General features: G+C 40.9%; 1 protein-coding gene and 3 long non-coding RNA genes across 5 annotated transcripts in view; 3 read left to right on the forward strand and 1 right to left on the reverse strand.

The window, feature by feature from the left end:
- Positions 1 to 2531, forward strand: part of LOC138949899 (dopamine receptor 1-like) — a 2692-nt gene extending 161 nt beyond the window's left edge. Inside the window, exons 1-2 of the mRNA XM_070321684.1 lie at positions 1 to 410; positions 2521 to 2531. The exon at positions 1 to 410 is cut by the window's left edge and continues 161 nt beyond it. Of these exons, the coding sequence (XP_070177785.1) occupies positions 1 to 410; positions 2521 to 2531 (421 nt within the window). The remainder of the gene's footprint in view (positions 411 to 2520) is intronic.
- An 8996-nt stretch (positions 2532 to 11527) lies between these two features.
- Positions 11528 to 24402, forward strand: LOC138950547 (uncharacterized). The gene is made up of 3 exons (XR_011450716.1): positions 11528 to 12241; positions 12948 to 13031; positions 24347 to 24402. It is a non-coding gene; the product is annotated as an uncharacterized lncRNA (long non-coding RNA).
- Positions 24403 to 39889: 15487 nt separating this feature from the next.
- On the reverse strand, positions 39890 to 43868 carry LOC138950548 (uncharacterized). The gene is made up of 4 exons (XR_011450717.1): positions 43738 to 43868; positions 43244 to 43381; positions 42412 to 42570; positions 39890 to 41068 (listed from the first exon to the last, which is right to left on the reverse strand). It is a non-coding gene; the product is annotated as an uncharacterized lncRNA (long non-coding RNA).
- Positions 43869 to 52520: 8652 nt separating this feature from the next.
- LOC138950559 (uncharacterized) lies at positions 52521 to 56656 on the forward strand. 2 transcript variants are annotated; one of them, XR_011450721.1, is made up of 4 exons: positions 52521 to 52896; positions 53357 to 53456; positions 54269 to 54406; positions 55169 to 56656. It is a non-coding gene; the product is annotated as an uncharacterized lncRNA (long non-coding RNA). The 2 variants fall into 2 exon arrangements; XR_011450720.1 differs by having other exon boundaries at positions 52521 to 53456.
- The last annotated feature ends 14915 nt before the right edge of the window (positions 56657 to 71571 follow it).

Here is a 71571-nt window from a genome sequence, read left to right on the forward strand (position 1 = left end):
CGAACGGTCTCTGCAGAGGGGCACGTACTTCCTCATCGCGTCGCTGGCGGTCGCTGACCTGCTGTGTGCGGCGCTGAGCATGCCTTTCGCTGTCCACATCGCTTTGTATGGACAGTGGGTGTTCGGCGCTGTCTACTGTCGAATCTGGATCGCCTGTGACGTCGTGTTATGTTTTGCGTCAATCTTGCACCTGTGCCCTATCGCGCTGGACCGATACTTGTGTATCCGCTATTCAACGCTTTACGCCAGGACGGTGACCACTCCAAGAACGGTCGCCCTCATCGCAGGAATCTGGGCCTGGTCTGTCCTCGATGCTTTCGTCCTGGTCTATCTTGGATGGCAAATGCCGGACAACGAGGGGTCGGGCTCTCAGCGGTGTGACGCCATCTTCAAATCTGGTTACATCATTGGTATCACAATCATCTCCTTCTTCGTCCCCTGTATTGCCTTGCTCGTCATTTACACAAAGCTGTTCGTCTACGTGTTCTTGCACCAAAGGAAGATGCGCCAAAACGGAACCACGACCATTACGCGTTACAAACAGACCGATCTTAAAATTGCAATAAGTCTCACGATCATAACAGGGTCCTTCGTGGTCTGCTGGGTACCCTTTTTCAGCGCTAATTTTGCCGAAGCTGTGAACGAGACTGATATATCGTCACTGACTTTCGTGGTCCTTACCTGGCTGGGATATGCCAACAGCTGCATCAACCCTGTTGTCTATGGGTTTTACACAAAGCCATTTCGTCGCGCCTTTCGCCGGATGTTTGGCCTAAGACGATTCTATGATGAGAGCGGACATAGCCGCGGCAGTCGCTTCACTATGGACAGGAGAGTTTCAACTGCCACTCTAAATAGATTAAACGTAGTACCAGAGACTCGGAGTTACGTAGTATCCCTTGCAACAGACAGTAGGAAAGGCACGTTACCCTTAGCAACAGACAGTGGGAGTGGTCCGTTACCCTTAGCGACAGACAGTGGTAGAGGCACGTTACCCTTAGCAACAGACAGCGGGAATGTCACGTTACCATTAGAAACAGACAGTGCACGAGTGACGCGTGCGTTACCCTTAGCAACAGACAGTGAGCGTGACGCGGTACCCTTAGCAACAGACAGTGCGGTTGACGCGTTACCCTTAGCAACAGACAGTAGAAGAGGCACGTTACCCTTAGCAACAGACAGTTGGAGTGACGCGTTACCCTTAGCAACAGACAGTGAGCGTGATGCGGTACCCTTAGCAACAGACAGTGCGGTTGACGCGTTACCCTTAGCAACAGACAGTAGAAGAGACACGTTACCCTTAGCAACAGACAGTTGGAGTGGCACGTTAACCTGAGCAACCTGCAATAGGAGTGGCTCGTTACCCTAAACGCTGGTCTTAATTAAGCGAACCTTTGATCCATGGAAGTAAAAGTTCGAACTAACCTGCGATCTAGGGTTCGTGTCTTAACTAAGCTGGATATTGACAAACTAGTTAAACGAACTCAAGAAAGTTTTTTTTAACTTAAAAAAAAAATTGTTTACATGCAGGCTGCTTTAACCCATACTTTTTTGCTGCGATTTTTTTCTTCTTTTCTTTTGGCATCCTTCTTCATTGATCTTTTTTTCACTTTTGTTTTTTAACCAAAATTATATATTAATGTTTCTTCTTTAAATATACCTATATAATATATAATTAAAAATTCCATTTTCTGAAATGTCTTTTAAACAACTTTTCTATATACACTGAGCACAAAAAGTTAAGGATATTTTTTCAGTGGTATACCCCAGATGTTAAACAGCAGTTTTTTGGTCAGAAATATACGTGTATTTGAAAATCAGTCTTTCTTCAGCTCAAAAATGTGTTTCTGGAATCTGAGCAATATTTGGGTATGAAGTCACAGGTCCTTGACCACGCCTACCCTCAAAAATGGCGTTTTTTGACGGCATGATTTACTTTCAACCGTCGAAACGGAGACTTAAACTGAATGATATTTTGCATTTGTTACACCAAAAAGTTTATTTGGTGTCTTACCTAACAAGTCATACACATTTCGTTCAAATCCGCCGCGCAGTCATACTCATCCAGCGTGTAAAGGAGAGCGACCACAATCCTGAAAAACGGCAAAAAATCCATGGTTTTGTATGGTGTTTTTGCTGGGTAGCCGCAGTTGATATGCAATAAATCTAAAACTACAAATAGCAGCCTCTCCACATTTCACAGAACGAGGAAACAGACCCTCATCTGTATATGTTCCAGTACTTAGAGCAAACAGAACCCGAGAATGGACGTTGTAACGGTTTTCCGTTAAAAAATTGTAAACGTTTGTAACGTCTAAGAAACAAATGTGACATGCACTCAACTTTGCATACTTTGCAAAAGATGGTGCCATTACATGCGTGCCAAGTTTCAGAAACATTCTTTCACGGGCTCAAATGTTATGATCGTTTGAAAAGAAGGGAAAAATACTGTCTCTGGTGTCTTTCGCGCAACTTTTTTTAAGGACTTTTTGTATGATTGTGTTTCTCGTTCTCCGATAGGATGCGTATAGCCTTCACGGATGATGCGAACAACTTGCTCAGTAGCAGTAGCAGAAAAGAACTGTTCACGTGTTTTGAACACAGCTGTGCTGTATAAGAAAGAAGTAAAGAAGACAAAGAATCAAAAAGACCGAAGAATGCAGACATTCCAAAAATATGACGTCAGATGGAGGCAACACTGGGTTTTTCTCATCGTCGTCTTGATAGCGGCGAGACACAATCTGGCATTTGTTGTGACGAATCAGACAGTTGGAATGCTACGAAATAGAGCTGTGGAGATGGACATCGCCAGGTTTGTTAGAGTCTGTAAGATCGAGCATTGTCTCGAGGTCATAACGGCCTACTATACAAAGAACCGTTATCTGTCCGTTATGACACAGAGAGAATGCCTTTTTGGTTGTCCCTTAATTCGTAAATCGTGAACATCAAGCTACGGGAACAGTCACACAAACTCAAAAAGTATAATTATTTGGAGCTCTTCGGATTATTTTTTTTATCATGCACACATACAAACACACACGTAGTCACAGACAGACAGATGCATAAACTCACGCGCTTGCACACCAGAACACCGTGCCAAAGACAAATTTCAAAAACAACACACCTAACAGCAGATCTTATACAAAGGCAAAAGGTTTCAATCGCTGAGCTTTGTGCAATTAACCTTGATAGTGGAAAGTGTGTATCCTGATCACTCAGCCACCTTGATATGAGTTTTGCAGACGTCATCGTCTAAAAATAGAACAGTCCAGTGGAGTGAGGTTTTACTTTTTATTTCTTCAAAGTCATGAGGCTATTTCTTTTGAGCCCATGAAAGAATGTTTCTGAAACTTGGAACACATGGAATGACACCATTTTTTGCAAAGTATACAAAGTTGCGTGCATGTCACATTTGTTTCTAGCTAAGGACGTTACGAACATTTGCAAATTTTTAACGAAAAACCGTTACAACGTCAATTCTTGGGTGCTGTTTGCTCCAAGTACTAGCGCGAATCCAGATGAGGGTCTTTATCATCGTTCTGTGAAATATGGAGAGGCTGCTATTTGTAGTTTTAGATTTATTGCATATCAACTGCGGCTACCCAGCAAAAACACCACAAAGACCATGGATTTGTTGCTGTTTTTACATTTAGTCAAGTTTTGACTAAATGTTTTAACATAGAGGGGGGAATCGAGACGAGGGTCGTGGTGTATGTGCGTGCGTGTGTGTGTGTGTGTGTGTGTGCGTGTGTGTGTGTGTCTGTGTGTGTGTGTGTAGAGCGATTCAGACTAAACTACCAGACCGATCCTAATGAAATTTGACATGAGAGTTCCTGGGTATGATATCCCCATACGTTTTTTTCATTTTTTTGATAAATGTCTTTGATGACGTCATATCCGGCTTTTCGTGAAAGTTGAGGCGGCACTGTCACGCCCTCATTTTTCAACCAAATTGGTTGAAATTTTTGTCAAGTAATGTTCGACAAAGCCCGGACTTCGGTATTGCATTTCAGCTTGGTGGCTTAAAAATTACTTAATGACTTTGGTCATTAAAAAACTAAAAATTGTAACAAAAATATTTTTTTATAAAACGATCCAAATTTACATTCATCTTATTTTCCATTATTTGCTGATTCCAAAAACATATAAATATGTTATATTTGGATTAAAAACAAGCTCTGAAAATTAAATATATAAAAATTAATATGAAAATTAAATGTTCGAAATCAATTTAAAAACACTTTCATCTTATTCCTTGTCGGTTCCTGATTCCAAAAACATATAGATATGATATGTTTGGATTAAAAACACGCTCAGAAAGTTAAAACGAAGAGAGGTACAGAAAAGCGTGCTATCCTTCTCAGCGCAGGTACTACCCCGCTCTCCTTGTCAATTTCACTGCCTTTGCCGTGAGCGGTGGACTGACGATGCTACGAGTATACGGTCTTTCTGCGTTGCATTGCGTTCAGTTTCATTCTGTGAGTTCGACAGCTACTTGACTAAATGTTGTATTTTCGCCTTACGCGACTTGTGGTCGCTCTCCTTTCCACACTAGATCAGCTTGACTGAGCGACGGATTTGAACGAAATGTGTATGAACTGTTAGGTAAGACACCAAATAAACTTTTGGATGTACAAAATGTAAATTAGCATTCAGTTTAAGTCGCCGTTTCGACGGTTGAAAGTGAATCATGCCGTCAAAAAACGCCCTTTTTGAGGGTAGGTGTGGTCAAGGACCTGTGACGTCATACCCAAATATTGCTCAGATTCCAGAAACACATTTTTGAGCAGAAGAAAGACTGATTTTCAAATACACGTATATTTCTGACCAAAAACCTGCTGTTTAACATCTGGGGTATACCACTGAAAAAATATCCTTAACTTTTTGTGCTCAGTGTATAACAATTCCCTCTCAAAAATGCATACAATTTCCAGAGGGGAACCATATCTATAAATACTAACACACATTTTGGCTATCATAATCAAATACAGACCTGGGAACCCCTGTTTTGTTTTTAGAGTATTCTCAAACAAACTTGGCATATTTTCAGAAGCATGAGTGTACTCCATACAACATTAATTTGAACATCGATGATTCAAACATGCTTCGCACGGGTCCGTTGCACCGTTAATTAATTGTACCAATACATTTAAAACAAATGATTCTCAGTTTCAATGTTTATTTACAAAAGCTGTAATCATTGATCAAATGCCAAGTTATGAAGTTATTTGTAATCATTAAAATACACAGTGCCCCAGTAAATAGACAGGAATGACACGGATGCGCTCGTGAAGAAAAGTAGTCTAGGAACTTTTCTCGTCGTATTTTTGTTCAACCGACCGTACTGATCGTATTTTAGACAAAAAGGCGTAGAAAATACGGCGAAATGGTATGGGTTCTCAGGTCTGCAAATAATTTACATAACTTATTATTACCTTGGAAGTTTTCAAACACGCCCAAAACGAACTCAACATCGGTTCTAATCTTAATTGAGTGTTGCGCGAATGCAGACGAACGAGGGGAGCTCACTCAGATTCGACAGTAAAATCAAGTAAGTTATTCCCCTTTAAAAATGGCTGCCTTTGGGGGCGGGGTACACGACGAAACCACCATTGGGTGGTGACTTTATTTGTGTCTCCGGTCTCTCCTTCCCACTTGGTCGCGGTGCACGAAGCCTTCTCGGTCATTTATCCAACTAGTTTTGAGGTTATAAATAGATTACTTGATAGGCGTTGACTCTGAGAACGTTTGTCAACACAGCAACATTTAAAATAGGAGGACGTTATAAAACGTTAGATAGAAGGATCTGTGCTTCAGCTTTCTGTCCCATAATCATTTTTGAATGTTGCCCTTCAGGCACACGCACACACATACTCACACAAACACACACACACACACACACACACACACACACACACACACACACACACACACACACACACACACACACACACACACACACACACACACATACACACACACTTTTTATCCATTTCCAATCATGTACTTCGTAAGGCTTTATTCTCTTGTTCTTAAACATCCGATTTCAAAGCACTCGTCTGTGCTGAGAACATATGGGCAACTCCCAAAAGCTGCCCAAGAGGACACTGAATTTTCATTTTGGGTTTCTCAATATGTCTTTTGTATTTTTGTTATGTTAAATGATTGAACTGTTAAAATTTTTCATTTAAAAGACTGCAGGTTGTCGACATAATGAGAAATTAGTGTTTGATGTGTTGCTTGTAAAACTGTTTCTCGTGACGCACAACATTTTCAGTGCTAGAATTTCGTTCATTTAAAATTAATTAAAAACCAAGATTAAAAAACACTTTTATGTAAGCATTAGATGGACTCTTTTCATTCATTGCCAAATAAAGTGCTCACAGATCATGTTCCTTGAAAATTGTCATCATGTATGTGTTACGTCACTAGAAACGGTTATTCACTTATTGATGGCCGCAGGAGCGGCTATCTATTGGAATGCGTTCGGAGAGGTGACATGGCTCGTTTGTTACTGTTTTCACGAGATCAGTTACTTTTTGATGGCCGCTGCCATAGCTCTTTCTCACTAGCGAGGCCGGAGGTGTGCACGAGTTTCGTCCCTTTGGTTCGGTAAGTTCCGGTTAAGATAGAGGAGGCAGTCGAGCGCATGAACGTGAAAGAATTGAAAGATTTTCTTCGGAAACATGGCCAACTTGTCAGTGGAAAAAAAGAAGAATTAGTGCGCAGAGCAAGAGGCACGTTTCAGCTGCGAAAAGATGGCAAGGATGCTATCGATAATGCTGTGGAAACAAATGATTCAAGTTAGCGGCATTTGACAGACCACTTCGACTGTCAGTGTCACGAACTTGTAGCCTATGTGTTAAATGTTATCAATAATTATTGAGCACACGCGGAATTTGTGCGTGAATCAGTGAGTCCTTTTGATGCTTGGTAGTCATGCATTTATTGTTGTTAACTGGATGTGCGTGTTGTCTAAGGCTAATGTCAGACGGAGCTCGCAAAACACGAAACATAAGCCGAACAAAAGCAAAACAACACACAAAAGCACCATGTTTTGCTTTTGTTCGGCTTTTGTTTCGTGTTTTGCGAGCTCCATCTGACATTAGCCAAAGAGCAGTTTCACATTACCAGTTCATGGCTCTTTAATGTTACTTCAGTTTTACTTTACATTGTTTACCAACCTTGTTAAACTGCTATTGTTTGTATATGTTTTAGATAAATAAAACCCAAACTGTATCAACTGCGTCTGTTGAAGTGTGTGTGTGATTATCTGTAAAACAAGTCATTCATCAAGCTTCAGATTCATCATGTCTTTATTCTTTGAATACATATATAATTATATAATACACTGCATTGTCGTTCCTCGGCAAATATTTCAGCCAACTGTGAATAAAAAACAAAATGTAATCACACACAGGTAATAAATATTTTTCCCTTAAAAACATAAAAAGCATAGATACACACCACACAAACCCTATTTATAATTTCATGTACATAATCCCACGTTACAAAATAGTGCACTCCTTACAACACACGCTCACACCTGGTTGGTTTGCGTTCAACTTCTCAGACATATTCAGGCATGAAAATTCTCCGTATTTTCCGTATTTTGCGTATTTTTGAAAAAAATAAACCGTATTGTTTTTATTTTCCGTATTTTTCCTTTTTTTTTGAAATTTATTTTTATTTTTTTAAAAAAAAATTTTATTATTTTTTTTTTTCCTAGTCATAGTTATAGTAAAATAGTTTTTGGGCCATGTTTGAATCCAATTTTAAGGCTCAGATAGCCCCAGATTGCACCAAATTGCACCCTTGAAAAAAAATTTCCGGGGGGGCATGCCCCCGGACCTCCTTAGAAGTCTTGGCGCTTTGCGCCTGCGAAACTTGGCGCTTCGTGCCTGCGAAACTTGGCGCTACGCGCCTTCGAATTTTGTTTTCAGTATTGTTTTTTTTCAGTTTTCATGCCTGATATTTTAACTGGATACAAAAATTTGGAGTACAAACCAGCATCAGTTTTCATGCATACTAGTTTTATAATTTCTGTCTTCCATGCATTGGGAATGTAAGCATCAATGAGTGACATACACAGAGTCAATGACTGAGATTTATAGTGACACTAGAGACTACAGTCATACTGAGACACGGCAGTCCTTCTTACAGCTCATGTGCCAGTTACTGTTTCACACAGACAAGAGCAAAATGCACTAATGATTGAAGGAAGTATGTTGTACAACAACATTCTTTTACACTTTTATGTACATGAACAAATAATATCCATCTGATTAACTAGACGAGAAAGTCACTCTGTCAAGTTGCACAAAATCTTGTCATTTTCTAAAAGAAAGAGTAACACGTAGGCGCTGCTCCCAAGCTCTTTTCAGTTGCTTGTTTGTTGGAAGTTTATGTAGCCTGACAACTCTCCCTTCAATAATTTTTCCACGATAGTTATGGCAAATGACACAGTACTGCTTTCTTTCAGTGCAGACGCCATGATGTAGAAGATACCGGAACTAACCCAGCGTTTCTCCTTCGTTGAAGAGCATGGAAAGATAACTCGTACTTGACTAGAAGTGAGAAAGAGCTATAGGAAGGTGACATTGAGGAGCACGTGACCTATCGCCACTGTCGGCTTCCATTTTGTTGAAACCAACTGGCGGCTTCCATTTTGTTGAAACCAACTTTGTCATCTGTGCTGTTCCGGAAATGAGCTGCGCTTTTTTGGAATTCAAACAGTATCATGTCACTGTTGTCCCATTTGCGCTGTTTCGGATTTGATGTTGCTTTTTACATTTAGTCAAGTTTTGACTAAATGTTTTAACGTAGAGGGGGGAATCGAGACGAGGGACGTGGTGTATGTGCGTGCGTGTGTGTGTGTGTGTGTGTGTGTGTGTGTGTGTGTGTGTGTGTGTGTGTGTGTGTGTGTGTGTGTGTGTGTGTGTGTGTGTGTGTGTAGAGCGATTCAGACTAAACTACTGGACCGATCTTTATGAAATTTGACATGAGAGTTCCTGGGTATGAAATCCCCGAACGTTTTTTTCATTTTTTTGATAAATGTCTTTGATGACGTCATATCCGGCTTTTCGTGAAAGTTGAGGCGGCACTGTCACGCCCTCATTTTTCCACCAAATTGGTTGCAATTTTGGTCAAGTAATCTTCGACGAAGCCCGGACTGCGGTATTGCATTTCAGCTTGGTGGCTTAAAAATTAATTAATGACTTTGGTCATTAAAAATCTGAAAATTGTAAAAAAAAATAAAAATTTATAAAACGATCCAAATTTACGTTCATCTTATTCTCCATCATTTGCTGATTCCAAAAACATATAAATATGTTATATTTGGATTAAAAACAAGCTCTGAAAATTAAATATATAAAAATTATTATCAAAATTAAATTGTCGAAATCAATTTAAAAACACTTTCATCTTATTCCTTGTCGGTTCCTGATTCCAAAAACATATAGATATGATATGTTTGGATTAAAAACACGCTCAGAAAGTTAAAACAAAGAGAGGTACAGAAAAGCGTGCTATCCTTCTTAGCGCAACTACTACCCCGCTCTTCTTGTCAATTTCACTGCCTTTGCCATGAGCGGTGGACTGACGATGCTACGAGTATATGGTCTTGCTGAAAAATGGCATTGCGTTCAGTTTCATTCTGTCAGTTCGACAGGTACTTGACTAAATGTTGTATTTTCGCCTTACGCGACTTGTTATTACATTTAGTCAAGTTATGACTAAATGTTTTAATATCGAGGGGGGAATCGAGACGATCGAGGGTCGTGGTGTATGTGTGTGTGTGTGTGTATGTGTGTGTATGTGTGTGTGTGTGTGTGTGTGTGTGTGTGTGTGTGTGCGTGCGTGTAGAGCGATTCAGACCAAACTACTGGACCGATCTTTATGAAATTTGACATGAAAGTTCCTGGGTATGATATCCCCATACTTTTTTTTTCATTTTTGTGATAAATGTCTTTGATGACGTCATATCCGGCTTTTCGTGAAAGTTGAGGCGGCACTGTCACGCCCTCATTTTTCAACCAAATTGGTTGAAATTTTGGTCAAGTATTGTTCGACGAAGCCCGGACTTCGGTATTGCATTTCAGCGTGGTGGCTTAAAAATTAATTAATGACTTTGGTCATTAAAAATCTGAAAATTGTAAAAAAATATTTCTTTTATAAAACGATCCAAATTTACGTTCATCTTATTCTCCATCATTTGCCGATTCCAAAAACATATAAATATGTTATATTTGGATTAAAAACAAGCTCTGAAAATTAAATATATACAAATTATTATCAAAATTAAATTGTCGAAATCAATTTAAAAACACTTTCATCTTATTCCTTGTCGGTTCCTGATTCCAAAAACATATAGATATGATATGTTTGGATTAAAAACACGCTCAGAAAGTTAAAACGAAGAGAGGTACAGAAAAGCGTGCTATCGTTCTCAGCGCAACTACTACCCCGCTCTTCTTGTCAATTTCACTGCCTTTGCCGTGAGCGGTGGACTGACGATGTTACGAGTATACGGTCTTGCTGCGTTGCATTGCGTTTAGTTTCATTCTGTGAGTTCGACAGCTACTTGACTAAATGTTGTATTTTCGCCTTACGCGACTTGTTCTGGTTGATGTGCTTGGTTTTTATATTTAGTCAAGTTTTGACTAAATATTTTAACATCGAGGGGGAATCGAAACGAGGGTCGTGGTGTATGTGCGTGTGTCTGTGTGTCTGTGTGTCTGTGTGTCTGTGTGTGTGTGTAGAGCGATTCAGACTAAACTACTGGACCGATCTTTATGAAATTTGACATGAGAGTTTCTGGGTATGAAATCCCCGAACGTTTTTTTCATTTTTTTGATAAATGTCTTTCATGACGTCATATCCGGCTTTTCGTGAAAGTTGAGGCGGCACTGTCACGCCCTCATTTTTCAACCAAATTGGTTCAAATTTTGGTCAAGTAATCTTCGACGAAGCCCGGGGTTCGGTATTGCATTTCAGCTTGGTGGCTTAAAAATTAATTAATGACTTTGGTCATTAAAAATCTGAAAATTGTAAAAAAAAATAAAAATTTATAAAACGATCCAAATTTACGTTGATCTTATTCTCCATCATTTGCTGATTCCAAAAACATATAAATATGTTATATTCGGATTAAAAACAAGCTCTGAAAATTAAATATATAAAAATTATTATCAAAATTAATTTGTCGAAATCAATTTAAAAACACTTTCATCTTATTCCTTGTCGGTTCCTGATTCCAAAAACATATAGATATGATATGTTTGGATTAAAAACACGCTCAGAAAGTTAAAACAAAGAGAGGTACAGAAAAGCGTGCTATCCTTCTTAGCGCAACTACTACCCCGCTCTTCTTGTCAATTTCACTGCCTTTGCCATGAGCGGTGGACTGACGATGCTACGAGTATACGGTCTTGCTGAAAAATGGCAGCTACTTGACTAAATATTGTATTTTCGCCTTACGCGACTTGTTTGTTATTGTTATACGTGTATGTCCAGGGGTACCGGCACGGTTGGCCTAGTGGTAAGGCGTCCGCCCCGTGATCGGGAGGTCGTGGGTTCGAACCCCGGCCGGGTCATACCTAAGACTTTAAAATTGGCAATCTAGTGGCTGCTCCGCCTGGCCTCTGGCATTATGGGGTTAGTGCTAGGACTGGTTGGTCCGGTGTCAGAATAATGTGACTGGGTGAGACATGAAGCCTGTGCTGCGACTTCTGTCTTGTGTGTGGCGCACGTTATATGTCAAAGCAGCACCGCCCTGATATGGCCCTTCGTGGTCGGCTGGGCGTTAAGCAAACAAACAAACAAAAACTGTCCAGGGGTTCCTTATAATTATAATGGTGGTCCAGTGAACGATACCTTCCGCCTGTGGTCAGAGCAATACATTGGCAGATTTTCGGATTCTTCTTCTTCCTTTGGTTAGATCATAGATGTACGATCTGCACGCTAGATAAAGTGAAGCAGTAGGCTAAAAACAGCATACATTAATGAAAAACACTCATCATAATAGTGGCCAGGTTGCTTGTGTGCGCAATTCAGAATAATTCTATGCATGATTGGTTGTATTTGATTTCACAGATCTATCACACTTTCAGGGAACTGGGAAGCCGTTTGAGCTGATGCGGCAAATCGATGTGGGCGTAACCTGCGCACATTTCTTCTGAATTGCCCTTAGGATGAACATGAGGCACGGAAGGAGATCAACCCAGACGTGTTTGCCAAGGTACGCATGTCCTGCATTTGCATATAGTGTGTAGTTTTGCAGAGAAATATTGACTTTCAAATTGATCTGATGTTTTGTTTGTTTGTTTGTTTGCTTAACGCCCAGCCGACCACGAAGGGCCACATCAGGGCGGTGCTGCTTTGACATTTAATGTGCGCCACACACAAGACAGAAGTCGCAGCACAGGCTTCATGTCTCACCTAGTCACATTATTCTGACACCAGACCAAGCAGTCACACTAACCCCATAATGCCAGACGCCAGGCGGAGCAGCCACTAGATTGCCAATTTTAAAGTTTTAGGTACGACCCGGCCGGGGTTCGAACCCACGACCTCCCGATCACCGGGCGGACGCCTTACCACTAGGCCAATTGTGCCGGCGGTTGCAGAATCATTGATTATACTATATGCTGAAATACTCTGTTTCAAAATTAATATCTCCGTGCAAAACACACCAGACAGTCGCCAAACTCATATGTGGACACACACACACACACACATGCACACACACACACACACACACAGACACGCACACACACACACACAGCCAGCCCCCTCTCCTTCCACATTTGACAGAAATCTAAATGTTGATACACAGTTTCACATAAAACAAAAGTATGAGAATGAGAACACTTGTCAGTGTTGCTACGATGTGGAACTTCAGTAAAATAGTGTTTGATTTCTTAACATGCATCTTGTGTGTGCAGGAACCATACTGCTTGGCTGAGGCAGTTCACTTTCTGGAGATGGAGCTAACAGTAATGCGACGAAACATTGTGGATGCACTTCATGTAAGTTTAAGCTTTCTGTGGGATACGTAGAGGTTACATGCCGAGTCTCAGTGATTATCAAAAATAATGGTCGAAGTTAGCGGATCATGAAAAATGCGAGCTTCAGCGAGCTTTTTCATGACCGCGAACTGAGACCATTATTTTTGATAATCACTGAGACGAGGTATGTAACCTCTTTATCCCTCCTTTCTTCAGTTATTCAAAGAAAAGAGGAGTTTTTGTGCGAAAGTTTGATCAAATCATATTCACCTGCAACCAGTCTACCTGCGCAGGCGATCGATTAATGCGCGGTTGTATAGTTCCGTGCAAATCATTCAAATTTGTTCACACTTCTTGTCAGTTTCCATGTTTTGAACTAAAATCAAGTACACAGTTATGTTGTCATTCTGCGGTGGCGGTAAAGGCAGATAGTGTGTGTTCTGTACATGTTTTGGTATCGCTCAGGAAATGTTCTTTCCTCGAATGTGACTAGCAGACGAAGTTTTACACCCGTGTTCCAACGCTAAAAACTGTATGAAGTTTAGTTTTCTGGGGCAAAATAGTGTATGAAACCGCTGCATGTTCTTCAAGTTGATTAAATGTTTGCAACTGATTGCGTGTGATCTGTTTATAAAATGAAATATTGTTGAAAACTGACCGTCGGATTGCAGTCTTGTCACGATGCAGCCGAAATCTGGAAGGGGAACTACTCGTGTCGCTAGACAAAGTATGAGAGTTACTTTTCCTTGGAATCTTGCTAGCGATAAACGATTGTGCACGGCAGATCTGAATTCAGAAAACAACCAAACTCATGGATTTTATATTGAGATTCATGTGTTCAAGCCTGTAGTTGCTGGTTTAAATGCGGTATGGTTGTATTGTTTGCTCCAGAAATGTATATTTTGTACGTTAGAGTGTTCTGAACTTTTGAGTCGCAAAAAGTAGATCCACAATGTGTACAGTCTCTACCCATGAGCTATCGAGGATTCAGGCCCGTTGTTGGGTAAGTGATTTTGGTTGTTGGGTAAGTTACCGAAAAATAACTAGCCCTACAAGTTTACAGAGAGAAAGAAGCAGAGTGGGGGATAAAGCGCAGTTACATTTTCAGAATGCTGCCTTATTTTGCAGTCTTCTCCTTAAAAGGTGGAAACAATATACATATTTTTAAGTTCAGTGAGTGCTGAGGCCTGCAATGATAAAATAGATGTTTTCCTGAACGAAGTCTACTCAGAATTTTCATTCGTTATGGTAGACTAGTGCCGTAAACACTTTAGTCAAAGCATGGCCAACAGACAACACGCTGCTGATCCGCTTGGATCTGCCATTGCCGCTAACAGTGTATGCAGGGTGCATTCAATATGACACCCTTTTCTTTTGAACATATTCTCATCGGAGTTTATGATTGGTTTTGACAGTGATCGCTGGCCTCCAATGGTCGCTGACAAGGTGTTTTCCTTCGGTTCACGTAGGTTTAGATCACGTGAGTTAAAAGCGATCCGTTTGTAAAGAAATTCAGTTTTTGTTAGTTTGATCTGAATAATGAAATGTTTTAGAAAGTTACGATAGAAATTAGAATGCATTTTTTATTAAAGAATGCATTCCATATCATAGAACACATTCTATATTTATAGAATGCATTCTATAAAATAGAAGACATTGTATAATATAGAATGCATTCAATCATACTTGTCATTTGCCCAGAAATGTATTCTATAATATGCATTCTATAACGTCCAACAATGCATTCTTATGATAGAATGCATTCCATAAAGCGCCCCAAAACTTCTACAGGCCAGCTCAGTATGGTCCCTGCTTCGAAAGCAGATCTACAAACACTCTCACACACAGCTCTCTCTCTCTGTCTCTCTGTGCGTGTGTGTGGCTGTGTGTGTGTGTGTGTGTGTGTGTGTGTGTGTGTGTGTGTGTGTGTGTGTAGTTCTGCTTTCCTTTGCGGGGCTGGCCTGTTGTAGTTTCGGGACATTATGCATATAAATTATAATGCATTTCAGGACGTTAAAGAACGCATTCTATCATAAAAAGCATTTTGGTATTTTGTGTTATAGAATGCATTTTATCATATAAGGCAGTTCGGGACGTTATAGAATGCATTCTATAATATAGAATACATTACATAATAAATGATTTCCTTATAACTCATTATTTATACTGTTCAAAAAAAGAAACGCATAGTTGCTACTTGCCAAATTTGTTTTATTTTTCGAAAAAATTAACAGAAAATCCAATATTTAGATTATTTGTTTGAAATTTGGTATGGACACAGTTGAATGCACACACAGTTCATTTGCATCTTCAAATCAATCAGTCAATCAATACGATTGGGTGCCGAGGCTGTCAAGTCAGTAGGGGGTGTGACTGCCTTGAGCAGCAACAACTGCCCGGCACCTTCTGGGCATGGACTGGATCAGATGCCGGATATCTTGCTGTGGGATGGTGTCCCACTCCTCCTGAAGTGCCTGCAATAGATCGCGGTGATTTGCCGGCGCTTCTTCTCGCCTGCGCACACGTCTGTCCAATTCATCCCAGAGGTGTTCTATCGGGTTCATGTCTGGCGACATGGATGGCCAGGGAAGCACCTGGACATGGTGGTCGGTGAGGAACTGGGTGGTGAGTCGTGCTGTGTGCGGGCGAGCGTTGTCCTGCTGAAATATGGCATCCTGGTCAGCCAGAAGAGGAAGGGCGTGTGGGCGCAGAATTTCCTCCACGTATCGCTGGGCGGTTATGCGCCCTTGGACGTGCACCAGGGTGCTCCTTCCAGCGGTATTGATCGCCCTCCACACCATGACGCCTCCACCACCATGAACGGGTGCCTCATCCACACAGTTGGGCGCGTAACGTTCGTTTACTCTCCGGTAGACCCTCCTCCGACCATCATGTCGCTGGAGCAGGAAGTAGGACTCGTCGCTGAACCACACGTGTCTCCAGTGATTCCGGACGGTCCAGCGAAGGTGCTGGTTGCCCCACTGCACTCGGTTCTGGCGATGGCGGCGGGTGAGGACAGCTCCTCTGTGAGGTCTGCGAGCTCTCAAACCAGCTTCATGCAGGCGGTTCCGCACGGTCTGGTCCGATAATCGGTGTGGCCCGGGGAGAGCCTGGACAGAAGATGAGGCCGACAGGAAACGATTCCGGAGGTGGCGGAGCCGTATGAAGCGGTCGTGAGCAGCAGTTGTCGCCCTTGGTCTTCCCGCTCGTGGCAAGTCAGCAACGGAGCCAGTGGCTTGAAACCTGACCCACAGTCTACTGATGGTGCTCTGGGACACGTGGAAGTGCCTGGCGATTGCACTTTGACTTTGGCCTGCTTGTAAACGACCCAATGCAATTTGGCGGTCTTCTCTGCTCAATCGGGCCATCTTTCGTCGCTGAATTGTCGTCTGATTTCTTTGTGGCGAACAATCCGCTTTTATGGGTTTTGGAAGACATGGTGAGAGCTCTAGACAGGTTTCACAGTCTTCAGAGTCGGGTATGTCCCTGACTTTGATATTAAATAAAATGTTTCGTTTTGTTTAGTCGTGAATTTTCACTGGTCTGTGTCGAATGTCTTCGGAATTTACATATGAAAAATAAACTTTGATCGAATTTAAGTCAAGTTTGTATTCCCCACCAGCGAAAAAGGTAGGTCGGTCGTGAGAAATGAGACAGACACGATTTCCCTTTTTAGCCACATTGCAATAGACAAAGGCACCAGTACAAAAACACACAAAGAAATCCAGTGAAAAGTACATTAGAAACCAAAGAACAGAGATAGATGAACACACTTAGTTAAAAAAAACAATGAATGTGTTTATGTTTAGTCGATACAATCGCATGTGAAGTAAACGGTCTTTTTTCTAAATGTGTCTGTCTCAAAAACGTTAATTACAAATCTGTTCAGTTGGAATGGCTGTTAAAAGGTTTGGACGTAACATGCTTTTAATAAGTAGCAATTTGCATCAAATCACGACATGAAAGGGTTTTGAAAGGCTAACTACGGCTTATTCTACTTGCGCTTGGTCATTTTGTCACTCGGGCAAGGTGTCTGTCTCATTTTTTCTCACGACCGCCCTGCAGACAAATCGTCTGCTATAACCGCCATACACAGCAAATTGTCATGATGCAACCAATTTTACACTTCCTATCCGTTGTCAGGCAGATGATCAACTGGCTGACTAAAGAATTTTTCGGCATGTGTTTATTTCAGAGCACGTTATTTACTGTCTAGTCACTCGGGCAAGGTGTCTGTCTCATTTTTTCTCACGACCGTCCTGAAGACAAATCGTCTGCTATGACCGCCATACACAGCAAATTGCCATGATGCGACCAATTTTATACTTCCTATCCGTTGTCAGGCAGATGATCAACTGGCTGACTAAAGAATTTTTCGGCATGTATTTATTTCAGAGCACGTTATTTACTGTCTGTCTCTGAAAACCTTGAATTCTCACGACCGCCCGGCACTATTGACGGTCATTTCTTACCAAATGTTAAGCAGATTCATTTGTAAAATAACAACATTCAGTGACTGTGTCTGATCAACGCCAGTGTTTTTTTCAATCCTTGAATGCACTGCATTGTGAATGTTGTGGTCAAGTGAGAGTTTTATAGACATCGCCGTACGTTTTTCAACACTTTGATGACGTCAGACAGCAGATTGAAAACGTTCCAACTTGGAAAGAGAGCCAGTCACGATCATATAATCGTAGGGAATCAATAGTTGCTTTGTTTATTAACTTTCAAGTGCTTTTAAAAGTTTGATTTTTGTCATTGTTATTGTTGCATATGTGCGTGCGTACGTGCGCGCGCGCCTGTCAGTGTGGAAGAGTGTAGGGTAAGTGTATCCAATTCCGACCGACTTCGGGGATACCTAAATCCGACCGATTTTCCAAGTCACTAATGATGAGGTTCACACGTCATCCCAACAGAAAGAATGCCATTCATACAAGGGCCATTCATGAACGGTTGATGACGCGACGTCACGAACCAATCGTTTCGTCACGAGAGTTAATTGCGTCATCTGCACCGCGGCGCGAAATGTGCCTTCGCCATACGTTTCTTGCAAAGGGTGAGATAATTTGATGAACAGAGTTGTGTTTCTTTTACATGGATGTTAATAAGTGTTTTTGGAAGAATAATGTTATGGTTCTGACTAAATCTCATTGTACTTTTTAATCGAAAAGGGGAAAATCTTATCGGTCGTGATTAGATACCCAGTTTTTGAGAGAGTATTTAAATCCGACAACAACGCAGATAATACAAAACGCTGCACAAAATCCCAGTAAAACCATTCATTGTTTACGTTTATGACTTGAAAAAAGCATATGAACAAGGAAACATATCAGATGATGTATTATCTAGCTGTGTGTGTGTGTGTGTGTGTGTGTGTGTGTGTGTGTGTGTGTGTGTGTGTGCGTGCGGCCGAGCGTTGCGCGCACGTGTTCGTTTGTGTGTGTGTGTCAGTGTGTGTGTGTGTGTGTGCGTGCGTGCGTGCGTGCGTGCGTGCGAGTGTGTGTGTGTGTGTGTGTAAGCGTGTGCGCGAGCGTTGTGCGCACGTGTTCGTTTGTGTTAGCTTATGTGTGTGTGTGTGTGTGTGTGTGTGTGTGTGTGTGTGTGTGTGTGTGAGTGTTGATGCGTGAGTGTTGATGCGTGCGTACTTGCATGTGTGCGTGCGAGAGGGGTTGGGTTAATTTTCTTATGTGTGCAGAGTAGTTGTTGTAGAAAATGCAAGACATTAAGGTTCAGTCTGTAGTGGATATACTGGGACAGCGTCCATGTACTATTAGTCCACAAGCCAAGTATACCTACCGTGCACCCCCCCCAGGGGTTGGCAAGACTGGTCTAGAAATGATCCCTAGAGTATCCTGAACACGAAACAAAAACTTTAACAGCAAAAAGTTGGGATGCTTAGGAGTTACAGCCCTTGACGTAAGGGTACCCTCTTGTGCGCTTACTGCGGCCGTTCGAAGTTTACTGTGAATCAACTGCTGTAAATGAACAAGAAATCTACCATGCACCCCTCCAGGGGTTGACGGGACTTGCCTAAATATGTTCCTTAGAGTGTTCTGAACACGAAACAAAAACGTAAACAGCAAAAGGTTGGGATGCATAGGAGTTACAGCCCTTGATGTAAGGGTGCCCCCTCGTGCACTTACTGCGGCCGTTCAAATTTTACTGTGAAACAGCTGCTGTAAATGAACAAGCAATCACACGAAGTATTGTTCAGTGTTTCTAATTTTAATCAGAGTCTTCTGAGCTGGAGTCATCCAGGCCATTCTGCAAGAAGCACTCTGTGTCGTCTTCCTCTTCTTCCGCATCTGAGTCAGGGACATCATTGAGGAGATCGTCAATGACAGTCTGGGGTAAGGTCAGCTCTTCTTCCTCTTCTGTCCAGAGTGGCTCTAAAATGCCATTGTTCATCACCCAGCCATGACCTTCTGTGGGGTTAGGAATGTCTGGCACAGGCTGGTCACCTCGCTTCCAGATGGCCACTTGATAGTTGCAGCGGCGAATATGTTGCTTCAGACTGCGTCGAGAAGGTGGCAAAGTAGCCAAGTCGACATTCTGACTGGCATTTACCACCTCTTCGCCACACTTCTCTTTCAGCAAGTGATGCCTCAGCTCATTAACCTTGCTGAATCGTGACCTGCCATAGATACAGCATGTGAAGGACTCCAAGTCATCAATTATTTCATCCTGCATGTCCCACGTGTTGCCAAGCTGAGCGAGCGTCTTCACAAATGCTGGCTTCTGCTGCAGAACCTTCACAGCCTTCACTTTGCCTTTGCCCTTGAAGGCGCTGGTTGAATCACAGCCTGTGAAAGCATGGAGAGACAACAGTGCAGTGCAGAAAGGCTGTGTAAGTCCTCTGGCTAGGTCACTGATGTCAATCAGTCGCTTCTTGTTGCCTTTGCCCGTGTCAAACAGGATTGTAACACCGTCTAGCTGAGGGGCAAAGTTCAGGAGGATGAAACATACATCTGTGTCAGGACTCTTGACACGAATGTACTTGTACCCTTGATCTTGTCCATACTTGGAGTAGAGGATGACACGCGAGTCTGTTTCTTCTTGGGTAGACGACAAGGAATGAAGTTCTTGTTTTTCAGTCTTTCTACCATCAGCTGATGAGAGCTTGAATGCTTGCCCTTCACAGACGAGAACGACGTTTCTCTCCTTGTGCTTTTCAGCAAAGGAATCCTTGCTCCAGACATCCAGTAGCAGTTTAATGAACTGCACTTTGTTATCTTCATTAGCCAGAAATGCCTTCCAGTCTGCTGGTCGCTTTGTGCTATCCCCTTTCAGGATGATCTTGTCACCAGACCCTCTTCTCTTTCGCTCCATGGATTTCACAGAACAGTCTTGGTACATATCGGTGCTGAATACAAAGTCAGTTTCTGGTGGTACCATGTCGTAGAGCTTCTGGCAGATCTGGCGAAAGTTGGGAGGAACTTGTTGCATTGCGTGAAATGTTGCATTGCCATCGATGATCATTAGAGTCTCATCAACAGGGGGGGGGGGCAGCGTCTTCCACAGTCTTCGTCAGATAGTGAAAAGCAGCGCTCTTGTCAGTCTTAGCCAAATAACTGTCTGCTGTCCCAAGGCTGTAAGGGACTGGAGTCAGCTGATAGGTCATGAGCTCTTTCAGATCCATGTTCAGATCGCCTTCCTGAGACTTCACGAGAAGTTGGAAGGCCACATTTCCTTGGTGCTTATATTCAGTCAATTTGTTTTGAGTTGACTTGAGTGTGACTCTTTTTGACGTGTCTGCCATGACTTTCAGCTTGAGACGTTTCACTGGCTCGAAGAAATGTTCTCCGGTTTCTAGTCTCTCAGTGATGAACTTCTCCTTCTCGCTTCTGCCTGCTGCTTCTGCACGTAGGACATCCTTCTCGATTTCAGCAGGTACTGTGGCACCTGATGACAGCATGATCAGTTTCTCTTTGTCATGAACCTCAAACGGGTTGGTGAAGCTTTCTACTGCAGCAAGTGTTCGTGCCACACTCTTTTCACTCCTGGTGACTTCTGTTGGACGAAGGTCACGGTGTTGAGTGTCCAGTTCACTATCCTTTGTCATTCCAGCCATGTCCATAGTCACTTGCATGTACTTTGTTCTTTGGTGGGTTGTCCTCACCCACTTTTGGTAGGCTGGATAGTTTGAAGCAATTCCAGTGAGACCTGCACCAGCTGCGGCTGCTCCTCCTCAGAATGCATAAGGCAGGTGTCACGAGACACCCCCGTAACTAGTTTGCCCTCAGAAGTTCCACTTTGTACAAAAGTAGCAGATATTCTGAATAATTTCGACTGTTATACGGTATAAATTGTCTATGAACGACATTGTCGTACCTGTGGATACAACACAGGTTACAATAGTCCACAAAGCCCTTGAAATTGGAATTTTAGCGAAGACGAGCAATGGCGGCACATGTTGCAAGCAATGGCCGACCTGGGCAGTAATATTTTGTTAATTTTTAATCAATGGAGACGCACTATTGTACTGCGATGTCTTTACAGCTACCACAATGTCGTTTAGAGCCGATTTATACTGTTTAACAGTCGAAATTATACAGAATATCTGCTACTTTTGTACAAAGTGGAACTTCGGAGGGTAAACTCATTTCGGGGGTAATCTCGTATCGTGACACAGGCACTACTGATGCCAAACTGTTGACCAATAACAGAGATTACTCAAGGTTCTACCAGGTTCACTGACAACTAAATTAAAAAAATTGGGATCAAAAGAACATGATTTCTTGTTCATTTACAGCAGCTGATTCACAGTAAACTTCGAACGGCCGCAGTAAGCGCACAAGAGGGTACCCTTACGTCAAGGGCTGTAACTCCTAAGCATCCCAACTTTTTGCTGTTAAAGTTTTTGTTTCGTGTTCAGGATACTCTAGGGATCATTTCTAGACCAGTCTTGCCAACCCCTGGGGGGGATGCACGGTAGGCCTATCTGGCTTGCATACTATATGCCACAGTTCAATCTGTAGTGGATATACTGGGACTGCGTCCAGGTACTATGCCACAGTTCAGTCAGTAGTGGATATACTTGGACTGCGTTAAGGTACTCTGCCACAGTCTTTGATGACGTCATTTCCGTTTTTGTGATAGTTGAGGCGGACTTGTTAAGTAATCTTTGATTAAGTCGGGACTTTGATATTGCATTTGAGCCAGGTAGCTTGAAAATAAGTGAATTAGTTCGCTCATTAAAATTGTCATCAAAAACGAATATTTCATTACAGATTCAAACACTACTGCATTGTACTTCTTATCTTCTCCTGATTTAAAATATATATATACATATGTTATGTTTACTTTAAAAACGCGTTCAGAATGAAAGAAAACAGGTTGAGTATGCTTCGCGGAGATGAGTGTGACCCGTGACGGTTTTCGGGTATGGTTAGCCGAGACTATCTGAATTTAGTCTCGCCGATCGGACTGGTTTTTTTTGGAGTTTATCCTTCAATTTGATGCCTATAGATTGACTACATGTTTTTATATCGCTTTACGCGACTTGTTTTACATTTCGTCAAGTTTTGAAATGTATTATAAAATTTGGTACATAACATTCTAAAAATTGCAAATAACAATAACACTTTTGATTACAGATTCAAAAGTTATTGCATTGTATCCTTTGGATTTCCTGGATCCCAATGTATAAACAGATATGTCATGCTTAGTGTGAAAATCTGCTCAAATGAGAAAAATCGCCCGTTTTGTTCATATGCTTCGCGGAGGCAACCCGTCTCGGTCTTCTGGTTTCGGCTAGCCAAATCTCACTAGCATTGTTAATGACTCGTCCCTGATTCCAATGTTGATCTTTTAGTTTCAAACCAACTTAATGTTTTATTATCGCTTCACATGACTTGTTCTGTATATTTTTTTTCGCTGTCATTATGTCACCATTTAGAGGGTAGGGTTACATTTTCAGGTATTTATTCCCCAAGAATATGCAAAAAAAATTCCAAACTCGTTTTTTTCTATTGGTCAATGATTCTACTTTTTTTTAAAGTGAGAAATGGAGTGCAATTAACATTGTTACTGTTGAAGGTATGCTCATGACGTGCATCACAGCGAAATAGCAGTTCAGAAGAACGGAATTCCCATAATTAGTCCTTATTTGCTGTTTTTTTCACTGAGCTCGGAAAAGATATTTTGCTTGCATTGTTATTGCTTAATTTATTAAAGCCTCTGGACAATATTCTTTGAATAAATCGTTACCCAATTCTGTTTACGTCTATCCCTTTGTTTGATAGAGTACTGTAACAAGCTATCACATTATGTCGACAAGAATGCGTCTCCATACAAGTTTTTGTCTTGATTCCATCCAGGAAGATGTAAGGCTTTAATAAAAACACTATTTCAAAGATCTCTGTCAAGATTGATTTTGTTGAAAAAAAAGAAAGTCTGTGATTGAAGATTGTGAAACCTGCCTCAATATTCCCCGAGTTTCACGAGATTACACTGAAGCATGACGAGTGGTCATGCCAAATGAGCAATTTTGACATTGTAGCCACTGATAACGCATGCGTCACGTGCAGAGCTCACTTGTGGCAATGGACGAAAGGTCGACGACCAGATAAACATTTTCTGCAGTTTGGTGGATATCCTTGTAGCCATATAACTAAATTAACCAAATATTACAAGCTATGCGTTTCTTTTTTTGAACAGTATAGATCAAACCAACAAAACTTAGTTTCTTTACAAACGGATTACTAGAGGGTGCATTCAATATGACACCCTTTTCTTTGAACTTATACTCATCGGAGTTCACGATTAATTGCGACAGTGATCTTTGGCTTCCAGTGATTGTTGACAAGGTGTTTTCCCTGGGTTCACATAGGTTAAGAACGAGTTAAGGAAAACAGGCGTGCTCAAGGCCTCGCCACATTAGTAGTACGGTTTACTGCTTACCTTATATAAACAATTTGTAGAGTGCCATTTTCCAGAGTGGCCACGCGCTAATGAAATCCTTGCGAAAGACCTATTTTAATTCTACTTTTTGTTCTTAGGGGCAGATTCCTGCTTCAAGAGGGATTACTTTTTACATTCAGTCGTCACGTGTGTGCATGTGCGTGCATGCGAGTGTCATTGTGTGTTGGGAAGGTGAGAGCGAATTGGACGTGACGTATTTGTTCTGTTATGTGACCTATGCCCGTTCTGGAATCAAAAATGTACAATAGTTTACCTGTAACTGCGATTGTTGGAGATCTGCTGACAGCAAGAAGAAGTCCACTATTAGTTAAAATTTACACTTCAGTGTTATCAATTAAGTACAAACGTTTAACACAAACGTGTTAAGAGTTGGAAATGCATCATGTACTAAAACTGACTTGTATTTCGAACAGGATGTTCCGGACAGCGAGTTGAAAACTAAACCAAAGACCAAGGGCCTGGAATCCTCTGAAGGGTGTTTTTGTTATCGGACTTTCGTGTGTGAACTTTCAAGATGGGGTTTACCACAGCTCCGTTCATATTAATAGCAACATATACCGAGCAACAAAAGAAACGCGAAACAATTCTGCAATGTTTGATTGACAAAATCTCGAACAATTATAGAGTTAGAATTATCAAACCACAACATTTTGACGAAGGCATGTTTGACACAGGTGTTGCGTGAGTATTTTGATGCTGCGACTGTTTCAACACACGGGACAAGCAGGTTTAACGTTAACGAAGTTTTGGAGGTCTCGCTCAGTCAGCCTTCATCGCGTTCTCTGGCCACTGATCGGACACTGGTTGCTTCCAGTGATGTTCCTGGTAGTGTCAGCGGCTGAATTGAATCGATGTCGAAGACGTTGTGGAAGGAAATTGCGATCTTGTCTTATTGGGGTAATGCGAAAAAATCTACCGCGTTGCATAACTGCAGTGCTTCCAATGTCACCAGAACATTGCAGAAGGTGATAAACTGTTGACACATGCACGTTTAAAGCACATGCTAGCGCTTCTGGATCACCCCCAGCTTTAAATCGACCTGGCATTTTGGTGGTGTCAATCTTGGCATCCTGGCTGTTTCAAAAGTGAGACTGACAGCAAGCGTGCCATGGTCTCTTTTGGTTGCTAATGCATTAGTGAACACATCTCACACATCAGATTTCTCCTGCTCTACTTGCACGTGCTGCGAGCGCGAATTATATGTTTAACGATAAACCTGCTTGTCCCGTGTGTTAAAACAGTCACAGCATCAAAATAATCACACAAAAGCAAGGTCAAACATGCCTTCATTAAACTTTTGTGGTTTAATAATTCTAACTCTATAATTGATGAAGATTTTGTCAATCAAACAATGACGAATTTTTTCGCGTTTCTTTTGTTGCTCGGTATATTATGTGTTCAACAGTTCCTACCCCAGACCCTTTTTTTCTGCGGCTGCTGCAGACATTTCTTTTTGTCAAATAAAAATACTTCTTTGCTCACAAAATTTGATTTTAAGGTCTTTCTGAATTGAATGACAGTGCAGGATGAAAGTGTTCCAAAAGTGTTCTAAAAGTGTTCAAAAAGTGTTCCAAAAGTGTTCTAAAAGTGTTCTAAAAGTGTTGACCTGAACACTCTTATGTGTTCAGAAGTGGTTACAGCAGGGTGAACACTTAAAAGTGTTCAGATGTGAACACTTTTGGAACACTTTTTTGTGTACAGAACACTTTTTGTGTTCCAAAAGTGTTCTACTAAAATGGTGTTCAGAAGTGGTTACACAAAGGGTGTTCAGGAGTGAAACACTTTTGTTTAGAGTGTATGGTCAGACGCTGCTGAAAGATGCCAAAAACGCCGTTTGCGCAGCGTTCCATTGTTGTGGCAGCTGTCCTTGGTTGGTACGGGAACGGGACCTAGAACGGTTGTGTGGAATGGGGGTATAACTTTTGACACCGACAAACTGAAGAATGAAAAGATCTATGAGGTAACCGTCTCAATGGTCCAGGCTCAGGAAACAAAGAGTATCTATGGCCTGGGGCGATTGTAGTTTCCCTTCTTCGTGTCTGATAGACAAGGACAATAAATAGTAGAGCATAGTGCAATTTCATGTTGGCATTTTCTCCACTGAACGCAAGAACCCAAAGACTGAAGACCAAAGACAACAAAACTTGACTAAATGTAATGAGGGTGTGACAGTGCCGCATCAACTTTTACAAAATGCCGGATATGACGTCATCAAAGACATTTATCGAAAAAATGAAAAAAAAATCTGGGGATATCATACCCAGGAACTCTCATGAAAAGTTTCATAAAGATCGGTCCACTAGTTCACTCTGAATCGCTCTACACACACACACACACGCACACACACACACACACACACACACACCACGACCCTCGTCTCGATTCCCCCCTCTATGTTAAAACATTTAGTCAAAACTTGACTAAATGTAAAAAGTGGTTGTCAGGAATGAATTATCTAAAATACCGACTGTCAGTCAGAAGGCTACTATTTCATTTATACTCATTCGTTATTCTCCTCCGATTCATTCCAACAATAAAAGAAAATACGTGGAGCTCAATATGTTTATATAGCTCACTGGTAAAGCATGTACATATATCAACGTTCAGGATTCACACACATATACACAATACGCCCAGGGTTCTAGATGAGTAAATTAATGTGTTACCCCATCACCAGAACAGCGTAGTGTACGTAGTTCATCTGTTTCTCCATCACCCAGCCGGCGCGGCGACTCCTGGCGTGGTCCGTAAAGTCCGGTTAGTAGATCACGTCGCTCTGCTTCGTGCATCTTCATCTCTTCATGCGTCTGCTTGAATGTTCAGACAAGCTCTCGCGAATTCCATCTTCTGTCTCTGGGAAGACTCCTGTGAAAGTATTTCTTGAGTCAGTATTTCCACAGGCATAACACACACAGCAATTCACTCATCATTCACCCTGGGCTGTAATTACACTCTACATTCAACCACACACACACGAATTCTTAAATAACTACTGTCAATACTAATATCAATTCCCATCCATGTCCGAGTTATTTATCCACACATTAAACAACTATTCAGAATATCCAGATTAAGAACTAGTACAATGAACACTTAAGTTAACATAACAGCGAATATTAAGAATGCCTATTCATAAACATACTAGTGTTTCTTAGCGAAAACATATCATGAAAAATAGTTTACCTGAGCACGCGAGCAAAGAATTTTCCCCGACTTGCCGCTTACATGTTCAATGGGCAAGTGAAGCTAACAGCTTAGGTGACTGGCGACACAAGTCTAACAGCTCACCTTACAAAAAAATGGACATTCAGGTTTTTCACCTGTTGCACGTGAGTGCGTGGAGACTCGGCTCTACAGGTAACAGTACAGGCCCCATAATCATGGTCCAACAGGCATGCGAATCAATAATGTTTTTCGCGATACGAGTCAATTAATGCATACTAATAACAGCATCATTTCATCATTAATTAAGTACTCATTACATTCATGTTCATACATAAAACCCATAAATGTCATGTCTGACAATGCCCCCCACTTCAAGTAGAAAGCTGCATAAAGATTTCTCATTTCTTACTCAATAACACCATACAAATGTTATCATCCATGATAATACATTGCATTTAACACAATAAGTCCCACTCAAAGTGTCAGTACTTGTTTATACAGTTCCTTTACAAAACAGATCTGACTTCCAGGGCCATTTTTCTTCTTGTTCAAAGAGTTTGATCACAGACTGATCGAGACAACAAATCCGCAAACTGATTGCACTGGCCTGCAATCGGCTGAACAACGAACTTGAACTCCTGAAGAGACAACACCCAACGCATCACACGACTGTTCTTGAGCCTACATGACGCCATGTATGTGAGTGGCCTGTGATCCGTCTGTATGACAAATTCCCGGCAAAGCAGGTAGCGCGAGAACTTTGTGAGTCCCCAAACAATGGCAAGACATTCACGTTCAATGGTGGAGTACCTGGACTCTCGATCAAGCAGTTTTCGACTGGCATAAGCAACAGGATGTAGAAGACCCTCCTTTTCCTGCAGAAGAACTGCACCCAAACCTGTCGAACTTGCATCAGTTCTCACAACGAAATCTTGACTCAGGTCAGGCAAGAGAAGAACAGGGAAGGTAGACAGCACCTCCTGAACAGCTTCCAGCGCAGAATCACATTCTGCCGTCCATGTGATAGTTTTGCCGTGATCGTCTCGGGTTAGATCCGTCAAAGGAGCTGTCAAAGTTGCAAAGTTAGGGACGTATCGCCTGTAGTAACTTAACAACCCCATCAGGGAACGGACCTGTTTCTTTGTCGGTCGATACACAGACAAAATCTTCTTGACCTTCCCGTCCTCTGGTTTGAGATATCCTCGACCGACAACATGTCCGAGAAACTCCAACTCAGAAAACCCAGCAAACAGTTTGGATGGTCGAGCCGTGAGACGAAATCTCTGCATCTTGCTCAGAACAGCCCGAACCTGCTTCACGTGGTCTGACCATGTTTGCGTAGCAATGAGAATGTCATCGTAAAAGTTGACTGCTGAGTTCTCTGCTAGATTTAGCTTACGCATCATCCGAGCAAAAGTTGCTGGAGCTGAGACCAGTCCAAATGGCATTTTAACCCATTGGAACAACCCAAGAGGAGTTTGGAAAGCTGTTTTATGTCTATCTTCCGGCTTGATCGGAATCTGCCAGTAGCCTTTTGCAAGGTCAATCTTCGTGTAGAAGTTTGCTCCAGCAAGACTACAAAACAACTCATCTGGGTCAGGGATCGGCTCGGCATCAAAATGCGTGATCTTATTCAAGGCGCGGAAATCAATGCAAAAACGAACTGATCCGTCTCTTTTCGCCACCAAGACAATAGGCGAAGAGTACGCAGATTTCGAAGGTTCTATGACGCCTAAATCCAGCATGGATTTTATCTCCTTCTCCACTGTCTGTCTAGACGCAAACGGCAACGGGTATGGTTTCCTATATACAGGACACTCGCTTGTCAAAGGAATGACGTGGTCATCGACATCTTTTGTAACTCCCGGCTTGTCTGTAAGAAGTTCAGAAAATTCCTGAAAAACGGTTTCCAGTTCAGAACGTCCTGAATGAGAAAGATCATCAGAGTAGTGAATATCTATGATAGATTCATCCGTAACTGCAGGAATTGTCGGTAAGACAACCTCATCCTCGATTTCAGTAGACAACACAGCGACAGCACAAACAGGATCCAAGACGTGATCCGAACACGCATCTGCCTTCTGATCCGAGTCAGACATCAACGTTGAGAATTCCTGGTCATCAGGAACTGGACCAGTACTTAACTCTCCTTCCACAGCAACAGCTGCTGTCAAAACTCGTCTCTCATACTTCTTCAGCATGTTGACGTGAAACACCTTGTGTTTGCCGTTGAGGTCAATGCAGTAGTCAACAGGGCTAACCACCTCCATCACTTGGAATGGACCTTTCCAGCACATGAGAAGCTTGTTGCTGTCAGCAGTTAAGAGTACAAGAACTTCATCCCCAGGTACAAAAGTACGAAGTTTGGCCTTCCTGTCATGGTAATGTTTGTGAATACGAGCAGCATCACGAACATTCGATTGTGCTAGAGCACACGTATCAGCGATTCTGTTCTTCAAATCGAAGACATACTGATATAGAGGTTTGTCTTCATCTCCATCAGTCCTCCCTGTCCATGAGTCCGCTAAGATAGACATTGGGCCTCTTGGAGCGCGCCCGAAGAGAAGCTCATAGGAAGAAAACCCTGTACTGACATTTGGAAGTTCACGAGACGCAAACAGGAGTGCAGGAACGTATCTGTCCCTGTCAGTTGGGCGCTCCTGGACAACCTTCTGCAACATGCTCTTCAGAGTTCCGTTGAATCGTTCGACTAACCCATTTGCTTGAGCATGGTAAGGAGAAGTGTGGATCGACTTGATTGCCAAAAGTCTGTATATCTCCATCATGAGATCAGAAACAAACTGCGTTCCACAGTCAGAGACAATGACCTGAGGACAGCCCATCCTCGAGAAAACTGAAAACAGTGCTTCAGCAACAGAAACAGTATCGATCTGCTTCAATGGAATTGCTTCGGGGAAACGAGTCGCTGTATCCACTATCGTCAGAATGTACCGGAATCCAGTCGAAGATACAGGCTTAAAAGGACCGACCAAATCAATACAGATCTTCTTGAAAGGAACATCGATAAGCGGCATCTTCTGAAGAGGGGCAGCGGGAACGCGACCCTTTGAAGACGTTTTTTGACACACATCGCACGTTATACAATACTTGCCTACGTCACGCCTGACGCCTGGCCAAAAGAATTGGGTCAAGATCCTCTTTAACGTTCTTCTGGTACCGAAGTGACCCGACATGAGAGCGTCATGGGCGGTATGGAGAACTTGTTCTCTCAAAGAAGTAGGGACAACAACTTGAAAGACGACCTCAGTCTTGTCACAAAATGCTCTGTGAAGTAACCCATCTTTCATGATGAAGTAAGGTTTGCTCTGATCTGTGACCTGCGATTCCTCCTGAACTTGCTCGAAGCACTTCTTTAGTGATCATCTTTGGTTTGCATATCAGCTAACTTCTCAAGAGTTACATCAGTAAAAACACAAGGTACCGATTTTAACGGTCTCACTGAACCTTTGGCTTTCTCCGTTTGTAGCCTGGTAGTCACTAGTCCGACAGCGTCTGGAACAATAGAGCCCACACATCCCCCAGATACTGAAACAACACCTGGTAGGTTCCCAAGAATAAGATCTGCCACAGGATCGTCAATGACACAACACGTCAGAACACCTGCAAAATAAGGCGAATCCACCACCACTTCAGCCAATGGAAATGTCTCAATGTGTCCCCCAAAAGACCGACAACGCTGCTCCTGCCCTGTGAACTGATCATCACGAACTAAAGCCCGTTTCACACCAGCAGTAGTGCATCCTGTGTCCCGCAAGATCTTCCCTGAAAGACCATTGATGGTTCCTATTTCCAGATGTAGGCCAGGTTTTCCCTCTGAAACAAGAACGTGTTCGCTAACAGCGGAGCTAAATGTTTCAGCAAAGTTTTTAGACGAAGCACACTGGTTCGCCCAACGACCTTGACCCCCACAGATCCTACAGACATCACTCTGTTTAATGGTCCCTCTACGTGCACCCCTGCGTTGTCCTCGAAACTCACCTCGACCTGTACCGGAAGAACCTCGGCCTCCTCGACAACCTCGAGAACCACTCACGTGACCACTGCCCCCGTTGCTAAACCCTGTTGAATCTGCAACTCCAACTCCAGCTGAAAATATAGAAACATCTGATTTCCGTGCTAAGGTTTTGTTGGGATGAGCTTCACGGTAAAGTTCAGCTGCTTCACATAACGCAGATACGTCACCCAGTTGACGTTCCCTCAAGAACACGGCCAAATCTTTTGTACAACTCTGAAGTATCTGTTGAACACGCAAAAACAAGTCCTGTAAACCTTCGGCAGTTATGGCAACACCAGACAACTCAGTCCATCGGTTGAGCAAATGACAGCGTGTTAAAAACGCTAAAAATGACTCTCCCATCTCGGGACGAACAGCTCTGAAACGCTCTCTGAACCCTTCCTCTGTGCATTGGAACTTACGAAGATGAGACTTCAATACATCCCACGAAAGGGTTTGTTCTCCTGAAATTGAATGATAAAGCGACAAGGCACTACCCTTCAATAAAGCAGCCAAGTAGACAGGCCATTTACCCTTATCCCAGCCGCATGCCGAAGCGTGTGTTTCAAACCGAAACAAAAATGCATCAATGTCGTCTTTGTTTTCATCGAACATAGGCAATTTTGGTTGGAAAGGTCCAGAACTGGTTGACTGACTAACTTTAACGTCTGATCTCTCCTTTTTCACCCTTTCCGTTTCGAGATCTAACTCGCTTTGTCTAGTCTGCTTTTTCTTTTTCAACTTCTAGCCTGGCAAGCTCCTTTTCTGTCTCTAGCTTTGCATTATTATTATTATTATTGTGATCATTTTTATGCGCCTAATCTAGATATAGCCCTAGGCGCTTACATATTAATTTCTGCCGTTTGAAATGGAATTTTTTTACAGACAGACAGACAAACAGACATTTTTTTTACACACAATATATAACGCATTCACATCGGCCAGTAAAGCTCAGTAGCCTGTTAGGCGAGCATTCACCTTTCACGGCCTTTATTCCAAGTCAAACGGGTATTTGGTGGACATTTTTATCTATGCCTATACAATTTTGCCAGGAAAGACCCTTTTGTCAATCGAGGGATCTTTAACGTGCACACCCCAATGTAGTGTACGCAAAGGGACCTCGGTTTTTCGTCTCATCCGAAAGACTAGCACTTGAACCCACCACCTAGGTTAGGAAAGGGGGGAGAAAATTGCGGCCTGACCCAGGGTCGAACACGCAACCTCTCGCTTCCGAGCGCAAGTGCGTTACCACTCGGCCACCCAGTCCCCATGCTCTTTTTCTGTCTCTCGCTTTTCTTTCCGTTCATCTCTAGCAATGTTTTGCTGTTCACGGACAAAACCGGTTAAGTCGTCTTTAAGACCTATAGCTCTTTCCCACGAGCCATCCACAAATCCCAATCGTCACTCATGGTGATAATTATATACAAAACCACTATACTGTAAAAGTTACTTTATGAAAACACTTCACCACTGTAACAACATTCTTCACAAAATGTGTGTTTACAGATATGCTTGCACACGTGGTCAAGCAAACAAGATACAATGAAAACATCTTAAAAAAAGTGTGCGTTAACAGTCTACAATCTGTTAAAGACACATACACTGGAGAAAACGGGGTCACCAATTGTCAGGAATGAATTATCTAAAATACCGACTGTCAGTCAGAAGGCTACTATTTCATTTATACGCATTCGTTATTCTCCTCCGATTCATTCCAACAATAAAAGAAAATACGTGGAGCTCAATATGTTTATATAGCTCACTGGTAAAGCATGTACATATATCAACGTTCAGGATTCACACACATATACACAATACGCCCAGGGTTCTAGATGAGTAAATTAATGTGTTACCCCATCACCAGAACAGCGTAGTGTAGTTCATCTGTTTCTCCATCACCCAGCCGGCGCGGCGACTCCTGGCGTGGTCCGTAAAGTCCGGTTAGTAGATCACGTCGCTCTGCTTCGTGCATCTTCATCTCTTCATGCGTCTGCTTGAATGTTCAGACAAGCTCTCGCGAATTCCATCTTCTGTCTCTGGGAAGACTCCCGTGAAAGTATATAATTCTTGAGTCAGTATTTCCATAGGCATAACACACAGCAATTCACTCATCATTCACCCTGGGCTACACTCTACATTCAACCACACACACACGAATTCTTAAATAACTACTGTCAATACTGATATCAATTCCCATCCATGTCCGAGTTATTTATCCACACATTAAACAACTATTCAGAATATCCAGATTAAGAACTAGTACAATGAACACTTAAGTTAACATAACAGCGAATATTAAGAATGCCTATTCATAAACATACTAGTGTTCCTTAGCGAAAATATATCATGAAAAATAGTTTAACTGAGCACGCGAGCAAAGAATTTTCCCCGACTTGCCGCTTACATGTTCAATGGGCAAGTGAAGCTAACAGCTTAGGTGACTGGCGACACAAGCCTAACAGCTCACCTTACAAAAAAATGGACATTCAGGTTTTTCACCTGTTGCACGTGAGTGCGTGGAGACTCGGCTCTACGGGTAACAGTACAGGCCCCATAATCATGGTCCAACAGGCATGCGAATCAATAATAATGTTTTTCGCGATACGAGTCTACTTCTGTCAATTAATGCATACTAATAACAGCATCATTTCATCATTAATTAAGTACTCATATTACATTCATGTTCATACATAAAACCCATAAATGTCATGTCTGACAGTGGTCCATATTAGGAGCCCTTCCCCTACTGTTTGAATTCCAATAAAGCGCAGCTCATTTCCGAAACAGCACAGATGACAAATGTTGGTTTCAACAAAATGGAAGCCGCCAGTTGGTTTCAACAAAATGGAAGTCGACAGTGGCGATAGGTCACGTGCTCCTCAATGTCACCTTCCTATGGCAGCGGCCATCAAAAAGTAACTGATCTCGTGAGAACGGTAACAAAGGAGCCATGTCACCTCTCCGTGGATTTGAACGAAATGTGTATCACTTGTTAGGTAAGACACCAAATAAAGTTTTTGGTGTAAAAAATGCACAATATCATTCAGTTTAAGTCGCCGTTTTGACGGTTGAAAGTGAATCATGCCGTCAAAAAACGCTATTTTTGAGGGTAGGCGTGGTCAAGGACCTGTGACTTCATACCCAAATATTGCTCAGATTCCAGAAACACATTTTTGAGCAGAAGAAAGACTGATCTTCAAATACAGGTATATTTCTGACCAAAAAATTGCTGTTTAACATCTGGGGTATACCACTGAAAAAATATCCTTAACTTTTTGTGCTCAGTGTATATAGAAAAGTTGTTTGAAAGACATTTCAGAAAATGGAATTTTTAATTATAAATTATATTATATAGGTGTATTTAAAGAAGAAACATTAATATATAATTTTGGTTAAAAAACAAAAGTGAAAAAAGATCAATGAAGAAGGATGCCAAAAGAAAAGAAGAAAAAATCGAAGCAAAAAATTATGGGTTGAAGCAGCCTGCATGTAAACAATTTTTTTTTAAGTTAAAAAAACTTTCTTGAGTTCGTTTAACTAGTTCGTCAATATCCAGCTTAGTTAAGACACGAACCCTAGATCGCAGGTTAGTCCGAACTTTTACTTCCATGGATCAAAGGTTCGCTTAATTAAGACCAGCGTTAAGGGTAACGAGCCACTCCTATTGCCGGTTGCTCAGGGTAACGTGCCACTCCTACTGGCTGTTGCTCAGGGTAACGTGCCACTCCTACTCTCTGTTGCTAAGGGTAACGTGCCACTCCTACTGTCTGTTGCTAAGGGTAACGTGCCACTCCTACTGTCTGTTGCGCAGGGTAACGCGTCAATCGCACTGTCTGTTGCAAAGGGTATCGCGTCACGCTCACTGTCTGTTGCTAAGGGTAACGCACGCGTCACTCGTGAAAACTCTGTTGCTAATTGTAGCGTGCCATTCTCGCTGTCTGTTGCTAAGGGTAACGTGCCACTACCACTGTCTGTTGCTAAGGGTAACGGGCCACTACCACTGTCTGTTGCTAAGGGTAACGTGCCTTTCCTACTGTCTGTTGCCAGGGATACTGCGCTAGTGAAGCGATTGTCAGTTGCTATGGGTAACGTGCCACTCCTACTGTCTGTTGCTAAGGGTAACGTGCCACTCCTACTGTCTGTTACTAAGGGTAACGTGCCACTTCTACTGTCTGTTGCGCAGGGTAATATGTCAATCGAACTGTCCGTAGTGAAGCGACTGTCAGTTGCTAAGGGTAACGTGCCACTTCTACTGTCTGTTGCTAAGGGTAACGTGCCACTCCTACTGTCTGTTGCTAAGGGTAACGTGCCACTCCTACTGTCTGTTGCTAAGGGTAACGTGCCACTCCTATTGTCTGTTGCTAAGGGTAACGGGCCACTCCCACTGTCTGTTGCTAAGGGTAACGTGCCACTCCTACTGTCTGTTGCTAAGGGTAACGTGCCACTCCTACTGTCTGTTGCTAAGGGTAACGTGCCACTCCTATTGTGTGTTGCTAAGGGTAACGTGCCACTCCTACTGTCTGTTGCGCAGGGTAACGCGTCAATCGCACTGTCTGTTGCAAAGGGTATCGCGCCACGCTCACTGTCTGTTGCTAAGGGTAACGCACGAGTCACTCGTGAAAACTCTGTTGCTAATTGTAGCGTGCCATTCTCGCTGTCTGTTGCTAAGGGTAACGTGCCACTACCACTGTCTGTTGCTAAGGGTAACGGGCCACTCCCACTGTCTGTTGCTAAGGGTAACGTGCCTTTCCTACTGTCTGTTGCCAGGGATACTGCGCTAGTGAAGCGATTGTCAGTTGCTATGGGTAACGTGCCACTCCTACTGTCTGTTGCTAAGGGTAACGTGCCACTCCTACTGTCTGTTACTAAGGGTAACGTGCCACTTCTACTGTCTGTTGCGCAGGGTAATATGTCAATCGAACTGTCCGTAGTGAAGCGACTGTCAGTTGCTAAGGGTAACGTGCCACTCCTACTGTCTGTTGCTAAGGGTAACGTGCCACTCCTACTGTCTGTTGCTAAGGGTAACGTGCCACTCCTACTGTCTGTTGCTAAGGGTAACGTGCCACTCCTATTGTCTGTTGCTAAGGGTAACGTGTCACTCCTTCTGTCTGTTGCTAAGGGTAACGTGCCACTCCTACTGTCTGTTGCTAAGGGTAACGTGCCACTCCTACTGTCTGTTGCTAAGGGTAACGTGCCACTCCTATTGTCTGTTGCTAACGGTAACGTGCCACTCCTACTGTCTGTTGCGCAGGGTAACGCGTCAATCGCACTGTCTGTTGCTAAGGGTACCGCGTCACGCTCACTGTCTGTTGCTAAGGGTAACTTACGCGTCACTCGTGAACACTCTGTTGCTAATGGTACCGTGCCACTACCACTGTCTGTTGCTAAGGAAAACGGGCCACTCCCAATGTCTGTTGCTAAGGGTAACGTGCCTTTCCTACTGTCTGTTGCTAGGGATACTGCGCTACTCCGAGTCTCTGGTGTTACGTTTAATATATTTAGAATGGCAGTTGAAAATATCCTGTCCGTAGTGAAGCGACTGTCAGTTGCTAAGGGTAACGTGCCACTCCTACTGTCTGTTGCTAAGGGTAACGTGCCACTCCTACTGTCTGTTGCTATGGGTAACGTGCCACTCCTACTGTCTGTTGCTAAGGGTAACGTGCCACTCCTACTGTCTGTTGCTAAGGGTAACGTGCCACTTCTACTGTCTGTTGCGCAGGGTAATATGTCAATCGCACTGTCTGTTGCTAAGGGTAACGTGCCACTCCTACTATCTGTTGCTAGGGGTAACGCATCAACCGCACTGTCTGTTGCTAAGGGTACCGCGTCACGCTCACTGTCTGTTGCTAAGGGTAACGCACGCGTCACTCGTGAACAATCTGTTGCTAATGGTAGCGTGCCATTCCCGCTGTCTGTTGCTAAGGGTAACGTGCCACTACCACTGTCTGTTGCTAAGGGTAACGGGCCACTCCCACTGTCTGTTGCTAAGGGTGACGTGCCTTTCCTACTGTCTGTTGCTATGGATACTGCGCTACTCCGAGTCTCTGGTGTTACGTTTAATCTATTTAGAGTGGCAGTTGAAAATCTCCTGTCCGTAGTGAAGCGACTGACGCGGCTTTGTCCGTTCTCATCATAGAATCGTCTTAGGCAAAACATCCGCTGAAAGGCGCGATGAAATGGCTTTGTGTAAAACCCATAGACAACAGGGTTGACGCAGCAGTTGAAATATCGCAGCCAGGAAAGGACCAGGAAAGTGAGTGGCGATATATAAGTCTCGTTCACAGCTTCGGCAAAAACAGCGCTGAAAAGGGGTAGCCAGCAGACTATGAAGGACCCTGCTAAGATCGTGAGACTTTTTGCAATTTTAAGATCGGTCCGTTTGTAAAGCGTAATTGTTCTGGTTCTGTCAACAGGCCTGATCGATTCGCTGTATTGGCGCATCTTCCTTTGGTGCAAGAACACGTAGATGAACAGCTTTGTGTAGATGACGAGCAAGGCAATACAGGGGACGTAGAAGGAGATGATTATGTTACCAATGGTGTAACCAAGGACGAAGATGGCGTGACACCGCTGAGAGCCCGACCCCTCGTTGTCAAGCTTTTGCCATCCAAGATCGACCAGGACGAAAGCCACGAGGAGAGACCAGGCCCAGATTCCTGCGATGAGGGCGACCGTTCTTGGAGTGGTCACCGTCCTGGCGTAGTACGTTGTATAGCAGATGGACAAGTACCGGTCCAGCGCGATAGGGCACAGGTGCAAGATGGACGCCGTAGAGAACATGACGTCAGAGGCGATCCAGATTCGACAGTAGACAGCGCCGAACACCCACTGTCCATGCAAAGCGATGTAGAGTGCGAAAGGCATGCTCAGCACAGCAGACAGCAGGTCAGCGACCGCCAGCGACGCGATGAGGAAGTACGTGCCCCTCTGCAGAGGTCGTACGATGACAACGGCGATGCAGACGAGAAGGTTGCCTACGGCAGCTGTGACGATGATGAATGACAGTATGATGATGACCAACACTTTCTCCACTGTACTCTTTTCCTCTGTCTGCCCTGGCAGCATCAAGTCCGTCGTGCTCGTTAAGTTCGTGAGGTTTGTCATATCCACTGTCTGTTGCTAAGGGTAACGCGTCACTCCCACTGTCTGTTGCTAAGGGTAACGCATCACTCCCACTGTCTGTTGCTGAGGGTAACGCGTCACTCCCACTGCAGATATAAGGAAACGGAATGAATCTGTTCTCAAAGTCAAAATGATCACGATTTTTTCCTCAGATTCAAAACATGCACTGTCATGGTTTTGTCTGTACAATTTAGTAAGTCTTACTTTGCAACAACTTCCTTGAACTTGAAAGACAGTTTTTGAATGCTAGATCTGTATCGCGTTTCAGTCCAGACTCGATTCTCTCTTTGATTGTAGATCTACTGTTTGCTGTTTACGCACTATCATGATTCGCTATGTAACGATTGGTAAGCTTACCTTGCAACAGATTCTTGTCTTTGTTGGCATTTTCTTTCAAGGCAGTACAACGTAAGATTAGATTCTTTCGGACAGAAGGTAGAATGAGAATTTTGAGACAAAGCTTGCTGTGGCATTTGTTTGTAAATAATGGTACATGACATGTGTCACAGTGATTCTGTATTTTTCTGCGGTTGATGTGGTTTCTTTTTTCCTCTCTTGTTTTTTCCCTCCTGAGTTGATCGTTATCATTTAAACAAGACCCTCAGAGAGTACCTCCGTTGTTCCTTAAAATGGAATGTGAATAGTGTGTTGGTTGTGTTGACCGTCAGAATTATTTTAAGAACCAGGCTGCTGCAGTCAGTTGACATGTTTCGCATATTGTAGGGTTACCATGCTGCATAGGTAAAGTGGCTTGTATAACCTGACTATTCTGTTTCAAAACACTGTTTATATTTGTGTAGGTTGTAGTCATCATAACTAATCGCATTTTGCCATTTGTTTCAGAAAGGAGGTTAACCTACAAGATCGACGCTATGTCAGATATGCCTCAGCCACATGAAGACTTCCGAATTTAGATCCACTCGGCATGGTGACAAGTCTTGATGAAAAGTATGGGACTGAGGACAGCAGTGGAAAAAGTGGCCACATGGCAGGTACCTATTGCTTACCCAGTTAGCATGCTAACGTTAATTTAACGTTAAATTAACGTTAGCGGTAAACGTTAATTTAACGTTTACCGCTAACGTTAATTTAACGTTAATTTGCTCATGTGATAAAACGTTAAATTAACGTTAACATTTAACGTTAATCTAACGTTAATTTAACGTTAATCTAACCATAATATAACGTTAAAATTAACGTTAATTTAACGTTTTTGCAAACATAAAAATAACCAAAATAAAACCAAAATCAAACCATAATATAACGGTTAGATTAACGTTATTTTAACGTTTTTTAAACGTTTATTGCTAACGTAAAAATAACCAAAATAAAACCAAAAAGAAACGTTTTATTAACGTTTATTTAACGTTTTTTTAACGTTTTTTGCTAACATAAAAATAACCAAAATAAAACGTTTTATTAACGTTTATTTAACGTTTTTTTAACTTTAGCATGCAAACATAAAATTAACCAAAACAAAACCATAATCAAACGTTCTCATGCAAACGTTAAATTAACGTTCACATGCAAACGTTAAATTAACGTTCACATGCAAACGTTAAATTAACGTTAACATGCAAACGTTAAATTTACGTTCTCCTGAAAACATTAAAATAACATTTGCAAATACAAATTTGAATTAATGCACAGAAAATTCAAGATCACAAATTTTATTTCAAATTTAAATTGTTGAGGTCTTTACCAATTCAATAAGTGAATACTAATTTGATAACAGTAACACTTTTAAAATGTTGAACAATGCATACTAAATTCCTTCAATTGCTAAAACATGAAAATGTGAACTAAAAAAATATTACAACACATTTTTCAGTCTCAGTAAAATACCACAGCATAGTATTATCAATCGGGCAGACAAAAATTATGTGTGGACTTAATCTCATTGAAGCAACGCTACATTGACTAGTTTGAACTTGATAAAAAAAATCATCAGAAGGCGATAACAGGATCAGCAATTAAGAATTTCAATCACAATGCGATGGTATGGGTTCATCAAGGTAAATACCATAGGGCTGTGCAAACTCATTATCGACAGCGATCACTGTTAATGACAAAATCAGAGATGAAAACAATACAAAGTATTTGCACAATCAGTAATACAAGCAAGTCAGTAGCACAAAATATGAGAAACAAAGGGATGTAAGCGCTTTTAATGCATACACGTGTGACAAGCATGTAAAGTCTCTTGTTCATTCCAAAGCGTGTTATTCTCACAGGTGCCAAGAAAATTGCTTCCACATAATCTCACTTACTCTTGTTGCACATGTCATATAACAGAGCAATTACTTCCCTTTGTTTCTCAGATCTTAAAAAAGCGCTCTGCTTCATTTCATTAAGATTCTTGCTATCACAAAAGATATTAACATATTTTGTGGAGTAGCTAGATGAAAAACAATCATCGATGAATAAAAATTAACAAGCAGCAAGACTGCATGTTTTCTGCACCACTTTGCTAAACATGTGTGTGCACAGTGAATATTTGTTTATGAACTGTTGGTGTTAGTCCTGAATGATGGCACCCATGTAAATGAGGCTTGATGCCGGGCTGCTTTGCAAACACAGCATTCAGAAGCTGTGGGTCAGCAAAGGTGTTGAATCTTGTTAATGAGATGGCGCGCAATGATGTCCTGTAGCACTAGCAGCTGCCTGCACTCGCTCTTTGACGCTGGTCAAACTTCTGGTCGTAGGTGAAGTCCACCTCACAGAATATGATGATGGTAATGGTGAGGGAGTTCAACTTAACATTGTGTGAACTATGTGGCCAGGCCCAGCTCCCTGACTTTGAAGTGATCATAATCTTATGCAGGATACCAACCTGGGATAGAGAAGGAAAAATGGTTCTTAGTCAATGGCTGGGATTACAAACTAAATCACACACACACACACACACACACACACACACACACACACTAACAGACACATACACTAACAAAAACATACACTTACAAACACACATACACACACATTAGCAGTAACAAACACATACAATACATGTACTAAGAAACACACCCATGTATACACACATACACACATACACACACACACACAGACACACAGGTGCGCATACACACACACACACAGGCGCAAGTCCACATATATGCAAAATCAAAAGTCTCAGCCCAATTTGTAACAAGAGAGAAAGAGAGAGAGAGAGTGTGTGTGTGTGTGTGTGTGTGTGTGTGTGTGTGTGTGTGTGTGTGTATGTTGCAAGCATTACACAACTGATATTGAAATTAAGCACCACAAGAAAAAACAAGTCGCGTAAGGCGAAAATACATTTAGTCAAGTAGCTGTCGAACTCACAGAATGAAACTGAACGCAACGCAACGCAGCAAGACCGTCTACTCGTAGCATCGTCAGTCCACCGCTCACGGCAAAGGCAGTGAAATTGACAAGAAGAGCGGTTTAGTAGTTGCGCTGAGGAGGATAGCACGCTTTTCTTTACCTCTCTTCGTTTTAAATTTCTGAGCGTGTTTTTAATCCAAACATATCATATCTATATATTTTTGGAATCAGGAACCGACAAGGAATAAGATGAAAGTGTTTTTAAATTGATTTCGAAAATTTAATTTTCATATTAATTGTTATATATATTTAATTTTCAGAGCTTGTTTTTAATCCAAATATAACATATTTATATGTCTTTGGAATCAGCAAATGTTGGAGAATAAAATGAACGTAAATTTGGATCGTTTTATAAAAAAAATTTTTTTTAACAATTTTTCTGATTTTTAATGACCAAAGTCATTAATTAATTTTTAAGCCACCAAGCTGAAATGCAATACCGAAGTCCGGGCTTCGTCGAATATTACTTGACAAAAATGTCAACCAATTTGGTTCAAAAATGAGGGCGTGACAGTGCCGCCTCAACTTTCACGAAAAGCCGGATATGACGTCATCAAAGACATTTATAAAAAAAAAATGAAAAAAACGTATGGGGATATCATTCCCAGGAACTCTCATGTCAAATTTCATAAAGATCGGTCCAGTAGTTTAGTCTGAATCGCTCTACACACACACACACAGACAGACAGACAGACAGACACACACACACATACACCACGACCCTCGTCTCGATTCCCCCCTCTATGTTAAAACATTTAGTCAAAACTTGACTAAATGTAAAAAAGACGACACTGAGTTAAACAATTCACTTACTGGTCAACAGTGTGAACTTTCAGCACAGACAATGGAAACTTCGATGTTTTTTCCCCCTTCTGATTGAATGACTTTGGTACAATCATCTGTCATCAATGAACTCATCATTCTTCCCACCAGTCCAGACACCTTCCCACCAATTGTAGACTTGTTTGTTATCTGAGCGAATAAAAGTCAATATAAATACATGTCATGTGCACAGGAATGAGAACAAGGATTCTCAGTTAGGCAAAAAAAAATAAAAAATAGGTGTGGTTACGGTAACATAGCCAAAATAAAATAGGGTAGGAAGGTAGGCAATCACTTTTTTTTTTTAAACTTTTTTTCTAACGTGTACAAATTAAATCTAGTTGACAGGGAAATAAGTGTGCGACTCGGGCGCTTTCGCTTTCATTGTGTTTTCTGCATTCGTTTATTTGGGTTTTTTTTGGTTGTTTTTTGACAAATGTAATAAAAAGTTATAGGGTCGGCCCAAGGACTACTAAAGAGAAGGACTGGCACAGCTCAGCTTCAGTGCATTTAGCGAAGGCCACCGCTCGCGGGCTGTGTCTCTTTAGTAGTCCTTGGGTCGGCCCAAAAAAATAGGGTAGGTCGGGTTACCGTAACCACACCTTTTTTTTTTTAGGCCTTATCACAAAAACAAAAACAAACAAGCACAGAATGACAACATGTTTTCCTAAATGTTATTAAACTTAAAGACAGAAAAGTTCATCATACCAGTCCATCACTGAAACAGAAACGGTTGATATATGAATTTATATGAGTGTGTGTGGGTGGGTGGGTTGTGGGTCTGTTGCAAGCAATAATTATACATGTACCAAATTGTACTCACTGTTTTCAAAGCTGATAATTGTAAACCTTGATGGGTTGTCCCCTTCCAACTGCATGCTTTGGTACAGCCATCCTTCAGACTGTGGCCCCCTCCCATTGCCCCCTCTCTCTCTCCGATTGTAGACAGGATTTTTTTCATCTGAAAGAAATAATGTCCAATTAATACGAATTTGCACAAAGGACTGGAAACAGAATTGAAAGTAATTCTGATTTAACCAACAAATTTACAAAAGCACATTGATAGATTATTTTCCCTAATATGTTCCAACAGACAGTTGAGTAATTACAGGTCACCAGAAAGGTCCACCACTGAAACAGGTACAGTTCAAATTGGAGTTTGTGTGTACATGTGGAAAGGGGGGTGGGATGGGGGATGTGTGTGTACATGATGTGTGTGTGTGTGTTTTGCAAGCATTACACAACTGATTATATAATAATTACACAACAAATTGTTCTGTCAGTTACATTGAAAACTCATTTAAAAAACCCACTTACTGTTTTCCAATGCAAACCTTCAGCTTGTTGAAGAATGGAAATTGGTTTTGCCTTTTCCCATCCAAATGCGATGAACGGCCATGCCATCAAGCAGCTCACTTTTCTTTTGACCAGTTAAGACACCTCCCCACCAAATGCAGACAGTTTTTTTGTGGTATAAATCTGAAAGAATAAAAGCTATTTATTTATATGCACAACAGAATCATAAAATTAAAAGGATTCTTAGTTAAAATCACAATTTCAGGCAACAACAACAATAAAGAAAAACAGCAAACACCTAAACACACACACGGTGACACACACACAGTGACACACACACACACACCTAAGAAACAAAGCAAACTTTTTAGTCTCATCAGTCATGTATTCCAAGAGATAAAAAATACATCCGATCTAGTCTCAATAATTAGCAAATCTATCTTCCAAGTTCCATAGCATAGGCAATACGAATACTCACTCAAAGTTTGTAAAAATCTTGAAACCAGTCCAGTTATGTCTTGCGCCTTCGGTCTTAGTATTGGACTGTCCAGTCTGGTTCGTTTCTGTTGGTGTATCATAGTGCTCTTGCAAAGTTCTGCCAGTGCCAGTTTCCAATCTTCCTCATCAGCACAACTTGCCGTTACGTCCTTCGATAACTAGAAACGAAAATTCTGAGTGACCTCCCTTGATCGCCAAGGGACATTACTCTCAGTCTCAAACTTTTCACTGTGGAACTGGAATCGAAATTAAAAAAAGTTTCTGTAACAGTTTTTAACACGCTAGCAACTTCAAAGTCAGTGTGACTGCGGATACATGTATAAGATAACATGCTACACTTCAGCATATCAGGAATACACACTACAGATCTTGTGACGCTGAGGCGAATGGCAAATGGAACTTTCAGCACTGAAGAAATTCAGGTAATGTTGATTGTTGTGATTCATAGTTCACGATCCGTTGGCATTGTGATTGTTGATTTATTTTTCATACGAGTCACAAATATCAAAGCAATATCATGCATAACGATTGGAAAGGTGGATTTCTCTTTCTTTCTTTCCTGCCTTCTGTCTCTTTCTTTCTCTGTTTCAGTCTCTCTCTGTGTCTTTCTGTCTCCAGACTCTGTTACTGAGCTTACTCTCTCTCTCTCTCTCTCTCTCTCTCTCTCTCTCTCTCTCTCTCTCTCTCTCTCTCTTTCTCTCTCTCTCTCTCTTTCTCTCTCAATCTGAAAATTTCTCTCTCTCTCTCAATCTGATACTTTCCACACATGTGCACCCAGGGCACTACTGTTCAATCTTACAGCTTCAGGTCAAATGCATTACTGTACAGTAAATAAGAGATCTCAGGAGAGGCATGGGGAGTAATTTTCGAAAATGATCTATTCAAAGACACTTAAAACAAGGTTTGATTGACAACTGCTCTCTCCCTCCCCCCCCCCCCTCCCCCCCTCCCCCCCCCCATTCCCACTCTCTATCTTCATTAACAAGTAAAGATTTGAGTGTGTTTAGACTATTGTAATTAATGCAATTCACACATCAATGCTTTCATTGCAGGGTGGGAGGGTCGAATTACCATGAGGATGGAACAGAAAGCATTCACAGGGATGTAAACTACAAGGTACAACCCCGACATTCTGGCTGTTGAGGCCAAGTAAGTGTGTGTCACTGTGTGTGTGTGTGTGTGTGTGTGTGTGTGTTTGCAGGTAAAATCCTTGTTTAACGCTAAGATGAATGTTCCAGCAGTCATATTATTATATAACAGAAAATCATATTTGAGAGAAGGCAGTGTTACTGTCAGGCCTCAGCATAGGGTCATTGATACATGTATGTAATTCTTGGCTGGTCGGCCATCACATCATTTCGACATGTAGGAGGTCTTCTGACAGAACAATTTGTTGTAGCTGGGACATCTTTACCTATACATATTTTTAGTCAAGGTCCAACTGACATTCCATTGTCTTAGTCTGGGGAACATTTTTGGGAAGGTGTTCTGTGTGTGTGTAGGTGGGGTGGGGGTGGACGGGTGGGTAGGGCTGTTGTCCGTGCCAGGCAGCATTGACATAGAGCATTTCATTCAAACACAGAATGATGCTATCAAAGTTAGCAAATTCACAGAAGTAAATTCAACAATATTGGCATAATGCAAAGACAATTTAAACCTTATTTACCTTCAGTTCTATGTTCAGCAAAGAACACCAACAAAGAAGACATAATTATAGTGTTTACACTGAAGTTCTCAAATAACACTGAATTCTTTATGTTTTAAGATTGTTGCATTCTTTGTCTTTGCAGGTGTCATAGCATGTGGAGCAGATCTTCAAAGTCGCCTATTGCAGACATGTCATCGTCTGCACTGGTTGTATCAACAACTTTTTCCATGGCTACTGCTGCAGATTTAACAAATATATCGTCTGCTGCAAATTCAACAACTTCTGTGTCTGTTGCTGCTGCAAACTTAACAACTTCTGTGTCTGCTCCTGCTTAAAATTCAACAATTCTTGTTGACTGGTGCTGCTGCAAAGTGAATGACTTCTTTGTTTGCTGCTGCAGATTTAACAAGTATATCGTCTGCTGCAAATTCAACAACTTTTTTGTCTGCTGCTGCTCCTGCTGCAAACTTAACAACTTCTGTGTCTGCTCCTGCTTAAAATTCAACAATTCTTGTTGTCTGGAGCTGCTGCAAAGTGAATGACTTCTTTGTGTGCTGCTGCAGATTTAACAAATATATATCGTCTGCTGTAAATTCAACAACTTCTTTGTCTGCTGCAGATACTACACATTCAACAACTTCTGTGTCTGCTCCTGCTTCAAATTCAACAATTCTTTTTATCTGCTGCTGCAAAGTGAGCGACTTCTTCCTCTGCTGGTGGTGTTGCAAATAACCTCATATTTCCTTGTCTCTTGTGGCATCATTTTGGATGTATAATATATATATATCTGCAAAGAACTTTTTAAACCCAAAAGATGGAATAGAATTGGTAAATTTCTAGGTACAGAACCTAAAAGTGTGGTATATACAGTCGAAACCGTTTATAACGAATCTCAGGGGAAAACGTTTTTTATTCGTTATAATCGATTTTCGTTATAACCGATTAGATCGGTTATAACGAAGACAAGAGGAAAACATTTGTCATAACCGGTTTCTTCACATTTTCAACGTAAAAATGGTAAAATGTTGGCAAATAAGTATTGTTTTCTGTTGCATAAGTAATCTTTTTGTCATATCATTAAAGCATTCAATGAGGTACATACATAATCGTACATGAGAGAGAGAGAGAGAGAGAGAGAGAGAGAGAGAGAGAGAGAGAGAGAGAGAGAGAGAGAGAGAGAGAGAGAGAGAGAGAGAGAGGGGGGGTATGGGGCATGCAACAGGCCTAGGGAAAGCTGGAGATTCAAGTGGAGAATTATCAACTGTTATATGTGGTCTATACAACGGTCAAATAAATGAATAATTAAGCAGAGAGATCGTTTTCAACAGAAATACCAAAGTTTGCCTGAAACAATAAACACACACACACACACACACACGTACACACACACACGTACACACACACACAAACACACACACACACACACACACACACACACATCGAATTCTGTTCTTCAACAAATCTGTTTATTAGGCCATAACCTTGTACCCAAGAATGTAACAATGAAATAAAAACAACAACAAAAACAACAACAAAAACAACAACAAAAGACCTGGTGTCTAAAAATTGATGTACAAAATAATGGCTTTGTTTTGGAGGCGGAAAAGAAAATAGACAAAAAAACAACACTTAGATGTTTACTTAAACTATCAAGCAATTTACAAATAGAAACTGGTGAAAACAATTCAAATAAATTCATTTGTAATGAATTTAATTATCCTTGTCTTTTGGAACTACATATTTATGGAAAAATGGATTCTTTTTTCAAACTAAAACTGAAGCACAAAAATAACCTGTACAACTTGACAGTGTTTACAAATGCTTAACTATCGCGACACTAGCAATCCAGTTGGATTAAAATAATAGTGTAGTTAAATAATAATCTTCCCATAAATGAACGCAAAATGAAATGGTCAAAACAGATCAGCAACGATACATTTGAATAAGGAAAATTGCGTGACTCTATAACAGAACAAACAAATTCAAGTTGCAAAAGTTATACCTTTGTTTCTGCTTTGCATTTTCGTTATAACCGGTTTGTTTTTAGTGATAACTAAGAACACCGCTGGCAGGGAAAAAATAAAATGTTTGTTATAACCAATATTCGTTATACCCGGTTTCGTTATAGTGATAACTAAGAACACCGCTGGCAGGGAAAAATAAAATGTTCGTTATAATCAATATTTAGTCGCCATCTTGTTGTATGAATTACTTCCCAAAGTTGACGTCATAAGTCATAAGTTACGAAAAAGTTGGATTTGCGTCATAGTTTCGTTCTAACCGGTTCTTTTTCTGGTCTGGGAACAAGAAAAGTTGACGTTGTAAGCAGTTTCTCGTTATAACCGGTTTCGTTATAACCAGTTTGTTTTTAGTGATAACTAAGAACAGCGCTGGCAGGGAAAAAATAAAATGTTCGTTATGACCAATATTCGTTATAACCGGTTACGTTATAAACGATTCCGACTGTATATCCAAACTCACTTCTAGAAACTTTAGAACTGATTCAACTTTTGACATTTTTATCATGGTTTTATTTTTTATTTTTTATTTTGTGGAAATATCAAGGAATGATGAATAAATGTTTACAACATATTGTCAAAACATGTTTCTAATGGTTTTATTTATTTTTCTTGTTTTGTTTTATGTTAGCATGTACACTCTTTGGCTCAAAATATGAGACCTGGCCAGTACCATCCTTGCAATGAGACAGAGATAAAAAAAAATAAAAAATCAACAGCCTGCATGCTCTCCGGATTAAGTAATACAACAAGATCATATAGCGTTAGCTGCAAAGTTAACCGTTCTCACCAAAAACCTTTTTCAAACTTTGATTTGACTTTACATGTTGGTGTTTGCTTGTCTTTTTTTAACATGGTTTTAGCTACATATATAACACTACAACAACAGCAGACAGAAAAGACTATGGGAAATGCATCTTCAAATAAGAAAAAAATTTAAAAAGCAAAATGAAAAATTAAATAAGATTATTTTCCTTATGATTCGTTTGATTATGTTTTTTGGGGGGTTCTTTTTAATGTTTGCACTCAACGTGAAAAATACGCTCAAACAGCCATTGTATTATACTTTTATTTTGGTCAAATTGATATTAGCGGTAAACGTTAAATTAACGTTAATTTAACGTTTTATTATGGTTTTATTTTGGTTGAATTAACGTTAAATGTTAACGTTAATTTAACGTTTATCTTGATGAGCAAACTAACCTAAATCTAACGTTAATTTAAGGTTAGCCATAAAACATGAAATAAACGTTAGCCATAAAACATAAAACTAACGTTAATTTAACGTTACATTATGGTAATTTTTTTTTATAATTTTTTTTTACAAATACATTTTTTTAAACGTTTGTTTTTGATATAATATGTCAATTTTATTTTTTTACATTTTTATTTTTTTTTAAATTTTTTTGTTCAAAAATTTTTTTTGGTTGCTTGTTATTGTTAATGTCAATGTTACCACCACAACAATAACAACATTTTTTTTTTTTTTTTTTTTTTTGCTTTTACTTTGAATTTGAACGGTTATGTGTCAACGTTTATTTAACGTTTTTTTAACGTTTCAGTGCAAACCGTTTTTGTTTGTGTTTTCGGGCAAACGTTAAATTAACGTTTGAAATTGGTTTGATTTTGAACGGTTATGTGCCAACGTTAATTTAACGTTATTTTAACGTTTCAATGCAAACCGTTTTATATTGGTTTTCAGGCAAACGTTAAATTAACGTTTAAAAATGGTTTGATATTGAACGGTTATGTGTAAACGTTTATTTAACGTTATTTTAACGTTTCAATGCAAACCGTTTTATATTGGTTTTCAGGCAAACGTTAAATTAACGTTTAAAAATGGTTTGATATTGAACGGTTATGTGTAAACGTTTATTTAACGTTATTTTAACGTTTCAATGCAAACCGTTTTATATTGGTTTTCAGGCAAACGTTAAATTAACGTTTAAAAAAGGTTTGCCATGAAAACGGTTTGCTTGCTAACGTTAATTTAACGTTAATTTAACGTTTGCTTTAGAACCGTTTTTCTGCTAACGTTAATTTAACGTTAATTTAACGTTTAATGCTAACCGTAAACCAAAATCTAACCATGCAAACGTTAAATTAACGTTAAATTAACGTTAGCATGCTATCAGGGTAGTGTCTGCAGTGCAAAAGACAGATAAGCTGATGGTAGATTTGCAAATGAACACAGTGCCTGTGTGTGTGTGTGTGTGTGTGTGTGTGTGTGTGTGTGTGTGTGTGTGTGTGTGTACTGTGTGTGTGTGTGTGTGTGTGTGAGGATTGCACAAGATCTCATTGAAGGACAACTGCACCAACAACAAATACACAGTCATTTTATCTGTTTGCCTTCTTTTGAAAATTATACATGGAGTTGATATGATGCGTTAGTTTTAACTGTGTGTGTGTGTGTGTGTGCGTGTGTGTGCGTGTGTGTGTGTGTGTGTGAGTGTGTTTGTGTGTGTGTTTGTGTATGTGTGTGTGTTTCTGTGTGTGTGTGTGTGTGACGGATGAGTTTGCGTTACTGTTTGTTGATTTCTTACGGGAGCCTTGAAGGCTTCGCCTCTTGTTTTCTCGTGTTATGGGGAGTAGTTTTTTTGCAAAGGGAGTACAATTTTCGTGCGAAATGTTTTAATCCGGAGTAAAAAAAATCTCGTGGGAGTAATTTTCTCGTGTTACACCGGCGCCCCCCCCCCCCCCCCCTCCCAAATCCCAACCGGCCCCCAACCAGCCCTGATTTCCTACAACCACCTCAGCGGCTCGTAACGACGAACGTCGCATGCTAAACTCATACACTTAAGGTAGTTCACTGGACCCGTTAAATATAATTTGATTTCTCCCAAAAGTTGGTTATTTTTTAAGTTCGATCTGTCTGCTATGCATTCAGCATAAAAAAAAAATATAGAGTAGTGGGTTCGTTTCGAAGCTATGAATCTCGGAAGACAGTGCCCGTTTTGAATTTTGGACCGAAAAATCGAAAAATGGGTATGTTTTGAAAACGGCCAATTACACAAACATCTGCATAGGAATAGTCATTTAAAAAATATCACCCAAAGCAGCAATGGGCAGGTAACGAAGTGCACTCGTAAACGAAAATGTTGCGCATACTCAAACTTTGTGACGTCACGTCTTTTGCCAGAGTTTATTTTAAATTTGTTCCTCATGTTGAGGTATTTTATTGCTGGTAGCCTGGAAATAAATTACGATTTGATGAGATGGGTTGTAAACGCAAGAGCGATCAAAACGGCATTAAAAAACCCCAAAAAAACCGACAGGTTGGTAGTGTTTTTAGGGGGGGTTCACTCCCTTGATTAACCCCACCCTTTGCACTATTACTGTCCAGTGTGCCTCAGAAAAATAATGTGTCACGATAATGTAAAGGGCTGTTGTCTGATCATTTGTCTCAGATATATGAGCCAACTAAATTATGTTTTTAAAAACCACTGTTACATATGACCTCTGTTAAAAGTCAAAGGTCACCGCAACTTTGAAAGGCCACAAGTCCGATTCAAATGTAATAAAAACGCCAATCAAAAGGTGGAGGTCACTTGTAAAGTTGTTTGATACAAGTGTAATAATAAAAATTAATAATCAAGGCTTGGTTTATAATTTTGCGTACTGTTATTTGTTACGGTTTGAAGGCTGGGACTTTTTGAGGGTGGAATTAAAGCAATTTTTCGCCTTATGGGCCCCTTATGCCTCGAAGGACTTCTTCTTCTTCTTCTTCTTCTTCTACGTTCGTGGGCTGAAACTCCCACGTACACTCGTGGTTTTTTTGCACGAGTGGAATTTTACGTGCATGACCGTTTTTTACCCCGCCATTTAGGCAGCCATACGCCGTTTTCGGAGGAAGCATGCTGGGTATTTTCGTGTTTCTATAACCCACCGAACTCTGACATGGATTACAGGATCTTTTTCGTGCGCACTTGGTCTTGTGCTTGCGTGTACACACGGGGGTGTTCGGACACCGAGGAGAGTCTGCACACAAAGTTGACTCTGAGAAATAAATCTCTCGCCGAACGTGGGGACAAACTCACGCTGACAGCGGCCAACTGGATACAAATCCAGCGCGCTACCGACTGAGCTACATCCCCGCCCGAAGGACTTCAATTATTGTATTATCTGCTGCCAGCGTACAGTAGAAAGAGGGCTGCATACACAAGACACTTGTTCTTAATACTACTGGCTGTTATTCTAGTTCAAACACCGGTTTTAACATGTGGTATTCTGATGCAATCACGCTGTGAGCATCACGGGTTGGGAGACACTCTCTTACCTGCTACCGGAGCTTCAATGTTAGCTTTGGTGATTATTACGATGTCACTGGCAAAGAGAACGGCTTTGTACCGATTTCATTAGATGCCCACGTGTTTTTGACCTCGTGGTTGGGAGGCGTGTCGCATTGTTTTTATTTCTGGCGGTGTCGTCATTTTCTGACGTCATTCACTTACGCTGCCTGAAAAATGTGACGTTTGTTCTATTTGCGTCATTCGAATGTTCGACGTGTTCTTCTTCTTCTGCGTTCCCTGTTCGATGTGTTCGAATTCCCAGCCTGCCAGGAAAAAATGGCGACACAACTCAGTGTTTTCCCTTTGTGTATGAAGAGTAATATCCCTGTCTCCATTTGACCTGCCTTAAAGTGTGTCTAAACCCTGCAAGTACAGGTTTGAGTGTGTGTAGAGGGGTTCCAGTTACGACATTTTTCTGCACCTTAACCGCTCTGCGCTCAGCCGTTCGCCAACTGGCATGCGTACTAAATTTGCTCATCCGGACTTTGCCGAGAAAACCCGAGAACTCCCGACGCGCCAGCCAAGTGCCTGTGACGTAGACATGGGAAGAGAGCACAATGGACGACTGTCGACAGTCAGTCGTGGCGCACAAAACGTGGTGAACCACAATCGTGTTGTACCATATAATTATGTTTGAACCTCGGGCACGAGAAAATGAAAGGAACGTGGAGGAAAATCATCTTTCTGACAACAGCAGCATGATTAATCGCCTTGGGAACACAGACTGGTGAGTAACGAAGTCACGTTTTATTTTGGGTACAAGCAACCGAGAAAAGGACATTCTGACAGGATGTGTCAAGCTTGGAGTCTAGATCTAGATCTGAACTGTGACATGAGTACCGTTTGTGTGGGTGTTTGTGCACTAGGCTATGCTAACTTGGTTTTTCAGTCTGTCTCCAGAGCTAGTGTCTATTTTGGACATGACCTGGTTATATGCAAGAAATTCACTAGGCCTCCAGAATGAACATTTTATAGAAGCAAACTCACGAAGATCGACACGCACGAGCTTTTGACGAATGCGAATCTGGCAGTCCCTAGTGTTTACATTTTGAGTTGGCAAGTTACATTTTTAGAACTAATGTTATTATTTCTTTCTGATGAAATCTAAGAATACTTCCAACATGTGTGCATTCGCAACACTCGGCGGAAGGATAGAAACGAGTGAAGATTGTTTGTGATACTTTCAGGTCTGAATGTGCCAACTGTGTGGAGATGGAGAAAGTGGAGGAATGCAACTGCTGCACAGAGTCTACTAAAATTATGAAGAAGCTGAACTGTCCCAGGCAGGTATGTATTACTTTTTACTTGGCATTAGTTAAATTACTTTTTTTTTCAATGAAAAGAGCAAAGGAAAAGTGTGACTATTTTGCAACATAGATGCAGAGGTTATTCATTACTATAAATAGTCTGTAAAGCCTTAACTTCATAATGTCTGTTAGAAGTTTAGTTCTTACACTGCTCCCATGGGGTCGCCTTCACGCGGCGGGAGTGTTTCCACTAAGCTTCCCCACCCCTTTACTTCTCTTCTTTTGTCTTATTTCTGCCTTACCAGTCCTTTCACCTATATTTCCTTCCAAGAAAACTCTCCCTACTATTCCCTGCAGTTTTCCGATTCCTTTCTTGTTGTCTTATTTCTACCTGACTGGATCCATCACCTTTATTTCACTTACCAAAAGTCTTCTTTTCCACATCCTTATTTCTCTGCCCCCCGCATGTCGTAAGAGGCGACTAGCGGATTCTGTTTCTCCTTTTACCCTTGTTAAGTGTTTCTTGTATAGAATATAGTCAATGTTTGTAAAGATTTTAGTCAAGCAGTACGTAAGAAATGTTAAGTCCTTTGTACTGGAAACTGACTTGCATTCTCCCAGTAAGGTCATATATTGTACTACGTTGCAAGCCCCTGGAACAATTTTTTGATTCGTGCTTTTGTGAACAAGAAACAATTAACAAGTGGCTCTATCCCATCTCCCCCCTTTCCCCGTCGCGATATAACCTTGAATGGTTGAAAACGACGTTAAACACCAAATAAAGAAAGACAGAAGTTCTTACACTAATTTCATAGTTAACCATAAGTTATAACAATACTGTTATGTTTGCAGACCTCCCGAAAAAATTGGCATTACATGCATCACGCAGCTCCCATAATTTGAAAGCGTCTGCCTAAACACGGATATGCTGGAGACGGCATATTACCAGTACCGGGAGGAGCATGGGTTTTTACAGACTACTCTTAAGGAGTAAGTGACACACCTATCTTTCTTTACCAAGCATGTGCTTGTCACATCATCGTGATGTGTTGGCAGATACTTCTAGGTCTGTTCCACATGACAAATGTACCCCGTACACCCATCCATTCACACACCTGAAGAAGAAGGTGACAGAAGATTTTTTTTAATTTGCAGGTTTAAAGCAATCCTTGTTTTTCATGTCTTAAAAACTTTTTCTTCTCACAAAGTTGAAAGTTGGTCCATTAAAAAAAACCCATTAAATTAAAAGATAAGACATACAAGTGCACACATAGTATTTCCTCTTCTTGTCGATCACGCGTCTATATTGTGATGTGTTTGACATGGTATGATGCATATAATATATTATATACAAACCAGTAAATATTATTTTGTTATCCTCGGATCTCTCCACACTGAAGTCCAGAAGTGAATAATAGATTCATAGTTTATACACTTTGTGTGAAACAAGATCAACATAATGCTGGAAAGAAACACATTTTGGAAAGTACATTTTAAACATAAATAACTAGGTAAAATGAAAGATTTACATGGATCTTGTCATACTGTCACACACACACACACACACACACACACACACACACACACACACACACACACACACACACACAGCCAGCCAGCCATGAAACAAGCCATTCTATCAATTCACGAAAAATAAGTGTTCTTCCCCCCACTTTCCACACCTTTTGTAGGAACACCCTGCCGGACTATGCAACACACACTTATGTCACAGATTTTGTGATTATTTTTCAGGAAGTACCGCTACATAGGATTCTGACAGCTTGTGAGGTGGTGCCATGGTGTGCTAGGGAGGAAAATCAGGATACCTTTACCTTCATGTGGAGTACGGGCCATCAGATATGCATTTCCGTCTGATGTACTACAGAGGTTTTGAGTGGTCTGAGCTTGAATGAAAATGGTAACATGAAAATGTATTTATAATCTATTGCATCACTTATGAAATAAAAGAGTAAAATCTGTAATTCCTTGCAAGTGCATTTTGTTCAGTATTGTCGTTGGTGTCAACATCAGCGGGGAAAAGTGGGATCAGTTTGGTTATCTTGTACTGTATGGTGCTGCAGCTTCTTATCGGTATGGGGGGGGGGGGGGGGGGTGATATGCAGCGGCCCAAAAGTCAGGTTTGTCACAAAATTCCTCTGGGAAGGAAGCTTCAAAGGCACCTGGATCCTTTGTCAGCTTCTCAAACAGACGTTGAAGCAATCTTGACACGTGACCTGTAAATGTAACAGTGGATAGCTCAGGATGAGATAGTCGTGAAAAGGCATTATTAGCACGGAACCAAGTACAGCTTTTATGCTTGCAAAAATGCATTTTAGGAAGAATGCTGCAGTTCTAGCGAATACCCAACTGAACAAAATTAAATGTAATATTTCTCTCTCTGTCTTTTCCCTCTTCAGTTGTGTGTGTGAGTGTGTGTTTGGGTAAATTGCCAGAATTCTGGAGTATAAGAAAAGAAGAGGATTTTCATTTGTGTGTGTCTGCTAAAAACCAGCAGTCAGTAATTACCCTGCATGTAACTTACCATAAGCTCGTGGCCCTTTGCACTTCCTCACACTGTACTCTCCTTTCTTTCCTTTTGGGAATGTGATGGACAACGTGGGATTTCCTTCCTCATCAAGCGCATCACCCCTGTCCCCATTTTCATTGTAATGCAGAGTGGCAAGGAACAGCCTGAAAACAGGATACAAATTTAAATGCACTGAATTAATGACTCTCACTCTCAGTCATAATTCCACGCATTACTAAATATTAGACAGATACCTCATTCAAAATCACTCTGCACCCCCCCCCCCCCCCCTTCATGTGTATTTATTGTATAATTCTCATTAATAGATCTTATCCAAAAAAAAGCATAACTGAATGTGTAAATTGTAATATTGTTTGTTCATCTAGTAGTTGCCTCCCTTCAAATTTATTTTTGAACAATTCCAAGAATACAATTTTAACTATAACTCAATGTCATACATAAAACAAGGAAGATAAATTGTGTAGAGATCTCAATTCCTTATTTTCAATTTTTTTTTTAAAGGATATCACTATGCAATGTCATTAACAATTGCATCAAAATTATCTCCCTTGATCTCTCTTGCACAAGACATTTGTTTCAACTACATGTACATGTATTTGTTTGTTAGATTTGGGAGATTTTACAGGAATGAATCTAACAATCAATGACCTAGATATTTCTACATTGTAAAAAAAAATCTGCTGGAGGTATGATGTGTGTTTTGAGTGTGATTGTGTGTGTGTGTATATGTGAATGTGACTGTTTGCGTGTGAATGTGTGTGTGTGTGTGTCCGTCCGTCTATGTGTCAATCTGGATCAAAGTGTATGTGCATGTCTATGCGTATGTGTGGTGTATGTGTCTGTCCGTCTGTCTCTGTGATTCTGGATCAAAGAAAGTGAATATGCATGTCTATGGGTGTGGTTGTGTGTGTCTGTGTCTGTTTGTGTGTTTCTTTCTGTGTGTATCTCTTCGTTATTATTTTATTGGCAAGACAGAGACAGAAATCAGAAATCAGAATTTTTGAGAGTCTCAGTCTCCCTCCTACACATATTCACACGGACACACATACCTTACATAAACGATGGAGATGCAACGCACTACGTCTGCCGTTAAATTTAATCATGCACCGCCAACAGAAACATAACGATCACTTGCCTTCATCACTTTTCTTTTCCGTCGACTTTGAGTCTTTCTCCGGTTCGACACTTCTTCGTCAGCCGTCTCAACCGTCTTTTATGCAGCATTCAAATTCTTCTTCACATTGATAAACGTTAGTGGGATCCCTGACGGGACAGAATCCTCCATCAACCTCCGACTCGGACGATAACCGAGTTCGGATTCGAACAAGGGAGCTGTGAACTGTTCTGCAAATGCATCATCTGCAAAATGGTGTCCACTCGTTGGTTGTGAATAAACCGTTTCCACAAAGTCAATCCAAGCTTTCCTTCTGTGAAAGACTTGAGGGAACCCGTGAGTAAGCTTACTTATTCCCGGCATGTTTGCATGGATAGTATTGCAACCGTAAACGACGCAGAAACGATCTACTCGTGTTTGCAGAAAGTTAGATCTAGAACCATGGAGAGGGCGCTGCTTCCGCTCCCACTCCCAGTCCCATCGCTACGTCATCTGCCGACGTTTCTATTTTTAGCATCATCGTCTTGTTTCAGCTGAAGGCTGGCAGGTGCGAGCTTTTACGGACTTTTCCCACTCGCTGCGTCTGCTCCTCGCATCTTCGGGCCTTTGAAGGGGTGGGAATGGAATGCATCTGGGTGTATGTTTGCGTTGGTAATAAGGGTTTTGGGTTGAAAAATGGGGTTTAGATACACTTTAAGATGTACATATATACACTAATAATGCATACATAAATGCATTTTTGGCTCACGAAGTGTAGCCTTTGTTCTCGTAACTTTTGTCTGTCTGTGCGTGCGTATGTATGTATGTGACTAAGTGCCAAAAGGTGCGCACGAAAAGCGGACAAAGGGGCTAAAAAATAAAAGTTGACAAACACGACTGATATTGTGATTTTTGTTAAGACAACAGATGCTGGAACCCAATTACGAAAAGAAAAGATAAATTTACCCAAATGATTTTACAAATAACGATAATTTTGTTCGTTATATCATTCAAAACGGCACTGAGTCATAGCATTAAGGTTATCTCGCACGTTTTTAAAGCTAGGGCTTTGAAACTTGGCACACAACCAAAGTATAATGACCTCCAGGTATGGTGCACATCACATTAAACAACATTGAATTTCAAGGTCACAGCGAGGTTAAATTTCCTTTGCAAACTGGAAAATTGTCGTTGTCACGTCTTACATGTTTTAATACTAGATCAGTTAGACTTTACATACTTCACATACTTTCAGCATTTTTATAAAACCTCATTAAAAGTGACCTGCTGGTTAATCTTTGTCAAAGTTCAAGGTCACAGCGGGGTCACATCTGGTCCAAATGTGGAATATTTTCAATTTATTCAGCGCGTTTATAGCACGAGCTTTGAAAATACACACAGTTCTAGTGTATAATGTTCACACACGATTAAAGTCTGGTTAAAAAAGTCAAGGTCACAGCAGGGTCGCGTTGAGGTCAAACATATACATTTTTCAATGAGGTTTTCTCATATGTTTTTGAAGCTAGGGCCTTGAAACTTGGCACACTACGCAAGTTAAATTAAACCTCATCAAATTCCAAGGTCACAGTAAGGTTAAAGATCCTTTAAGGATATTTTCTAAAAAAGGTGACCGCCTGGTTAATGTTTGTCAAATTTCAAGGTCACAGCAGTGCCATCTGGCTTAAACTTTGAAAAATTGTCAATTTCTTCAACTAGTTTTATAGTGTTTGAAGTCATTCACACATGATGAAAGTCTGGTTGATAAAATCAAACGTCAAGGTCGCAGCGGGGTCGCATTGAAGTCAGACACATACAATTGTCATTTTCACGAACGCCTTTTAAGCAACACCTTTGAAACTTCACACATTCCAAAGTTTTGATGTTGTTTGGTTATAATCAAAGTGTGGTCAATTTCCATGATTGAGAGCATTCAGAGGGGTCAAGTTGAGGTCACACAAAAGAGATTAAATTGTCGACACAACAGATGAGACTGGCTACCACTGTTTATTTTAATACACTTTTATGCAAATTTTAAATTGTGTTCAACCATATACACCAAACTCACCCAAACTCCTGAAACATCCAAGAAAAGGAAAAATGTGTCCAAGCAAGGAAAAACGCCATTTCTTCAAAGGCTGGAATAACTACAGAGGCAGCCGCGTCATTACACACAATGCAATTACGTCATACATCATACATTTCTATGAGTCATGTTGAATGGAATGGTGGCATGTGCCTCTATTCTAGCTAACAACAAAGCTGAAAAAATGAATATTATCTGTTTGTTTTGTTTGTTTTACCCGTACGAGACCTTTCTGTGACCTTGACATGTGACAAGGATCTACCTTAACTTCTTTAAGTCGGAGTTGAGAGTTGTGTGATGTTTGAAGGCTCTCCCTTTAAAAACAACTGAGATAATGATGCATTTTCGTGTTTTTGATTTTCCCATGTGACCTTGAGATTCGACAAAGGTCAACAAGACTTTAATCGTGTATGGAGGCTGTTAAGCCCAAAAATGTGAACTTTCAAGGTTCTTGCTTTGAAAAACTCTGAGAAAAAGGTTATGTTTTTTTTTTTACCCACACGAGACCCTGCTATGACCTTCACATTTCTCAAGGATCAACCTTGAATTCTCCATGTTGAACAATCATTAAGCAAAAGCGTTGTTTGAAGTTTGAAGGTTCTAGCTTCAAAAATCTCTGAAAAAATATGTTTCATCCGTTTTCTGAACCACATGTGACCCAGCCGTGACCTTGAAATCTGACAAGGGTCAACAAGACTTTTACCATGCATGGGGGCGATTAAACCCCAAATGTGTGTGAAGTTTCAAGGTTTCAACTTAAAAAACGTCTGAGAAAAATATACATTTTCCTTTTTGGACAATGTGTTGCACGCAAGACAACACGACAAACGCTCGTGTTATCATTCTTTTACTTTAAGGTCGACTTGCGTGCCCGCTCTTTCGCTAATCTCAATTAAAATTCATCTTAGAAGTTCGGTTTTATTACGCTTTTAATTAAGAAGATTAAACTAAGACAACAAATAGTTAGTTTTACCCATTAAACTCGATAAGGTAGTGACATTTTATGTTGAACGCAAGAAGGTGTCGCACGCAAGATCTGAAAAGATGTTGACGACATAATTTCAACACTTGATAGCGCAATCGTGGTTCGTGATTTCTTCACAAATTTTGAACACAGAATGTGTCACGTGGTTCCGTAAATGAAGTAGATCTTTGTACATGTAAATTTTGTTTTTAAAAGAAAATAACCGTTAATTACCGAACATTTTGTCGCACGCAAGATATGACGAAATTTTCAAATCGTTTTCAAAAATGCTGTTCAAAAGTTCTGCAGTCTTTGCTGGATTACTTGAAAGACAGCAGTTTGATACACCGTTATCGCTTGACGTGTCGACATCAATTCCAGAGTTTTTGAAAAAGAAATTTAGTAAATATCTGCGATTGAAAAATGTATGCCGTGATGACGAATCATCTTGCGTGCGACACCTTAAAATTCGGTTATCGAAAAAAAAAAATTCTCTCGAGATTTAGATTTGACGTTTGGTCTCGTCTGTAAAGCGATGTTTCAGGCATTCAATCAAACTAAATGCAATTCATTTGTGCTTCTTGTTATTTTTCTGTGGCATATTCAAAACACGAGGTATCACGATGTCCTTTTTCAGATGGCCGGTTTTGGCGTTATTTTTGACTTTAAACAAAGATAACTTCAAAACCGTTCAAGTCAGACACACGAAATTATGTCCACTATCTCTTCGCACATTCATCCACACACACACCAATTTTCAGCAGACACACGTTTTTAGAAACATTTTTATTGTAAAACAAAGTCGTCTTCTGTTCTGTGAGCACCTTTTGGCACTTAGTCATGTGTGTATGTCTGTGGTAGAAACTTTAACATTTCCGAGTCTATGGAAGCTCGCATTTTTATAAGAAGATTAGGTCTCGGTCAAAAGTGTTTGACGTCAATTAATGCATCATGACGTCATGCCTCCCTGTAGTCTTTCTCTCTCGCGGTGTGTGTGTGTGTGTGTGTGTGTGTGTGTGTGTGTGTGTGTGTGTGTGTGTGTGTGTGTTCATTTTGTAGATCTAGCGTCTCCCACTCTTGCACTGTGTCTATGCTTACTGTGTATGTGTGACGGAGTGATTGAGTTTGTGTTACTGTTTGTCGATTTCTTACGTGAGCCTTGAAGGCTTCGCCTCTTGTCATTACTAATAACTACCACAAGCACACACACGACTTACTGACAAAATGGTATGTTTCAATATAATAATACACATAATTAAACTTTGGTTTTATAAAATTAAAGCCACCACAAAGAAACGAGAAATCAAAACAACATTCACACCCTGTCACACAATCAGACACTGATAACGTTAAAATGTTGTATTGTTTTAGATTTATTGCATATCAACTGCGGCTACCAAACAAAAACACTATAAAAACCCAGGATTTTTTGCCCTTTTCCAGGATTGTGGTCGCTCTCTTTTACACGCTGGGTCAGCCTTACTGCGTGGCGAATTTAAACGAAATGTGTATGGACTGTTAGGTAAGACACCAATAAACTTTTTGTGGTGAAAAAATGTAAAATATCTTTCAGTTTAAGTTACCGTTTCGACGGTTGAAAGTGAATCATGCCGTCAAAAACCACCATTTTTGAGGGTAGGCGTGGTCACGGACATGATGATAATTAGTTTTAACGTCCTCTTAGAACCAATTGGCCTATCTTGGGACAGGTAGTGTTGATATATGCTTTATGGGGGGACAAGACACTGGACAGACATGCAAACAGAGAACACATATGATCGTGTTATAGATCTGGAAGTCTGTTGTTGCGATATTTCAAAATGGGGATGGAAGTAAAGATTTTGTTGGGGTTGTTGCCATAGTGTACGCGAAATATAGTTGAAGTGGAGCGGTTTTGTAGGCTTATTTGCTTTTTATTTATGTAAAATATTTTTTAGACTTTTGGATAATGCCAAAATAATGTAATAAAGAACTGGCTGAATAAGTAAATAAATACGTAACTAGAAACATAAAAATAATTATTAGCCAAATAAAAATATTAAATATAACTTGCTAAAATAATATATCAGAATGGGGAACTTAAGTTCAGGTAGGAGGGCGGTGTATGTGATTTAGCCTTGTTTGAATAGAGCTATGTGATAGGTGCTGTAGGCGCTTTGGTTGTTGGGCGTGGGGGGTCGGTGGGAGAGAGGGTTGAGGGGTGGGAAGGAGGAGAGGGGATGAAGTTTTCAAAACAGATGTCCTATTTCAGCCTTATGTATTGAGAGACACAGGGTGTATGCTGGCTTCCATTGAAGCGTGCAATGTTTATCTAAAAACTCATGGGGTTTCAGTTTGTGTTCGTTGACAAGGGTGTGTAGGTTGCGGAAATCTTGTTGGAGTGATTGGCAGCGGTCAAAGAGGTGTAAAAAAGATATTAGCTTTCCACATTCACAGAGACGGGGAAAGAACTTGTGAGCGCATCCATCCGTGCGAATTCTGCGAAGTATTTTAAGGAGGGGGGTGGGGAGTGTAGGCCTGTTTTGTTTTGTTTGTCGGGGCAGAATAAGCCAACCATGGGCATCGCCTTCTGTTTTTAATTCTGTTTCCCAGTGACGCCAGGCAACTTTGGCCATTTTGTGTTTTGCTTCCGTCTTTGTTAATTTGAGGTCATGAAATTCTGCTTGATCTGTGACAGATTCTTTTGCTGCTCTGTCAGCCATATCATTGCCTCTGATCCCCGTGTGTGAGGGGATGTACATAAGGGTCAATTCTGTTCCAGAGGCAATGATCTGGTGACAGAGGAACAGTATTTCCGTCTGAAGCTCTTCCCGGTTTCTGGAACCATTTTGGAGAGCAGTCAGAGCTGATTTTGAGTCGGAGAGGATCACGACTCTTGTTGGGGGTTGAGGGAGGTCATTGATATAGTGGCATGCTCTTAAGATGGCGTACATTTCTGCAGTGAAAATGGACACATCCTGGTTGAGTTTGAATTTTTTTGTTATTTTGAGGTCAGGGATGACAAAAGCACAGCCGGCTTGGCCATCATTTTGTTTTGAGCCGTCAGTAAATACTAGTGATACCCGTGCACCGCACGGGATTTTCTTTTCTTCATAAATTACAGAGTTAATTGTGAATAAGCAACAACAAAAACGTGTTAAATGTGCAATGGCATGCGCGTACAGAACAAAATGCCATACATTTATTGGGAGAAAAAAAAAAGGGCACAGTGGTGGATGGGCCATGACTTGTGCAGTGACAACAGTAACATATTACATTTAGAAGTAATTGCGAAAAAGTTACCCCCAAAAAGCGTTAAGTGCTAGCATACACAGAACAACAAAATGTGATAAAACATCATACCTAAGAAAAGCAGTGTTAAATGTGCAATGAACTGTCCACACAAAACAAAAACACAGCAGCAAACATGTGACGCTTTCTGAGATTTCGGTCAATGTAGCCATATTTTCTTTTTACCGGGTTCGGCGCTTGAATACACTTTCTTTTTTTGTTTTCTTGCGTAGCTGCTCGCCATTAGTAATGCAAGAATCTACAGCTTGGTGAAGGCGGACAGTTACGGAGGAAAGGCTAAATGCGGCAAAATGAAAAAGTGGCTACATTGACCAAAATATCAGAAAATATGACACATGGGAGTGAAACAAACACATAAGCACAGCATTAAATGAGCAAACAGTGTGCACAGTACAATTTTTTTTTTTACCCATCAGCAAATGGGAATGAAAAAGTAACCCATGATTGCCCATTTAGTCTTTGTTGATGTTCTTTGTCTCGTGACTTTATCGATATGTCGCAAAATGATTCCACAAAATTCAAAACAGGGATAAGATTTTACCCGCAACTACTGACTCTGAAAAGGTTGTGAACAAATGGGTTGAATGTGAATGTTTATTCCTGAGACAATGCTTGGAGAGCTTCTCCCGATGTGACTGTGTCATCTGAAGTGGACTGGGTTGCGTTTTGTGTTGTATCTTGTGTTTGCATCAAACATGACTGTGGATTGTGTTGAATTTTGTGTTGCGTCAATCATGTCGTCATCCATGATTTGACTGAGCGTTAGCTAGACGTCGACGTTGTCGAGGTGGTTTGATGTGCTTGTAGGAGTGCTTGTTGCTGCAGGGTTGTTTGGTGCAGCGGTGGGTGTAGATGAACGTAGTGCAGATGAAGATGAGCTGGCTATTGCTGCAGGGTTGTTTGGTGCAGCGGTGGGTGTAGATCAACGTAGTCCAGATGAAGATGAGGTGGCCGACTGGAGGGGTTGATTTTCACGCCTAAGATTGGTTAGTTGTGTGAATTAAGTCTTTGCTCGCTTTCTTTTTTGCATCTGACAATTGGTTGATGATGGTCTGGACAGATTGCTTTTGTCGAAGTCGGGGTACTGCTTCACAGGCCAAGTTGTGGTCACCGTCTTGAAGTGAGGTCGCAGTGAGTTGGTCGTTGGGACGCCATATCTGAAGAAAATGAAGAAAAAAAATTATACCTCATACACAGGAGCATGCAACACTGACAAATGATTTGTTTTGGCAGGAATTACGTTTGCATGATTACGTCTGCATAACAATTTTCTCTTTGTACGTTTGCTCATTGGTGTAAAAATTCAGCCCCCCCCAATGATCACACACACACACACACACACACACACACACACACACACACACACACACACACACACACACACACACACACAGCGATGAAAGTGCGCATCTCTTCCCAGCCTTGCAGCGCTTTGAAAGTTGGAAGCATTAAAGGTAAAAGCCATCGTAAAGATACGAACTAAAACTTTAACGTCTAAAATATATAATGATTCAAACGCATATTATAACATAAGTAAATGACAACAGAAAATATATACATGGTTCAAACACACACACAGACAAACACACACACACACACACACACACACACACACACACACACACACACACACACACACACACAATCGAGTGCACGCATCCATGCATATACACTTATGTACACACACACACACACACACACACACACACACACAGACAAACACACACACACAATAAATGTACATCCAATGGAACGACTGTGCGCGTGTGTGTGGATGCTGTTTTCAGGTAATAGAACCCCCCCCCCCCCCACATGTACGGCCTATGCCATGGGTTAGAGAAGTAGAAAAAGCAAGATTCGATCACCCCCCCCCCCCCCTTTCCATGTAAATTGTATGGCCTGGGAGAAAAAAAATAGCAAAATCATAAAATACGTTTACATTACATTACACTTTTTTCCCTATGCTGTTTTCAGGTAATAGACCCCCCCCCCCCCCCCCATGTATGGCCTAAGCAAGATTTTTTTACCCCCCACCCCCCTTAATGTATGGCCTCTAGGTTAGAAAAAATACCCGAAAGAAGGCAGACACATGCACTAGATTTCAGCAAGATTCCTTGAAATCCCCCCCCCCCCTCATGTATGGCAGTATGCCTGGGTTAAAAAATTAGAAAAGAAAAACAACGAAAGAATGCAGCGATGAATTTGCAAAAATCCTACAGTTGAGCCGTGGCGTGGCAAGGGGAATACACATCTATGGCCTGGGTTAGAAAACAACGAAAGAATGCAGCGTTTCTTTCTGCATCTGCATGGGTAACGCCGGCAGAATCCCAAACTTTGGCTTAGTACCGGTCCCCCCCCCCCCCCCCCCTCGTGTATGGCAAGATTCCTTGAAATCCCCCCCTCATGTATGGCCTATGCTGGGTTAGAAAACAACCAAAGAATGTAGCGTTGAAAGAGCCAAAATCCTGCAGTTCAGCCGTGGCGTGTCAAAATGGCGGGGGAGACAGAAACGTGGCGAATAATGTTGCAAATTCTCTATCTCTATAGTATAAACCCTGTGGCGGAATGCAGCAAGGTTAGGAACACTTTAAGAAAGTTTTACAGACTGATAAATGGGATTTACCTGTCGAGTGTAGAGCCAGTTGTATCCAGCAGTCGATGCAACAGCAGATTTGACAGCTGCCGCGTCGAGTGGGGTCTGACTACTAAAGACTACGCGACCGCATGCGACCGCACGCGACCTTGCACTACCTTGCGCGGCCTCAAACTAAAGCATTTACATGTAATATTTTTATATATCTAGTATCTTCACAACATTATCATATTTTGTACCGAGTTTTAAGTCAGAGAAATAAAACATATGGAAGTTATGGTGCATTTTTGAAGAGCTAGCGAGCGAAAGTGCAAGCATCGGATACCTGCGTCCGACCATGTTCGCATTGTTTTTAGAATCGCAGGCACGACCATACACTAAAGTATGGTTGTGTAATATTCTTATAATTATATCTAGTATATTCACAACATCATCTGCAATTACACCGAGTTTTAAGTCACAGAAATAAAAAACAAGTCGCGTAAGGCGAAAATACAATATTTAGTAAAGTAGCTGTCGAACTCACAGAATGAAACTGAACGCAATGCCATTTTTCAGCAAGACCGTATACTCGTAGCATCGTCAGTCCACCGCTCATGGCAAAGGCAGTGAACTTGACAAGAAGAGCGGGGTAGTAGTTGCGCTAAGAAGGATAGCACGCTTTTCTGTACCTCTCTTTGTTTTAACTTTCTGAGCGTGTTTTTAATCCAAACATATCATATATATATGTTTTTGGAATCAGGAACCGACAAGAAATAAGATGAAAGTGTTTTTAAATTGATTTGGACAATTTAATTTTGATAATAATTTTTATATATTTAATTTTCAGAGCTTGTTGTTAATCCGAAAATAACATATTTATATGTTTTTGGAATCAGCAAATGATGGAGAATAAGATAAACGTAAATTTGGATAGTTTTATAATTTTTTTTTTTTTACAATTTTCAGATTTGTAATGACCAAAGTCATTAATTAATTTTTAAGCCACCAAGCTGAAATGCAATACCGAAGTCCGGGCTTTGTCGAAGATTACTTGACCAAAATTTCAACCAATTTGGTTGAAAAATGAGGGCGTGACAGTGCCGCCTCAACTTTCACGAAAAGCCGGATATGACGTCATCAAAGACATTTATCAAAAAAATGAAAAAAACGTTCGGGGATTTCATACCCAGGAACTCTCATGTGAAATTTCATAAAGATCGGTCCAGTAGTTTAGTCTGAATCGCTCTACACACACACACACACAGAGACAGACAGACAGACAGACAGACGCACATACACCACGACCCTCGTTTCGATTCCCCCTCGATGTTAAAATATTTAGTCAAAACTTGACTAAATATAAACAAGTCGCGTAAGGCGAAAATACAATATTTAGTCAAGTAGCTGTCGAACTCACAGAATGAAACTGAACGCAATGCAATTTTTCAGCAAGACTGTATACTCGTAGCATCGTCAGTCCACCGCTCATGGCAAAGGCAGTGAAATTGACAAGAAGAGCGGGGTAGTAGTTGCGCTAAGAAGGATAGCACGCTTTTCTGTACCTCTCTTTGTTTTAACTTTCTGAGCGTGTTTTTAATCCAAACATATCATATCTATATGTTTTTGGAATCAGGAACCGACAAGGAATAAGATGAAAGTGTTTTTAAATTGATTTGGACAATTTAATTTTGATAATAATTTTTATATATTTAATTTTCAGAGCTTGTTGTTAATCCGAAAATAACATATTTATATGTTTTTGGAATCAGCAAATGATGGAGAATAAGATAAACGTAAATTTGGATCGTTTTATACATTTTTATTTTTTTTTACAATTTTCAGATTTTTAATGACCAAAGTCATTAATTAGTTTTTAAGCCACCAAGCTGAAATGCAATACCGAAGTCCGGGCTTCGTCGAAGATTACTTGACCAAAATTTGAACCAATTTGGTTGAAAAATGAGGGCGTGACAGTGCCGCCTCAACTTTCACGAAAAGCCGGATATGACGTCATCAAAGACATTTATCAAAAAAATGAAAAAAACGTATGGGGATTTCATACCCAGGAACTCTCATGTGAAATTTCATAAAGATCGGTCCAGTAGTTTAGTCTGAATCGCTCTACACACACACACAGACACACACACACACACACACGCACACACGCACACACGCACATACACCACGACCCTCGTTTCGATTCCCCCTCGATGTTAAAATATTTAGTCAAAACTTGACTAAATATAAAAATAAGGGAGTAATGATGTATTTTCGAAGAGCTGGCCAACGAAAGTGCAAGCCGAGGATTTCTGCCTCGGATTTAAAAAACCAAAACAATTTAAAAAAAACCTCTTTTACACAATTATTCCAAATGTGGGGGGTTTACTTTATAACGCAACCACAATTAATTTTAATAACAATTTTGAGCGGAAGGTCAGGCGGAAAATTCGATCAAGTCCGCATTGTTTTTAGAAGCGAATATGGTCGGACGCTGAACCACGATGCTTTCACTTTCACTCGATAGCTCGTCGCAAAATACATCATAACTCCCTTATTTTTTTTATTTCTGTGACTTAAAACTTGGTATAAAGTCAGATAATGTTGTTAAGATAATATACTATATATATAAAAATATTACATGTCCATGCTTTAGTTTGAGGCCGCGCAAGGTAGTGCAAGGTCGCATGCGGTCGCGTGCGGTCGCGTAGTCTTTAGTCAGACTGTTCGCTTTCGGTCTGAGCCAATGGGAGACCCGGTTCGTTTAACAGCCAATGGGGAGGCCTTCCTGTTGCGTCGTCTGTTAGAAAATGTCGCACCAGACTGCCAGAAAAAGCCATTTGGCTTCGGAATCGGCTAATCTAACCGGGCGCATCGTGTGCGCCGCAAAATGTTTCTACTTACCCCAGAGACCGGGGCCCAAATCGGCTGGGTTTGGGAGGAGATAGCGATGCAAGGCCCCAAAACGGTCGCGTATTATAATATAGATGGTTAGAAGGAAGACATGTCGCATAGGAGTGGGAGTTAAAACTGATTAAACAATTAACTCTTCCCCCGGCTTTTACAGACAGAAACAACAACATCATTTTTTTTTTACAGCCGAGGGGGGGGGGGGGGGGGTCCGGAACCCCTGTAACTTCCCCCCCCCCCCAATCCGCCCCTGCACACACACACACACACACACACACACACACACACATAAATACACACACACATACACACGCAAAACTCACAAGCACGCACACACACACACACACACACGTACACACACATACACACACAAACACACACACACACACACACACACACACACACACACACACACCCCCACACACACACCCACATACATAAACACACACACACACACACACACACACACACACTTACTCACTAATTTCTCGCTGGCGTTACTTTTGGCCTTTTTTCTTTACATCCACAAGATCTTCGTAGGAAAAAAAGAGTATCACTTTGGTCATTCTTCTGACGCCAAAATAATGTTGATTGCGTCACAGTGTGTACGTCATTTTGAATCTGTTGCTCCAATATTTCACGACCTGCAGCAGGGTTTGGGATTTCGCGCATGGTGGCCGCCATCAAAAGTCTCGACTTTCCCATTTGTTGGGGGAACACAAACGTCCGGTTCATTTAGACAAGAGAAAAGAAAAGTGTCACAGTCGCATCAATAAATCATGGTTTTCCCGGAGTACGCTAGTACAAGGGTCCAGCAGACTTTAATTGTGTGTCTGTGTGTGTGTCTCGACTTAACAGCTTATTGCTGGGAAACTACTGGGCGCAGTTCGTTCAAAAGTTGATACACTAACTTGATAATAAGTCCGATTGATCGTATTAAAACTTCATAATGTTACCTGGGACCTAAATGCGAAATAAACCACAAAACAAGTCGCGTAAGGCGAAAATACAACATTTAGTCAAGTAGCTGTCGAATTCACATAATGAAACTGAACGCAATGCAACGCAGCAAGACCGTATACTCGTAGCATCGTCAGTCCACCGCTCACGGCATAGGCAGTGAAATTGACAAGAAGAGCGGGGTAGTAGTTGCGCTGGGAAGGATAGCACGCTTTTCTGTACCTCTCTTCGTTTTAACTTTCTGAGCGTGTTTTTAATCCAAACATATCATATCTATATGTTTTTGGAATCAGGAACCGACAAGGAATAAGATGAAAGTGTTTTTAAATTATTTTGGAAAATTTAATTTTGATAATAATTTTTATATATCTAATTTTCAGAGCTTGTTTTTGATCCGAATATAACATATTTATATGTTTTTGGAATCAGCAAATGATGGAGAATAAGATAAACGTAAATTTGGATCGTTTTATAAAAAACATATTTTTTTTACAATTTTCAGATTTTTAATGACCAAAGTCATTAATTAATTTTAAGCCACCACGCTGAAATGCAATACCGAAGTCCGGGCTTTGTCGAACATTACCCGACCAAAATTTCAACCAATTTGGTTGAAAAATGAGGGCGTGACAGTGCCGCCTCAACTTTCACGAAAAGCCGGATATGACGTCATCAAAGACATTTATCAAAAAAATGAAAAAAACGTATGGGGATTTCATACCCAGGAACTCTCATGTCAAATTTCATAAAGATCGGTCCAGTAGTTTAGTCTGAATCGCTCTACACACACACACACACAGACACACACACGCACATACACCACGACCCTCGTCTCGATTCCCCCCTCTACGTTAAAACATTTAGTCAAAACTTGACTAAATGTAAAAACGACTTGGCGGCGGGGGGAATTCGCGGAGCCACAGCCAGCCATCATTCTGTTACTATGTTTAGTCTTTTGTCTTCTTCTTCATCATTCTGTTACTATTTTTAGACTCTTTTTCTTATTATTCATCATTCTGTTACTATTTTTAGTCTCTTTTTTCTTCTTCGTTATTTAATTCTGTTACTATTTTTAGTCTCTTTTTCTTCTTCTTCATCATTCTGTTACTATTTTTAGTCACTTTGTCTTCTTCTTCGTTATTTAATTCTGTTACTATTTTTAGTCTCTTTTCTTCTTCTTCATCATTCTGTTACTATTTTTAGTCTCTTTTTCTTCTTCTTCTTCATCATTCTGTTACTATTTTTAGTCTTTTGTCTTCTTCTTCATCATTCTGTTACTATTTTAGACTCTTTTTCTTCTTATTCATCATTCTGTTACTATTTGTAGTCTTTTGTCTTCTTCTTCATCTTTCTGTTACTATTTTTAGTCTCTTTTTCTTCTTCTTCATCATTCTGTTACTATTTTTAGTCACTTTGTCTTCTTCTTCATCATTCTGTTACTAGTTTTAGTCTCTTTTTCTTCTTCTTCATCATTCTGTTACTATTTTTAGTCACTTTGTCTTCTTCTTCATCACTCTGTTACTATTTTTAGTCTCTTTTTCTTCTTCTTTATCATTCTGTTACTATTTGTAGTCTCTTTTTCTTCTTCTTCATCATTCTGTTTCTATTTTTAAGTCTCTTTTTCTTTTTCTTCATGATTCTGTTACTATTTTTAGTCTTTTTTCTTCTTCTTTATCATTCTGTTACTATTTTTAGTTTCTTTTTCTTCTTCTTTATCATTCTGTTACTAATTTT

Source organism: Littorina saxatilis, linkage group LG16 (assembly GCF_037325665.1).
Source record: "Littorina saxatilis isolate snail1 linkage group LG16, US_GU_Lsax_2.0, whole genome shotgun sequence".
NCBI classification, from domain to species: Eukaryota; Metazoa; Mollusca; class Gastropoda; order Littorinimorpha; family Littorinidae; genus Littorina; species Littorina saxatilis.